The 72,089-nt window shown below is 40.8% G+C and overlaps 1 long non-coding RNA gene across 1 annotated transcript; it reads right to left on the bottom strand.

Annotated features, from left to right (window-relative positions):
- Positions 1-24,673: 24,673 nt before the first annotated feature.
- Positions 24,674-71,813, bottom strand: LOC115834156. Its single transcript, XR_004029210.1, has 3 exons — positions 71,580-71,813; positions 30,776-30,917; positions 24,674-24,887 (listed from the first exon to the last, which is right to left on the bottom strand). It is a non-coding gene; the product is annotated as an uncharacterized LOC115834156 (long non-coding RNA).
- Positions 71,814-72,089: the final 276 nt, after the last annotated feature.

The following is a 72,089-nucleotide window of genomic DNA, read 5'->3' as shown; positions in this document are numbered from 1 at the left end:
AGAAATGGCATAAAACGTACTTCAGAAGATAAAGCAAACAGTCAAATATCTGACTTTTAAAGAGCTTTTGTTTATTCAAAAATTTTTGGTAGAAGATAATAAATTACTGGCCGGGCCCCGGTGGCTCACACCTGTAATCTCAGCATTTTGGGAGGCTGAGGTGGGTGGATCTCCTGAGGTCAGGAGTTCGAGACCAGCCTGGACGACATGGTGAAACCCCTCTTTACCAGGAACACATATTTATATCGGAACCTTTGTAAGTCATGTAGGGCCTTTCCTTTCCAACATTTACTAGTACTGAAGGCATGATCGGTAGGTTATAAGCACAAACAAATGGCAACTCAAAGAGGGAGAAGCATCCAAAATTTGAAAATTAACCCCTGAAATAAAACAAACACAGATACATAAACTTCTCATAAAAATTAATTGCCACATACAGTTATCTCTCACTATACTCTAAAAAGACACTGAATTTATCTAAGCTTTATATACTCCTCACTTTTCTCTTAAACTCTAGTGGGTCTCTATCTAGAGAGATAAACACTCTAGAGAGAGGTCTAAATTAATGACTTCTTAAATGAAAAGATAAGAAGGCCATATGCCCCCCAAAATATGCAAGATAATCGAGGCATAAAGAACAAAATTTAATGTTGATTTATGTTTATTTTTATCTAAGGAAAAAGAATTAAATTAACTAATATGTATATACAAAATGACTACAGCCCATAAATAAAGCTTATACATAACAAGATATATATGTTGGGCTATTCCAAAATGTTTTACTGGCCGGGCGTGGTGGCTCATGCCTGTAATCCCAGCACTTTGGGAGGTTGAGGCAGGCAGATCACTTGAGCCCAGGAGTTCGAGATCAGCCTGGACGACAGAGCAGAACTTCTTCTCTATAAAAAATACATAAATTAGCTAGGCGCGGTGTGCATGCCAATGGTGCCCACTACTTGGGAGGCTGAGGTGGGAGGATCCCTTGAGCCCAGGAGGCAGAGGTTGCAGTGAGCAGAGATCTTGCTACTGCACTCCAGCCTAGGTGATAGAGCAAGAACCTATCTCATTTTTTTAAAACAGAAAGCTCTTACTGATAAGATGCAAGTGGAAAAAAATAAGAAAAGCCTCCTAGATTAACTCTTCCAAAACATAAACCTCACAGATGATAGTAACTTCAGCCATCCACTCTCTTCTGAACGGATTAGATAGATTTCCACAGAAACCTATGGGCCAGATCCAGGTCATATTTTATAGTGCCCCAAAGAAAAATTACAGACACTTTGTACCCTACAACACACTTAGCTGCCTTCTAAGCATCAATGTTAGGAACATATTTGAATTGCTTTTAAAAGGATAAAAGCATTTAAAGTTTTTCCCATGAAAATAATTGTCATTCTTTATCCCATTACTATAATTCTTGCTCTGAAATCCCTTCTAATTTTCTTAAACATTTCTTCCATTTCTGTCTATGCCCAATTAAAATTTTTTTTAATTATGTCAGAACCACCGTTATCATTTTGCAGAATGTATACAAAGACATTCATAACAAGCAGAGCCTTTCCGGATGCACCCATAAAGGTGCTGGCAGAGGAAAGTGGTAAAACTGTTATACCCCATAACCATTATGTGGCTCTAATTGTTAACTTAAGAATAAGAAACATACTAATTAGATGGCTGTTTTCTTGATCCCTGACATCCCCTTTGTAGACAACAGACTCAAAAAACTATTTTTCAACAAATATTTATTGAACACTTTTCGACATGCTATGTATTCTGCAGGAAATGCTGTATTTATGAAGTTGAACTGTCTTACCCTAGAAATTTCAAAATCTGACATTTTCCAGTATTATTCTCAATTTTTTTAACATTAGCTATGCTGGAAATTTCTTAATGGATTTGGTTTGTCAGAAAACCAGTCAATGTCTGAGAGGCTCTAAGTCTATCCGGTATAGTTCGAGGCTGGTTTCTTGTATAGTAACTGCTTTAATTATTACACAAATACTGAATGTGGATACATAATTGACAGTGCCTTAGATATTCAGACACCATAAGTTCTTCATTTTATTATCATTGAATTTCTTATTGAGTAGAAAATGCTTCTGCACAACAAAAGAAATAATCCTCTTACTAAACAAACAACCTATGACACGGGACAAACTATCTGCAAGCTATGCATCCGACAAAGGACTAATAGATACAGAATCTACAAGCAATTCAAAAAAACAAACAAGAAAAAATAAATATAATCCCACTATAAAGTGGGCAAGTGATGCGCATAGAATTTTCTCAAAAGAATATACAACAATGGCCCCCCCAAAAAAAGAGGAAAAGATGCCCTGCATCGCTAATCATCAGAGAAATGCAAAGTGAAACCACAATGCGATATCACCTTACCCCACCTGAATGACCATTACTCAATAGCCAAAAACAATAGAGGTTGGGGTGGATGTGGTGAGAGGGAATGCTCAGGCACTGCTGTGGGAACGCAAATTAGTGTAATCTCTGTGGGAAACAGCATGGAGATATCTCAAAGTACTCAAAGTACATCTCCCATTCGATCCAGTGATCCAAATAGTGGGTAGACACACAAAAGAAAAAGAACTCACTCTACCTAACAGACCTGCACACATATGTTTATCCTAACACAACTCACAATTGCAAAGATATAACATAAACCTAAGTGCCCACCAGCTGATGAGTGAGTAAAGTTGAATGGGGTTCATATATGCCGTGGACTACTACTCAGCCATAAGCAATGAAATCATGTCTTTTACAGCAACCTGGATGAAACCGCAGGCCGTTATTCTCAGTGGAGTCATTCAGGAATCTACAGCCAAATGGTGCACATTCTCACTTAGAAATGGGAGGTAAGCTGTGGGTAGGAAAGGCATACAGAGTGGTAACACGGACATTAGAGACTCAGAAGTGGCAGGGTGACGGGCGGATGAAAAACTGCCTACTGGGTGCAATGTAGGTGTAGTAGTCACGTGACGAGCTCACTAAAATTCTTGACTTCAACACTATACAATTCATGTATGGATCAAAAACCACTTATGAGTGGTTTTTACAAGCTAATGAAACATAAATTTAAAAAAAAAACTAGACAACTAGAAAATAATGATACTAATCTCTAATTTAAAAAATGCTAACAGGAATGTATTTTGTAATATTGACGTCATGAAATCTATCATTCTGTGCGTGAAGTCTGCATTGAATTGAACAGTAATTTTTATTACAGGTATCACAAAAGTTCATTAAGGGTAAATTGAAATAGACTTCACCACCATATAATTCATCTATGGTGCCCAAAACAATTTGGTACTGCTAAAGCTATTCAAATAATGAAATGTTTTCAATATTTACTTAGCTAAGCTGTGACCTTGGTTCAGCAATTCAGTGAGGTCGTAGCTGACTTCTCAGGACCTCATGGTGTTTTCATCCTGGGCAACAACAGGATAGCTCAGTTCAGGCATCAAATCCACATTCAAAGTGGAAAAGAAGCCAAAGGGGGCATCAGTGACAGTCATATGTCACCGTTTTCTCAGAACAGCTTTGCCTTCCCCAGGAGGCTACCAGCAGATTCACAGGAGCATCACCTTTGAGGAAAAAAATGCCCCAGGAGAATCCCTCATAGAGGAGTGGCCATTTCAGGTTTCCGTATTCCCCTTCCCAGTTCACTTCATCCTCATGGGACCTGAGGAAGACCTCATGATCTCAAGCCTTGGTGTTTTTCCACAGACATGTAAGTTGTCTAACATGCAACTTGTTTTTGTTTTTGTTTTTGTTTTTGTTTTTGTTTTGAGATGGAGTCTCACTTTGTCACCCAGGCTGGAGTGCAGTGGCATGATCTCGGCCCACTGCAACTTCCGCCCCCCAGGTCCAAGCGATTCTCCTGCCTCAACCTCCCGAGTAGCTGTGATTACAGGTGCATGCCACCACACCTGGTCAATTTTTGTATTTTTAGTAGAGTCGGGGTTTCACTGAGTTAAGCGAGGATGGTCTCAATCTCTTGACCTCATGATCCACCCACCTCGGCCTCCCAAAGTGCTGGAATTACAGGCGTGAGCCACTGTGCCTGGCCTAACATGCAACTTTAAGTAACTATTTCTTGATGTAAATTTTCAGAATCCATTCGGCACCCAAAACCTGAAGTGACAGCTCTCATTTACCATCCCTCCCACAATGCACAATCCAGAGGTCTGTCCCTCTCTCGGGTGAGGAAGAATGCAGGGACTTAATGGGCTTTCACAGCCCTGATTAGGTTAAGCATCTGCTGAAGCACAGCACGCAGTGGAAGGTAGCTGGGTGGGTCTAATCCAATCATCCAAGCCTCCTATAAATGACTGAATTTGGCTGAGATCACAGAGATCTCCAGCTAGAGCAAGACTGCTCGGGAGAAAGATTCCCCACTGCTGTGTGCAGACCTAGGAATCCCAACGCTACTCAAGGAGACTGAATACAGGGACCCCGGACCCACTGATCAGTGAGCTGGTAAGTTTGGGGCTGGGTTGGAATGGGCTAAGCGTATGGGAGCATCTTCTGCACAGATCCCAACAGACTCTCTGAATCTTGCCCACAGCCCCACCACCGTTGCTGTCTGGTACCAGCACTGCCTGCGGTTCACCAGGATCAGCCCAGTGACAAGGGAGAGGCCACAGCCCTACACCATGGCTCCCATTAAGCAGACCGACCGCAAAGCCACTGCCTGGCAGGCCCCCAGGAAGCCCCTGGCCACCAAAGCCGCCGGCAAGAGGGTCCTGGCTACACCAGGGATCAGGAAGCCTCACAGCCACAGGCTTGGCACCCTGGCGCTGCACAAAACCAGAAAGTACCAGAAGTCCACGCAGCTGCTTCTGCACAAGCCGCCCTTCCAGAACCTAATGCGCGAGATCTCCCAGGCCATCAACCCAGACCTGCGCTTCCAATGTGCGGCCACTGGAGATTTCAGGGGAACAGCGAGGCCTACCTGGTCCCCCTCTTTAAAGACATCAACCCATGTGTTATGCATGCCAGGGGTGTCAGAGTTACGCCCAGAGACCTGCAGCTGGCCCGCCACCTCCGCGGAGAGGGTGCTGAGGAGCCCACGCTCCTGGGAAACGCTGCCCTCCAGACGGCTTCGTCTCCGTTTGGTTGTGTTTTTCATCGTCTCTGTGTTAATCATAGTTCTGATATTAGCAGTTCTCTTCACTTTTGGTTTTATGTCCCTCACGGGGTCTAAAAGTAGCCCTGCACATGATTAGGAGCAATAACACAGGCAGATATAACGGGTATGAGTGTTTCTGTTTTCTTTTGTTTGTAAACTTTCCATCTACATTGAGGGTCTGATGCATTCATGTCAACCGGGAATTTCTCACTGAACGCCTTTCAACAGTTCATATCAGGAACAATTGTGAAAAAAATTTGTTCATTAATATTATTGAAAACCAAATAAATTTCTTATTGGTGGCAAATAGATAATGTCTCCTGCATTTGATCAAACAGCAGATGCGATTCACACTCTGACTTTTCCTGTATGCAGCTCCATGTTCTCAACGTTCCCTGTCTCCTGGGCTGTTCCTGTGTGTGTTTGCTATGAACATACATTACACCCTACTTTCTAAAATGTGAATAGAGTCTCTATACACAAGTCATTTCACATTGTGGGAGGCAAAAACCAGTGTGGATCTGTTTGTGGGTGGGAAAGGGAGAGAGGCACCCGTTAGAAGTCCGATGCAGCCCCTCACCAGCAGCTGAGCGTCCTAGAACACGGTCATAGCCGTGGCCATGGCTGGAATGATACAGGTCTTGGTTAGGGAAGTGGTAGGAGAGGCCCTGGTTGTGTTTGAGATGTGGGGAGACATGCCCCACTGCAGCCCAAGCATTGGAGGGAGACCTTTCTCAGGGGACAGCCCAGTGACCATCTCCCAAACACCTACTACAAAACAAAGTCATCTTCCTCTGGGCCGAGCCTAGAAAGAAAGGCCTGATCTTAGAGGAGAAGGTACTGGTTCCGGTCTTTCTATGACAGAGCCCTCTGTAGGCTGGAGCTTCAGTATCTCAGCCCATCCTGGACTTATCCATAACTTAACGTCTTTCTTACGTCTTACATTAGTCTCACCCAGATAAAGGCAGCAGCCTGATTAATAATGTCGTCCAATCATATCTGTATCTCAGATGCGGCACAACAGCTTCTTTCTATGATCAGAGAGCATTTTGGGAGACTGGGGTTGGTGGATTGCTCGAACTCAGGAGTTTCAGACCAGCCTGGGCAACATGACAAAACTTCCTCTCTACAATTAAAATGGAAAAAAAAAAAAAAAAGGAAAAAGCTAAATGTGGTGGTTGGTGCCTGCTGTTTCAGCTACTCCAGAGGCTGAGGTAGGAGGATCTCCTGAGCTCCAGAGCTGGAGATTAGAGTGAACTGAGATGGAACCACTGCCCTCCTACCTGGCTGACAGAGTGAGACCCTGGCTCAAGAAAATAACAATCATTATCATCATGTTTGGGTCTCTGAGGTCCATGTATGAGGAGGCGTTGTTCTAGGGCTTCCTAGTTGGAAGAACAAAGGCACATGGGCCTTGAGCATCCTTTGGATGGGGAGCTGTTTTCAGAGAGAAGAAAGAAACCCTTTTAAGAGACTATAGTGGATTCATACCAAATCCTGAAGTGGATATAACTTAGGATTTTTGCTCATATGTCATTTTAAGGAGATACAACAGTCTTCCCTTACAATACTCTATCCTGAAGGTCCCGGGCTTTCTAAGAGTACTGGAGTAGTTGCCCTTGTAAACATTTAGTACTTTTCCATAACTTTTCCTGGGGAATCAAGCACCTCCTTTCCAGCTTGTAAAAATAAAAATGAAATTTAAAAAGTTTTCTTCTCTAAAATGACTCTTTTTACTTTCCTACCAAGACTGTTTCATGTCGGGGAGTGATGTTTGATGATGTCAGAATGGTAACACACTCTAGGAGCTGCATGGAAAACTAAGAGAAGCACAGACCCCAGATACCCCATCTAATCTGGGCACTCCTTTCCACGCCTTCACCTCCAAGGAACGGCCCCATTGTAAACTAGGTTTATGGCTGAAATAACATGTTTCTTTCTGTTTTATGTTTCTCTAAAACAGAAATACATATGATGACAATACATATTCTTATTAGATAATGTTCAATTGTTACTTTATTTTCCAAATTATTCTATAAGAACACAAAAATTAGAAATAAAATTCCCTCTCAGTGTAGGATTTGACCATTAAATATTTTGCGTAATTGAACATCATTTGTAATTATACTGACATGTAATTGACCCAATACCCTGAATATAAGATAAACGGTAACAAATGTATAACCTACTAGAAGAAAACGGGCATATCCTCATTGACAACGGTTAACCCAGTGATTTTTAGAATATGTCCCAAAAGCAGAGACAGCAAGAGGGAAAATACATATATGGATTGCACCCAAATGAAAAACAAAAAATCTGCAGAGCCGACAAAACAATCAACACCATGAAGAGACAGAATCAAAAAGAGAGAAAATATTTGCAAACCCTACATCCAATAAGGAATTAACTATTTACTGCCCAAAATATACTAGGAACTCCAAGGACTCAAAACCAAGAAACAATACAATTTAAAAACTGGGCAAAGGAACTAAATAATAGACATTTCTGAAGAGAAGCCATGAAGGTGGCCACCAGGTATATATCCATATATACCTGCTGTTACTAGTATATATATATATATATATATATATATATATATATATATACTCAATGTCACTAATCTCCAGAGAAATGCAAATAAAAACTGAAAGAAGATAACACCTTACATTCATTAGAATGTCTATGATCAAAACATCAAAGACAGCACTTCTTAATGAGGATGTGGAGGAAAGGGAGCCCTTGCATTATTCCTGGGAATGTAAATTAGGGAGCCATTATAGAAAACAGTATGGAACTTCCTCCACAAACTAAATAAATAGAGCTACCATATGATCCAGCAAGCCCACACTGGGAGGGGTATATCAAAAGGAAATGAAATCAGTCTATTGAAGAGATATCTGCACTCCCACATTGATTGCATCACTACTTACAAGACCTAAGATAGGGAATCCACCTAAATGTCCAAAAGCAGATAACAGGAGGAGGAAAATCTGACATATATACACAAGGGAATACTATACAGCCTTAAAGAAGAAGGAAATCTTGTCATTTGTGACACATGGGTACACCTGGAGAACATCATGCTAAGTGAAATAAGTTAGGCATAGGTAGGAACACAAACACCACATAATCTCAATGCTATGTAGAATGTCACAAAGGTAGTCTGATGGATGTAAAAGAGAAGAAAGGTGGTTGTTTGGGGCTGTGGTGGTGGGGGTGGGGAATTTGAGAAGACATTGGTCAAAATACAGAACATTTCAATTACATAGGGAGAATAAGTTCCAGGATTATTGTATAACGTGATGACTATAGTTAACAGTAGATCGTATTTTGAAAAATGCTATTAACATGGATGTGCAGTGTTCTCACCACAGTAATATATATGTGAGGTAATGGATGTCAATTACCTAGATTTAGACATTAGACAATGTGCACATACTTTAAAACAGCACTTTGTACATAAGAAATATATACAACGAGGTGTGTCCACACTTTAAATATGAATACACAAGTTAATAGTTGAGTGGTTGCAAGGGACTGAGAGTGAAGGAGAAGTGCAGCGACTGGACAGAGTACAATTGTATGGAAGTGAAAGTAGTCCATAGAATACAATAACGGTGGATACATGTAATTATGCCTTTGCTAGAATCCATGGAATATACAACACCCAAGTGAATCCTAAGGAGAGCTTTGGTGTTGGAGTCAGAGTCGTGTGTCCATGTAGGTTGAATGGTTGTAGACAATGTAGCACTCTGGGGTAGAAAGTTGATAGTGAAGGGGGCTCTGCATATGTGTGGGGAAAGGATACTGGGGACCTCTGTTCCTTCTGCCCAATTTTCACGTGAAAACGTAAGGTTTTTTATAAAATGAGCTCTATTTTTAAAACAGAAACGTGAACTTATTTTGTGAGTATTGATTATCCTGGAAATTCCTGTTCTGTGTGTGGTACATGCATTGCATGCATGGGCATTAAATGTATACTATAAGTTATCAGAGAAGCCTGTGCAATGTGTGTTGAAATAGGGGCCTTTGGTTGGTGTGTTGTTTATTTGTTTGTTTGTTTTGCTTTACTCTACTTTGCTTTTTCTCATGAAGCCAGTAGTATGAAAGTAGCAGCTGAGACCTCGGTTCAGCAGCTCAGTGAACTCAGGGCTGGCTTCACCGGGCTTCACAGCATTTCCAAAGCGGGCAGTGGAAAGAAGGCTCACCCCCACATCAAGGTAAATAAGGAACCAGGGGGGGCTTCAGTGACAGGCACATATGACCATTTGATCGAAAATCCTCAGCTTCCCCCAAAGGCTATGCGCAGATTTCCATGAATGTGGCTTTGGGAGAGAAAAATGCCCCCAGACCATCCCTGATAGAGGAGTGACCATTTCAGTTTGCATCTTCTCCTGCTGGTAAGACTGGGGTGGGTTGGAAGGGGCTCAGTGTGCGCGAGCGTCTTGTACACGGATTTCAACTCACAGGCTCTCTGAATCCTGTCCACAGCCCTACCGCCCTTGCTCTCTGAGGCCAGCGCCGCCTGCAGTGGGCCAGGCTCAGCCCAAGGAGAGGGGAGAGGCCACTGCCCACCCCCATGGGGCCCATCAAACAGACCGCCCGCAAAGCCACCACCTGGCAGGCCCCCGGGAAGCCCCCGGCCACAAAAGCCGTCGGCAAAAGGGCGCCCTCTAAAGGAGGGATCGAGAAGTCTCACCTCTGCAGGCCTGGCCCCACGGCGCTGCGTGAAATCAGAAAGTACCAGAAGTCCACTCAGCTGCTCCAGAGCAAGCTGCCCTTCCAGCCCCTGGTGTGCGAGATCCCCGGGCCATCAGCCGGGACCTGGGCTTCCAGGGCGCGGCCATTGGTGCTTTCAGGGGACCAATGAGGCCTACCTGGTGCGCCTCTTTGAAGACACCAACCTGTGTGTCATCCATGCCAGGAGCGTCCCAATTACGCCAAAAGACATGCAGCTGGCCCACAGCCTCCGTGGAGAGGGTGCTCAAGAGCCCACGCTCCTGGGAAATCCTGTATTGTAATCCTTCTCTCTGTTAATGATAGATATGATGTTAGAGGTTGTGTTCAGTATCGGCATCATTTCCCGCACGGGGTTTAAAAGTAGCTAAGCATATGATTGAGAGTAAAAACCGAGGCAGAAATCACAGGTAGTGACTGTTTTTCTATTTTCTTTTAATTGGAAATTTTCAATCTACAATGAAGAGTTAATGCATTCATGTCAAGTGGAAATGCCTGAGTGAACACGTGTCAGTAGTTCAAATCAAGAACAATTGTGAAAAAACTGGTTCCTTAATTTTATTGAAAACCAAATCAACTTATTGGTGTCAAACCGATAATGTCTCCTGTGATTGATCAAACAGCAGATGAGATCCGCACTTTGGCTTTCTCCATGTGCAGTTCCATGTTCGCAATGTTCCCTGTCGCCTGGGCTGTTCCTCCTAGTTTGCTATGAACATACATTGATCGCTACTTTCTACAATATGAATAGACCCTGTATCCACAAGTCACTTCACATTTTTGTGAAGGATTGGCAGAATAACCAGTGTGGGTGTGTCTGTGGTGGGAAAGGGAGAGAGCCACCCTGTAGAAGTCCGATGCATTCCGTCAGGTGCAGGTCAGTGTCCTAGAACCAGGTTACTGCCATGGACATGGCTGTAATGACCCAGATCTTTGTTGGGGAGGTGGTAGGAGAAGCCCTGGACGTGTGTGAGATGTGGGAAAATGTCCCTGCTACATCCCGGGCATTGGAAAAAGGCCTTTCACAGGGGACAGCCCAGGTGCCACTTCCCCAACATCCAGTACAAAAATAAAATAAAATAATCATCTTCCTCTGGGAAGATATTGGTCTCACCCAGATGAAGGCAGCAGCTGGTTTCAGAATCCCTTTCAATCATATTCATATCTCAGACTAGGCACAGTGGCTCATTTATGTAAAACCAACACTTTGGGCAGCCAAGGGCGGCAGATCGATTGAGCTCAGGAGTTCCTGTCCAGGCCAGGAATCTTGGCAAAACCTCCTCTCCAAAAAAAAAAAAAAAATTAGCTGGGTGTGGTTGCTGGTGCCTGTGGTTTCACCTACTCGGAGGCTGAGGTGGAAGGACTGATTGAGCTCTGGCGGTGGAAGTCAGAGGGAGCCAAATTGACATCATTACCCTTCCACCTGGCCAACAGAGTAAGACTCCATCTCAACAAACTAACAATCATTGTCATTATATTTGGTTCTCTGAGGTCCACGCATGAGCAGGTGATTTTCTGGGTCTTCCTAGTTGGAGGAAGAAAGGTGCATGGGCCTTGGGCATCCTGTGGATGGGGAGCTGTTTTCAGAGAGAAAAAAGACATCCTTTTAAGAGACTATGGTGGATTCACACTCAATCTTGAAGTTGCTATGACTTTGGATGTTGTTGCTCAAATGTGATTTTAAAGAGATAAACAGAACGTCTTCCCTTACAATACTCTATCCAGAAGGTCCCCGGGGGGCTTTCTAAGGGCACTGGAATAGTTACCTTGTAAACATTTAATACTTTTCCATAACTTTTCCTGGGAAATCAACCAACTGTTTTTCAGCTTGCAAAAATAAAAATGAAATTAAAAATTAGTTTTTCCGGCCGGGCGCGGTGGCTCACGCTTGTAATCCCAGCACTTTGGGAGGCCGAGGAGGGCGGATCACGAGGTCAGGAGATCCAGACCACGGCGAAACCCCGTCTCTACTAAAAATACAAAAAATTAGCCGGGCGTGGTGGCGGGCGCCTGTAGTCCCAGCTACTCGGAGAGGCTGAGGCAGGAGAATGGCGTGAACCCGGGAGGCGGAGCTTGCAGTGAGCCGAGATTGCACCACTGCACTCCAGCCTGGGCAACAGAGCGAGACTCCGTCTCAAAAAAAAAAAAAAAAATTAGTTTTTCCTCTAAAATGGATTTTTTCACATTCAGACCAAGATTGTTTTATGTCACAGAGTGATTTTTCATGATGTTAGGATGGTAACACACTCTAGGAGATGCATGAAAAACTAGACAGAGAAACACAAACCCCAGAGACCCTGTCTAATCTCTTCATTCATTTACACACATTTGCCTTCAAAGAGCTGGTCCCAGTGTAACCTATATTAATGGCTGAAATAACATATTGATGTGTGTTTCGTGCTTGTCTAAAACAGAAATGCATACAATAACAACATATTGTTAATACTAGATGATGTTTTATTTTTAGTTTATTTTTCAGATCATTGTATTAAAAATATAATGTCCTCTCATTGTAGGATTTGAGCATTAAATATTTTGTGTAATTGAAGCCTATTTGTAATTATGCTGACATGTAATTGCCAAATACCCAGTATATAAGATAAACAGTAATAAATATATAGCAAAAATAAAATGGAGTTCCAGTTTTCAGGGTGACACCTAAGGAAATTCCATGGCATCACTCTATCTTCACAATCAGAAAAAAACTGAAAAAGGAAGGAATCAATATCTCCTTTGAAATCTTTCTGAGTGACGATATCAGGGGAAAATAAGAGAAAATAAAAAGATTTCATGGTTGTCTATCTTCAAAGTATGCCATCAAGCTGTAGGAACAAAAATGGCATAACACTGGCATAAAAACAGACACCTAAGCCACTGGATAAGAGCAGAGACTCTAGAAATCAGTCCATCCATATACAGCCAACTGATAGTTTAAAAGGGTGCCAACAACCCACCACCACAAAACCACAGTTTCTTCCATCAATGGTGATAGGTAAACCTGGTAGCCACATGAAGAAAAATGAAATTGGACCCCTTACTGTACACAAGAATAAATCCAAATAAACTAAAAACTTGAAACTATAAACCAACTAGAAGAGAACAGGGGACATCCTCATTGACACCGGTTAAGCCAAAAACTTTGGGAATACGACACAAAAGCACAGACAACAAAAGGGCAAATAGAAAACTGGATTGCATCCAACTTAAAAAAAAAATCTGCAAAGCTGACAAGACAATCAACACCATGAAGAGACAAAATCATAATGAGAGAAAATATTTGCAAACCCTACATCAGATAATGGATTAATTACTGTCCAAAATACTCTAGGAACACAAATGACTCAATAGTAAAAAACAGCACAATTTAAAAGTCGGGCAAAGGACCTAAATAACATACATATCTGAAAAGAAGACATACAATGGCCAACAGGTATGTGTATACATATATATGCTCAACATCCCTAATCATCAGAGAAATGCAAATTAAAACTGAAAGAAGATATCACCTCACACTCATTAGGATGTCTATGATCAAAAAGTCAAAAGACAATTGTTGGTGAGGATGTGGAGGAAAGGGAACCCTTGCACTATTCACGGGAACATAAATCAGGGCAGCCATTATAGAAAGCAGAATGGACGTTCCTCCAAAAATGGAAAGAATAGAACTACCATATGATCCAGCAATCCCACACTGCCAGGGATATACTGAAAGGAAATGAAATCAGTATTGAAGAGATATCTGCACTCCCATATTAATTCACAATAGCTAAGATTTGGAATTCACCCATATGTCCAAAAATCGATGACAGGATGGGGTAAATCTGATATACATGCACAATGGAATACTATGCAGTCTTAAAGAAGGACATCTTGTCATTTGTGACACATGGGTGCACCTGAAGAACATCATGCTAAGTGAAATAAGCCAGGTGCAGGAAGACAAATACCAGGTCATCTCAATGATATGTGGAATCTCACAAAGTTAATCTAATAGATGTCAAAAAGAAGAATTCTGGTTGTCAGGGGCTGGGTGGCTGTGGGTGAAGGATTGAGAAGACTTTGTCGAAATACAAAACATTTCAGTTATATAGGGAGAATAAGCTCAATGACTATATTACAACATAGTGACTGTAGTTAACAATACATCATATTCTTGAGAAGTGATATTAGCATGGATGTGAAGGGTTCTCGCCACAATAATACATATGTCAGGTAATGGCTGTCAGTTACCTAATTTAGATATTAGACAATGTGTACATACTTTATAACAGCATTTTGTACATAAGAAATATATACAATGAGATGTGTCTGTTTTAAATACAAAGAAATAAATCAATAGTTGAGTGGTTACAAGGCACTGAAAGTGAAGAAGCAATGTTTTGAACTAAATTTCAGTGTCTCTGGAAGCACTGGTAATATCACCATGTGTAGCAAACATGAAGTATCAATAGGCTCTCTCTATGCCTTTTAAACTACATATGGGTTCATTACAAATGGCGGCGTGAGGAAAGGTGGTTTTGGAATTGGTTTCTCTCTAGTCTTATATGATGCATCTATACTATATTGCTTTATAATAAAGTAAATGATCACTTGCTGACATAAAGCACAGTAGGCAGGAATAGGAGAACAGTCAACTGAGAGAAAAAAATGCTTTGTGATTTAATTTTTATTTCTGCAGTTTGGAAAGGAGTTTAACTGTTTTTGTGATGACTCACAAAAATACATATGAGCATGAAAAATACACAGGACAACAATTGGGAAACATTTCTGGAGGCTTCACTTACTGAAACCCAGACATAAGCATACAAGCTAAGACACGGCAACACCAGGCTTCAGCATGAAACTGTACAAATCTCCTGGAAAGGGCTTCCCTCTCTGAATGCAGCTACCTGTCCACAGAATGCTCGAGGCCCGGGTACCTTTATTCTTCCAACTAGAAAGACATACACAAATGCCTCAGCATGACCTCGGAGGCCCAAACATTTAGCCAAGGCTACTATGAAACAATCTGCTGTCTTCATCCAGGTAAGGGCAACTTGACATTTGAAGACACTAAGATCGTGGGTCAATCCAGGTTAGACTGAGATGCAGAAGCTCCAGCAAACACAGTCCTGTCATTGGAAGAGGAATGCAGTACTTATTCCTGCACAAACAGACCCTTCCCTCTGGCCTTGAGCCTAGAATATGATTTTTTTGTAGTTGCTGTTGGGGAAGAGGCCCTTGGGCTTTAACAGGCAAACCACCTCCCTTAAATGCTTGGGCTGCAGTGGGGGTGTTTCTCCCCACATCTCACACACATCCAGGGCCTCTTCCACCACCTCTCCCATGAAGACCTTGGCTATTCCAGCCATGGCAATGGCCACGTTCTCAGGCACCGATCTGCCAGTGATAGACTGCATCAGACCTGCAATGTGTGCTTTTGGGAAAGCTGACCGGCGACACACTTCGTAGCGGGCCAGCTGCTCCTCAGACATGGCAGACAGCAGGGTTGCCATCCTCTGAGCCTCATCTGCATCCACGGTGGGCTTCCTCTCCTTCTTTCCTTTGCTATCTGTTTTCCGTCTTTCGGCTGCAGGAGGAGCTGAGGCTGAGGCTTCATTGTCACCTTCTGTGAGGTCCATGACATCCTGACTCCTGAGCTCACCTTCCTCACCCCTGGGTTCTTCCAAGTTCCCATCTAGGTCCTCAGGGATTCCATCTTTGTTGCTGCCCTTCAGACCTCGGGGCTTGGCGAACATCTCAGCAGACGCACCTGTTTGTCTGCCTGTCTCCATGGGTGAGATTCAAGTCTGCTCCGTGACAGCAGCTGTAGAAGCAGAAGTTCCAGCTGGGGTGGTTCGATTATGGATCTGAAATGAGAAGCTTTCAAAGATTTTAGCTGCTGTGTTTCTGCTGAGCCATAGTTTAGCCACAACCGAACACAGCTCCCTGCCTCCCCTTCCCACACACAAAGACACACACTGGTTTTTCTCACTTCCACAATGTGAAGAAACTTGTGGATGGAGAGTATATTAGTTTTAGATCAATGCAGAATAAATTCTCACTAATTTTGGATATTTAAAACAAACCCCAGCTCACAGGTCAGAAGTTCTACTAGGCCAAGTGACTGCCTCCTGCTCAGGGTCACACGAGGGACCTCCAGGATGGTTCTGGCTGTGTGGTCATTGCCTTCACCTGAGAAGGGTCTGGCTTCGATCTGATTCGAGTTCCTGGCAGACTTCAATGCCTTAGGGTTGTGAAACCCAGGCCCACGTGTTTGTTCTGCCAGCTGCCGGGAGGATGCTCTGAGCTCCTACAGGTGTTGCCCAGGTCTGGGCTGTGCAGCTCCCTGGGTCTGCACAGCCAGTGCTGAAGAATCACCCACAGGGGAATGGAATCTCAGGGAGGTTCAGTCCCTTATAAAGATCTCAGATGATTGAATTAGACCCAGCACTTAACAGCTATTGGTTCAGGGTATTCCTAATCTAATCAGGGGTCTGGGTGGGCCCATCAATTCAAGGTTCCGCCCACACTCAAGGGAGGGGCAGACGCAGGGCTAGACTCTGAGGGGTGGGAAATGCAGGGGGCATTTCAGAATTCTGTCTTCCTCACAGAATCGCTAAGTTCACATTTCACAAAAATAAAGAAAACATTTACAGTAAAAATGAGACATTTTATGAAGTTGCACATTAGAAAACTTAAACGTCTGAGAGAAAAATCTCTAAGTCATAGGGAAACAAGTGGTTTATCAGATACTCTGAAAATAGACTGGGCTGGGCGAGGGGAATATGAAAATATTATTTCAATTCTATTTTATTTTATTTTATTTTATTTATTTTTGAGACAGAGTCTCGCTCTGTCCCCCAGGCTGGATTGCAGTGGCCTGATCTCAGCTCACTGCAGCCTCTGCCTCTTGGGCCCAAGCAACTCTCCTGACTCAGCCTCCAGAGTAGCTGGGACTAAATGTGCGTGCCACCACGCCAGGATAAATTTGTATTTTTTAAAGCAGAGAGGAGATTTCAGCATTTTGGCCAGGCAAAGCCACCGCCTGGCAGGCGCCACGAAGACCCTGGCCACTGCAGCCGCCGGCAAAAGGGCGCCGCCTACAGGAGGGATCAAGAAGCCTCACCGCTACAAGCCTGGCACCCTGGCCCTCCGGGAAATCAGAAAGTACCAGAAGTCCACGCAGCTGCTCCTGCGCAAGCTGCCCTTCCAGCGCCTGGTGCGACCGATCGCCCAGGCCATCAGCCCAGACCTGCGCTTCCAGAGCGCGGCCATTGGCGCCCTGCAGGAGGCCAGCGAGGCCTACCTGGTGCAACTCTTTGAAGACACCAACCTGTGTGCCATCCATGCCAGGAGCATCACAATTATGCTCAGAGACATGCAGCTGGCCCGCCGCCTCCGTGGACAGGGTGCTTAGGAGCCCACGCTCCTGGGAAACCTTGCACTCTAGAGGACTTCATTTCTGTTTGGTTGTGTTTTCTTTTTTTTCTTCCCCCTGGAACTGGTAGTTCTGATGTGAGAAATTTTGTTCTGTTTTGGTTTCTTTTCCCTCCGGGGGGTCCAAAGGTAGCTAAGCATAGGATTGCCAGTGGAAACGTAGGCAGAAATCAGGTGGCAGTTGTGTTTGTGTGTGCTTGTTAGTAAACGTCTCATCTACTTTGAGGCTCCCAAGGCACTAGTGTCAAGTGGAAATGTCTCTGTGAGCGAGTTTCTGTTCAACTCTATAAAATTATAAAGAAATCGGTTTCTGTTTTCTTTACTACGTCTGCATATGGGTTCTGTAAACAAAATAAACTTCTTATTAATGAGAGTTAAACGGTGTTTATTGCATTTTTTGAAACAATAGATTCAAGGTATATTTGGAGGTTTTATGTATCCGCCTAGATGTTTTCAGTGTTTCCTTTCTCCTGTGCTGTTTCTCCGAGTTTGCTATGAAAATACATTAAGCTTTATTTTCTAAAATGTGAATAGACTTTTCTATTTACAAGTTACTGCACATTGTGGAAGCTGTGTAGGTAAAATCCAATGGGGTATATCTGTGTGTTGAAGGGAGTGCGAGGCACCCACTAGGAGTCTGATGCAGTCCTTCCCTGGTGGTCTATATCCCGGAGTGTGATCATTGTCATGGCTGGAATGGTCAAGGCCTTGGACACAAAGGTTGTAGAAGAGGCTCTGGACATGTGTGAGATTTGAAAAGGAGATGCCCCTGAGAAAGCTTGCCTGCGCGTTCAAGTTTAAGGGCCACATTTTTATCAAGTACCAAAAAATTATGTGATTTCCAGCCCCAGACTAGAAAAGTAATCCTGCTCCTGAGGGAAGAAGTACCGGCTCCATCTTCCCATAACAGAAGACTCTGTGTGCTGGAGCTTCCGTATCTCAGTCTACCCTGGACTCACCCTCGATTTTAACACCTTCCTCAAACTCTGGCATAGTCTCACCTAGATCATGGAAGCAGCCTTTTTCATAATCACTTTGACTAAATATGTGTTCCTCCTTGAGTGAATTGAATCATTTTTCTACATCTTCCTAGTTGGAAGGAGAAAAGTGCATGGTCCTTGAGCACCTTTCGATCCGACAGCTGCTTTGAGAGAGAAACGCCTCCCAAGAGACTGTGATGGTTTCACACTGAAGCCTGAAGTTGCTCTGCCTTACGATTATTTCTGGGTTTTCTTTTCTTGTCATAATCAGTTACTAGTTCATATTTTCTGTTGGATTTTTTTAAAAAAAGAGCTTACTGATGAGATTATGGCTTTCTCATAAAAAATACTACTTTGGTGAAAGTATATTAAAATGAACAATACTTGAATTTCCGGTACTTACAAGTATAATAGTTGAACATGGCATGGTAGGTGAAAGTGAGAAGTAGAATTTGACAAACACCATTTTACCAAACATTATGTTCCCTTGAATATGTGACTAAGAAAAACTAATTAGAAAAAAGAAACACCTTATCTATCTCATTAATAGATTTGTTTAAAAGAAAATATTTTTTACAAAATGCTAGCTACGTCTTGATATTCCTAGACATGGCACTAACTTAAAATTTCATGAATCGTCTCTCTAATATTCATGTTACTTGAGAAACTGCTACAAAGGATTTGACTGCATTCATTTTATAAGAGCCCTGCCCTCTTCTCCCCTGTATATGTATGTTAGCACTCTGTGTTGTACTCTCTTCTGTAGAAAACACAAATCCATCAATTTATCATTTCAGCTTTTTTAGTTTGGGTACAACTTTTTGTGAGTTATACTTTTAAACTTTTTACTTTGTACTTTTAAAGACTAGACCCTAGATATTATGTGCTTGAGAATAGCGGAGCTAGATTGCTTAAACTTTATTTGGGCATATGCTAAGTACTTTTGTGGGGGCCAAGGCAGGCAGTGAGGATGTTAAGCTTATCCCAAAATATGGAATTATTGAAAATAGTCAAGTACAGTCACTTTACTTGTTAGAAAGCTCATCACCACCTTACCAGACACCACATTTTTCTAGGCAGTCTCCAAAGGCACATTATGAGATAGACTTTAAGAATAGTGATGAAGCTCCAGGAAAACTTTATTGTCACTAATATGTAATACAACCAGCCATGAAAGCTAACAAAGATTGTGCCTAGAAAGATACCACCTTCTACAGATTCCTTCCTCGAGAGCTGTGGCTATATAATATTACATATTGAGAAGACTTTGAATGTGTAGGGACACTGAACCTTCCCAGCTAATCCATTTTTCCTCTTTGAGAAACAGCACTGTGTTGCTGCTTCTGAGCTGACCTCTGAGATCTCGATGGGAACTTGTTTCTGTCTTCAGCAGTTCAGCCTTACTCAGACCCCACTCAAAGCATTGAGTTCTATGGGGGGCCGGAAAAACGTTCTAAGCTTGTGTGTCCAATCACCACTGTCAATGCTCTCTGCAGTGGCTCATCCCCACTTCAGGCTGCTTGGGCCAGGTTTTCTTTACTCTAGGGTTAAGAGACTGCTAGGCCTGCCACATCTGCCAGAACACAGCTCCCAAGACTCCTCAGTGCCATGGGAAAGGAATGAGCTGAGAGCAATCTAAAGACTGGGAGATATTAAGTCTCTTGGGTCTTACTTCTTTTGGTTGCTCAAGCACTTTAATTCCTGAGAGAGCCCTCCCATCTCTACCAGTTCTTCCAAGAACCTGTGCCCTCCTTGTGTCCCTCTAAGACACACTGGTCTAACTTGTTATATGCCTTTACACTGAAGTTGGTAAAACAAAATGAAAGCTAAACAATGTCAGAATATGGAGGTATGAAACAGAATTTCCCCATGCTTGGTAAAATGTAGAAATTTATGTAATGCTCAGCCAAAGATAGATTCTATGTACAATAAGTTCTATTTTAAGAGCAAAAGCTGAGTGTATGAGGAAATAAAACAACATTTTGTGGAGGTATCTTTGGCTTCAAGAAGAAAGAACAGATGTTCTTCTCCACTCAATGTGAGAGCTGAACTGTGGGGGCTTTTAGATCCTTTTTGCTTATACTCTGTGATTCAGGGGGCACATGGCAAAGGTAAACAGACTGAAATAGCACCGTGGATATCTGTGAGCTGTGCTGGGAAGGTTCACAGTGATTCCATAATAAATCTCAGGGCTTTATTCTGTGATGAAAAGTACCCTTTTCCACAGAAAAGGTAAAGTAGAGTATGAACAAGTGGAGTGTGGAATAACTTTGTAACTCCTGATAAACCTACTTTGTCTGGAATTTTAATAACTTCTTTTCCTCTGTTGCTGTACTTAGGTTTGATTTTCTGAACGGATCACTGGCAGAATGAATAAAATCAAGAATACTCTAGGCTGGGCACAGTGGCTCACGCCTGTAATCCCAGCACTTTGGGAGGCCGAGGCGGGCAGATCACGAGGTCAGGAGATCGAGACCATCCTGGCTAACACGGTGAAACTCCGTCTCTACTGAAAATACAAAAAATTAGCTGGGCATGGTGGCAGGCACCTGTAGTCCCAGCTACTTGGGAGGCTGAGGCAGGAGAATGGCGTGGACCTGGGTGGCAGAGCCTGCAGTGAGCCGAGATCGTGCCACTGCACTCCAGCCTGGGCGACAGAGTGAGACTCTGTCTCAAAAAAAAAAAAAAAAAAAAAGAATACTCTAAAGCAATGTTTTGAACTAAATTTGGGTACCTATAGAAGCACCACAGCAAACCTGAACTATCAATATGCTCTTTCTATCTGTGTCTTTTAAACTGCTTAGATGATCATTACAAATGGCTCTTTGCAGAAAGGTGGTTTTTGGATTCTGTTTCTGTCACTCTAGTCTTATAAGATGCTCCTGTATTATGTTACTTTATAAAAATGTAAAGGATCACTAGCTGACATAAAGCACAGTAGGTAGGAATATGAGAACAGTCAAATGAGAGAAAAAAATGCTTTGTGATTTTATCTTTATTTCTGCAGGCTGGAAAACAGTTTAACAGTTTAACTATTTTTAAGATGACTCACCAAAATCCATACCAGAATTTAAAATATATACAAGGACAACAAATCCAGTGCCCCTGCTCAGGCACAGCCTTCAGGGCAGAATATCACTCGGGAAAAGTTTTTGGAGGCTTCACTTATTGAAACCCAGACATAAGCATACGAGCTAAGGCACAGCAAGTCCAGGCTTCAGTATGAAACCATACAAGACTCTTGGAAGGGATTTCCCTCTCTGAAAGCAGCTATCTGTCTACAGGATGATCAAGACCCATGCATCTTTCTTCTTCCAACCAGGAAGACACATAAAAATGACTCAATATGTCCTAGGTGACCCAAATATTTAGTCAAGGCGATTATGAAACAACGCCACAGTTTGAGAAAGATTGTGGCTAAATCCAGGGTAGACAGATGCAGAAGCTCCAGCAAACATAGTCCTATCATAGCAGACTGGATGCAGTACTTATTCCTGCACAAACACAACCTTCCCTCTGGCCTTGGGCCTAGAACATGATTTTTTTGTAGTTGCTGTTGGGGAAGAGGCCCTTGGGCTTTAACCTGCTAACAGCCTCCCTTAAATGCTTGGGCTGCAGTGGGGGCGTTTCTCCCCACATCTCACACACGTCCAGGGCCTCTTCCACCACCTCTCCAACCAAGACCTTGGCTATTCCAGCCATGGCAATGGCCACGTTCTCAGGCACCGATCTGCCAGTGATAGACTGCATCAGACCTGCAATGTGTGCTTTTGGGAAAGCTGACCGGCGACACACTTCGTAGCGGGCCAGCTGCTCCTCAGACATGGCAGACAGCAGGGTTGCCATCCTCTGAGACTCCTCCGCATCCACGGTGGGCTTCCTCTCCTTCTTTCCTTTGCTATCTGTTTTCAGTCCTTTGGCTGCAGGAGGAGCTGAGGCTGAGGCTTCATTGTCACCTTCTGTGAGGTCCATGACATCCTGACTCCTGAGCTCACCTTCCTCACCCCTGGGTTCTTCCAAGTTCCCATCTAGGTCCTCAGGGATTCCATCCTTCTTGCTGCCTTTCAGACCTCGGGGCATGGCGAACATCTCAGCAGACGCAACTGCTTGCCTGCCTGTCTCCATGGGTGAGATTCAGCTCTGCTCCATGACAGCAGCTGTAGAGGCAGAAGTTCCGGCTGGGGTGGTTTGATTATGGATCTGCAATGAGAACCTTTCAAAGATTTTAGCTGCTGTGTTTCTGCTGAGCCATAGTTTAGCCACAACTGGACACAGCTCCCTGCCTCCCATTCCCACACACAAACACACACACTGGTTTTTCTCGCTTCCACAATGTGAAGAAACTTGTGGATGGAGAGTATACTAGTTTTAGATCAATGCATAATAAATTCTCACAAATTTTGGATATTTAAATCAAACCCCAGCTCACAGGTCAGAAGTCCCACTAGGCCGAGTGACTGCCTCCTGCTCAAGGTCGAACAACGGACCTCTAGGGTGGGCCTGGCTGCATCGACGTTGCCTTGACCTGGGAAAGGTCTGGCTGTGATCTGATTCCGTGGTGGAATTCGATGCCTTAGGGTTGTGAGACCCAGGCCCGCTTGTCTGTTCTGCCTGCTGCTGTGAGGATGCTCTCAGCTTCCGAAGTTTCTCCCAGGTCTGGTCGTGGGGCTCCCTGGATCTGCAGAGCCAGCATAGGAGAATCACCCGCATGGGGAAAGGGGGGCAAATCTCCCTCTGGCTGGAGAGCTCTGTCATTTCAGGGGTTATAAGCAGAAATAAATGGCAACTCAAAGAGTGGAAACCATCCAGAACTTGAAAATTAACCCCTGAAATAAAACAGAGACACATAATCTTTTAATAAAAATCAACTACTGTATATAATTAGCTCTCATTATGATAGTGCAGATGATTGAATTAGACCCAGTAGTTAATGTCCATTGTTTCAGGGTATTCCTAACCCAATCAGGGATTTGTAGGCACATTAATGTCATGGTTTCATCCACACTCAGGGGAGGGGCAGATGCAGGGCGTGCCTCTGAGGGGCAGGAAATGCATGGGACATCTCAGAATTCTGTCTGCCTCAGATATTCTGAATGTTTGCATTTCACAATAATAAAGAACATATTTTCTCTGAAAATTTGACATTTTATGAAGTTGCATGTTAGACAACTTAAATGTCTGAGCAAAAATCCCCCATTGATTTGGCAACAAGTCATTTGTCAAGTACTCTGAGGATAAACTGGGCTGGTAAGGGGAATATGGAAATATTTATTTCAATTTTTATATTATATACATATATGTATACACACGTTGCAGAGAAGCACATAGGAGATAAAATTATTTCAAGCACAAAAATACGTATCACATTCGGAGAAAATTATGTTGGGTAAAAAGCATAAAATTAGTTCAGAAGATAAAGTAGACACTAAAATACCTGACTTTTAAAGACCTTTCATATATTTTAAAATATTTGGTAGGAGATATGAAATTACCATATTATTGCCACTATGCTGAACATATTTAAAATAATGATCTAGTTATTTTATTTTTAAATAACAAAATTTGCAATATGTCAAACATCTTTTGCAACTATTTAAACTTGTAATGAAAACTTAGATGTCTACATAAAAATATATGAGGACTATAAAGATTTAAAAGCTTTTAAAGATTGAAAACCAATGCCCCCCATACTTTGTTTATGCCATTAATTACTAAACTGAGAATTACTCAACTTCTCAGTTCAATAAATTAATATAAATGTTAAACTTAGAATTACTCAAATTCTAAGCAATTTGCCTTCTCAACATTTCTTTCCTAATTCTGATTTTGCTGGTCCTAAAAGAATCTGAGAACTTGGCAGCACTTCACTGCATATGAAGATATTAGTCTGTACTTGAATCAAGTAGTTGAAGCATTCTTTTGATGGGTTTTATTTTTCATTGAGAAAATAAAAAATAAATTTATATTTTATTATATTGTCCTCTAATTAACATCATACTAAGTATTAAAGAAACTAGATTTTAATACTTCAATGTAAAAATTGGTCCATGTTTATATGGGCTTCTTTGACTTGCCTTCTGGTATTTAATTGAATGCAGAACATGATAGCAAGACCTGGAACTCACGTGACAATGATATTTAATACAAGTTCATTTAATACTAACATTGTTGAAAATTTTTCCTTGCTATAACATTAAGGATAATCTAATCACTTGGATTACTGGTGCTTCCGGAGTAAGATTAACAATGAGAATAACATAGTGATAGTCTTCAATAAATAGAGCTGAAAATGGAATCCATGACAGTCAATGAAAAGAGTGACTCAAAGTTCTGAGACCTCATTATACCTTGATACTAAGTAACCAGCTTTACTTAACTCACCTGAGGGGGCATGAATGTGGTATAAGAACACCTGTGAAAGTCATGCATCATCCAACACCTTCACTTCCCTATCTCAGCAACACATATTTACATCACAGCCTTTGCAAGCCACCTAAGGCTTTCCCTTTTCAATATTTACTAGTACGTAAGGCATGAGCAGTAGCTTATAAGCAGAAACAAATGGTAACTCAAAGAGGGAGAACCATCCAAAACTTGAAAATTAACCCCTGAAATAAAACAAACAGAGATACATAATCTATTAATAAAAATCAACTATTGTTTACAGTTATCTCTCATTATACTCTAAGGAGAGACTGAATGTATCTAAGCTTTTTATATCCCCCATTTCTCTCTTAAAGACTATGTGATTCTTTACCTACAGGCTAGAGAAAGGCCTACATTTATGATTTCTAAAATGAAGTGGGGATGAAAAGGATATATACCCCAAGAACTATGCAAGATAATTGAGGCATAAAGAAAAAAATTAATGTCCATTTATGCTTATTTTTATCTAAAAAGCAAGAATTAAATTTCTAATATTTAATATACAAAATATAGCACATAAATAAAGTTTATAAGTAACAAGATATATGCTGGGTTATTCCAAAATATTTTACTGGCTCACACCTATAATTCCAGCATTTTGGGAGGCCAAGGCAGGCAGATCACTTGAGCCCAGGATCTGGAGACCAACCTAGGCAAGATAGTGAAAACCTGTATTTATTGCAAAAACCTCAAATGCTTTTGCAACAGGCTAATACAAAAATTAATAAAATTATCCAAGCGTGATGGCCTGTGCCTGTAGTCTCAGCTACTTGGGAGGCTGAGGTGGGAAGAAGTGAGCAGAGATTGCACCCCTGCCCTCCAGCCTGCGTGACAGGGCAAGACTCAGCCTCAGGAAAAAAAAAAAGGTACATGATCTTCTGCAAGATTAGATAACCTTCCATGTAAACTATCACAGACGGGGGAGAACCAGCTCACATTTTATAGTGCTCCAGAGAAAAATTAATTACAGACACTTTCTAAGCATCAGTGTCAGGATAATTTTTGAATTGCTTTTTAAAAGGATAAAAGCACTTAAAATTTTTTCAACTAAAAAGTGTCATCATTCTTCATCCCATTATGCTTATTTCAGAGCATTATTCTTGCTCTGAAATCCCTTGTAATGTTTTTAAAGCGTTTCTTCCATTTCTGATCTATGCCCAATTAAATTAAAAAAAAATTATGCCAGAACTGCCATTATTATTTTGCAGAATGTTTGCAAAAGCATTCATGACAATCAGAGCCTTTCTGGATACATCTATAAAGGTGCTGGCAGAGGAAAGTGGTAAAACTCTTACTCCCCCAAAATAATGATGCGGCTCTGGTTTTCAAATTAAAAATAAGAAAGAAACATACCAATTAGGTGGCTGTTTTTCAGATCCTTGACAGGCTCTTTTTAGACGTATCCTCTTTTTTGAATACATACTCAAAAAATATTTTCAACAAATATCTATTGAACATTTTTCTACATGCTATGTATTGTGGAGGAAATGGCATGAATATGTACAAAATTTAAACTCTTCCTCCCTAGACATGAAAGATCTGATATTTTAAAGTATTTTTTATTTTTTTTTAATTTTATCCCTGGCAGGGGAATTTCTTAACTGTCATGGTCTTTCAGAAAACCGGTCAATGCCTTGGATGCCCTAAATCTACCAAGCAAAGTTCCAGCATTTATTTCCTACTTGGTTTATCCTGTTGTAACTTCTTTAATTATTACACAGATACTGAATTTAAACACATAATTGAAAGTGTTTATGATATTCAGAGACCATAAGTGTTTCATTTTATTGTCGCAAAATTTCTTGTTGGGTATCAAATAGGTATAAGCAGAAGTTAGCTCTCTGATGACTCTAAAACGAATCTGAAGTTTACAAAAACCAACACCGTGCTTACAAATTATTTTGATGCTTCCTTTTTTAGCTGAACAATATAAAAGGGAGATGGAAAAGGAAGATGAGTTCCCTTCATGGTAGAACATAGAAGCTACATGGACGGGGAAGATTGATTGCAACTCTTCATTCTACCAGATCTGAATCGACTCTGCTCTCTAGTGGGCACCCCTATCCTTTAACTTCGGGGTATGGAAAGATCAAGACAGAAGAAAATAAGAAGAAAATAAGGGGCAAGGGAACAGAAAAGAAAGAGCGGTATGCTCTATAGGAACTGGCATTTCCTTAGGAGTGGAACAAGAAAATTCAAACCCAACTACGCCCCTCCGTCCCCTAACCTCTCCCTATAGAAGCAAGCTGCCTCCTCTCAACCACTGTACTGAGATCTCTAACAATGCTGTGCTAGCTTTCCCCTGCCTTGCTCCTCTAACAGCTCTCCTCCCATCCTTGAATAATGAGAATCAGCTGACAAACTCTGGGTCTAAGAGATCTATATGCTTCATTTGTTTTTAGCATTGGACATGAAGATCCAAGGGGGTGACAATCACAGAGCATGGTAAGAAACACGTATTTATTCCTAAAGGCTTTCAGGTTGACTGTAGGGTGCATTTACATTGGATGATTTGATTTCTGGGGTGTGTGTGTGTGCATGTGAGCATGTATGTGTTGTGTAACGGTTGTATTACCACTAAAACTCTCTGGAATATAGTAAGACCAATTTAGATTTAACACTTCGGTTAGTTGGTTGATTTTATTTTATTTTTTCTCCATAAAAATAAATGATTCTTTTATTTTATAATTTCTGTTTAGGTACCATCACTGAGTGTTATTAAAAAGGGAAAAAAATGCAAGCTAAAAAGAAAAAAAAAGGGAGAAAAAGGTAATTACCAACAAATTGTTAAGAGTATATACATCTGTTTTTTTAACATTGCTTATTAGCATTTATTCCATAAGTATTTAGTGTTCACTGAGATTATAGCAATAATCTCTGGCTTCTCAGCAGACCACATTGTCACCTCCCTCAAAAAATTATATATATGTATAATATACAGTACTTATATCTATTATATATTATACTTACATATAATTTTTATATATAGGTATGTATATCTATATGCCTACATAGATATATACACACCTATATGTGTGTGTGTGTATATTTTATATATATATATATATAAAGCACATATATATCAGATGGAAACGCGTCAGTTCCTACCCTTAAAACTGTCTACATCTGTATCCAGATCAGAGCTTTCAGATTTCTCTGTTCCCTTTCATCACAATGATGATTCCTCCCCCACCTATAAATTATTCTCTACCTGTGGTCTAAGTCCCACAGTAGCCTCTCTGAAAACATCCCTTGTTTATTTATTTCTGTCTTTCCTCTCTACCACCTTTATCCCAGAAGCGGTTAAATACTGTCAAATATCTCCTGCCTTGAAAATAATTAACTTCACTCTCCTCATCTACCCACTAGCTATTGGCTCTTCTCCTCCCACCTAAGAACTGGGCTCCTTCTGAGAGTCGTCAATCCGGCCTGTCTCCTCTTGGTCAACTTCTGCTGACTTCTCAAGTCTTGCTTCTGCCTTCATCATGCCACTGACACTCCTCTCATATGTCAAATGCAGGATTTGACAATGTTCACCACTCACTTCCTTTAAAAAAATATCCTCTTCCTGTGGCTTCTGGATCAGGTTCCCAAGCTATTCTAGGTTGATTTCCCCGTGTTGACATACTTCCTTTTTTTTTTTGAGACAGAGTCACCCTGTCGCCCAGGCTGGAGTGCAATGGTGCCATCTCGGCTCACTGCAACCTCCACCTCCTGGGTTCAAGTGATTCTCCTGCCTCAGCCTCCCAAGTAGCTGGGATTACAGGTGCACGCCACCATGCCCAGCTAATTTTTTGTATCTTTAGTAGAAACGAGGTTTCATCATGTTGGTCTTGAACTCCTGACCTTGTGATCCACCCGCCTCGGCCTCCCAAAGTGCTGGGATTACAGGCGTGAGCACCGCGCTAGGCCAACACACTTCTAAGTCTCCTACTGAGCTCATCTTTTTCTAGTTGGGCGAATGGTCATCAATTATCAGGGTCACTCTCTCAGCCTCTTACTTTCCTCTTTTTCCTGTTCTCCTGACAACCTCATCCATTCTTGCCTCTTACAACCATCACTATGCTAATGAATACACCTCCCTTTTTCTCCCTTCATTTTCAGCCCATAGAATTTCAAAAATTGAAGAAACACAATGGAAAGAGGAATAAAAAATTGTATTCCTCACACCATAGGTCTGGCGCCAACTTTGAAGTTGTTTTATTTCCCCAAAACTTTGTAGCATTTATGCATCTAAACATTGCATTACAGGCTTTGGTTGTGATGATCTTGATAAAAGCAGAATTCTTTGCACAGTATATGTTTTTAAACTGGAGATTAAATTGTCAACAAACTGCTTATTATATGTTTAGTAATATGACAAGAGGTTAGATGATGTTAACTTTGAATTGAATTATTAAATGTTGAATCTGGGTAATGAGTGCATAGGGACACATTATCTAGCATGTGTTTAAATTTTCCATAATAAAAAGTTTCTTTTTAATTTCTACCCTCATAGTGCTTATGTGCTACTTTACAAAATACAGAATTCTCAATTCAAAGGAATTGAACCAAAAATTAACCTAATCCCATCACTCTTCAATGGGACTAGAGAAACTAAGTGACTTTTTCATGTTTTCTAGTTTCTTACACAAAAGTATTGATGAAAATGACAGCATATAGACTCATCTATTAAATATGAAATTTAACCAGGGATGACTGTGTATTGAGCCCTTTCCAAGGGTCAAGAGAATTGAGATGAATCATTTGTGCAAAATTTATACTACAGCCTTTGAACCAGTGAACAAGCTAGAATAATGTAGAACATTTAGGGCAGACATCTTTAAGGTTCACTATAAAAATCGCAGAGAAAGGAGCACACCACAAAAGCCTTCCACTCCTGACAACATGGAAAACATGGATCTCTGAATCAGCTTCGAGAAGGTGACAGCTTTGGGTTTTGTGCTTTGAGGACACCTCATTTAAAAATGAAGGTGCCTTGCGTGTGCACTGAACACCTTCCCAAATGTTGTCACCTTGCCTGCAGGAATTTTTTTTTTTTTTTTGAGATGGAGTCTCGCTCTGTCACCCAGGCTGGAGTGTGATGGCGCGATCTTGGCTCATCACAACCTCCTCCTCCCAGGTTCAAGCGATTCTCCTGCCTCAGCCTCCTGAGTAGGTGGGACTACAGACGTGCACCACCACGCCTGGCTAATTTTTGTATTTTTAGTAGAGACGGGGTTTCTCCATGTTGGCCAGGCTGGTCTCGAACTCCCGACCTCGGGTGATCTGCCCGCCTCGGCCTCCCAAAGTGCTGGGATTACAGGCATGAGCCACCGCACCTGGCCTCCTGCTTGAATATCTTAAACACTCCTATCAACATAGGTGCCTGTAGTGGGCTGAATGGTGGCACCCAAAAAGATGCACATCCAGTATCATCTGTCTGGGCTCTCAGTGCAATCACATGTTCTGGGCTCTCAATGCAACCACCTGTATCCTTTTAGGAAAGGGTCTGAGTTTGGGGACAGACACACAGAGGAGAGATACACATAAGAGGAGTAGGTGACATGAAGATGGATCAAGGAGAGACACAGCCACAAGCCAAGGGACAGCTGCAGCCACCAGAAGCTGGAAAAGGAAAGGATCACTTTCATCCCTAGAACCTCTGGGGAGTAAGGCTCTGCTGATACCTTAATTTCAGACTTCTGGTCTCCAGAATGTGAGGAAAGTAATTTCTGTTGTTTTAAGCTGTCTAGTGTGTGCTGATGTGTTACGGCAGCCCTGGGAAACTAATGCAGTGCTACGTTTCCTTCCTTCTGTTAAAGCTACTCAGCTATGCAACATGCTACTGGCTGCTACCTTAGAGTTGAAGAGAATTTGCATCTCTAATAACATGATGACAGACTTTAAGAGGATTCCTTCAAGAACTTATTTGCATGAAGTAAAGATTCAGTCTTCGAGTTTTCAATATTCATCACATGAGGCTATGAGAAGGTCCCTTACTCTTCACTGCATGGGCCTCAGTGTGGGAGGGGGTGTGGAGTGAGTTCTTAACATCTGCAGATAGAGCAGAGTTCACCTAAACACTTACTGATCCGTATCATGAGCAAAGTGGTGTGCTGTCACTGCTACTGTAATGGGCACGGCTGAGGACTGGTCCTATGACTTTCCGCAGCTCAGAAGGATGCTTAATGGCATTTTGAAACAGGACTGCTTCTATAATTGGCAGGAACCTGTGAAAGATAAAAATGTAGTGCTTCTTGTTCAAAAATTATCCAGAATATCAAAACAGGAGAGAATTAAGTCAAGTACCGGGCTCTTCTGAGAATGGGACCCTGTGCAACTGCAAAGATCAAATGTCCGTGAAACCAGCTGTGGTTAGACATACTCAGTTCAAGGAGAGTGTACTGTCAGGGAAAAACCTTCAGAGATGATTCTTCCAGCAAAAAAAAAAAAAAAAAAAAAAAGTGGGGAGTGGAACAAGCTTCCCCTATACCTCAGTGTGGCAGAGACCCAGGGGCAGAATACCCTGGCAGCTGGTGAAGACAGAACCTCTCAGAACAGAATGAGAGGCAACGAGCCACAGTACTTCTCCCAAACAATTAGAGACGGTGATGAGAAATAAACTGAAGCTCAGCCTGGTGATGGGTATCAGAGGAAAGCAAGAGCGCCTTAGCAACATAATTAACAAAGGCTCTAATCTGGCCTTGAGCAAGCATATGTATTAACAAGCTAAATATAGATAGATATTAGTACACAGTAATAACATCAAACATATTAATATGTATATGCTAACATATTGAAATTTATGTACATATACATGTATATCTATCTTTTAGCTATTTTCTCCTTATTATCTTTATCCCATAGCATTTAAATACTGCCAAATATTACATATTACATGTATATACTACTATTTCATATCTATTAGTATACAATACTATTTTATGTAATATATTTAATATTTTATAAAATTATATATAAGTTATCTTATACAATATATGATTGTGTATGTAATACATGTGGCTTTTTTTTGGGACAGAGTCTCGCTCTGTCATACAATATATGATTGTGTATGTAATTCATGTGGCTTTTTTTTTTGAGACAGAGTCTAGCTCTGTCATACAATATATAATTGTGTATGTAATACACGTGGCTTTTTTTTTTTTTTTTTTTTGAGACAGTCTTGCTCTGTCACCCAGGCTGGGGTGCAATGCCGTGATCTCGGCTCACTGCAACCTCCACCTCCCAGGTTCAAGCAATTCTCCTGCCTCAGCCTCCTGAGCAGCTGGGACTACAGGCGCATGCCGCCATGCCTGGCTAAATTTTTGCATTTTAGTAGAGACGGAGTTTGTGTGCCCAGGCTGGTCAGGAACTCCTGAGCTCAGGCAATCTGCCTGCCTTGGCCTCCCAAAGTGCTGGGATTACAGGCGTGACCCACTGCGTCCGGCCAATACATGTGTATTTTATACTATGGAAGGACCTCATGGGTGCACTGAAGGAAGCATTTAGACCAGTGAATTTTTTTTTAACATTTACCTTAGGTTTGGGGGTACAAGTGAAGGTTTGTTAAACAAGTAAAAACGTGTCATGGGGGTTTGTGGTACATAGTATTTCATTACCTGGGTACTAAGCCCAGTACCCAATAGTTATCTTTTCTGCTCCTCTTCCTTCTCCCACCCTCCACCCACAGGTAGACCCCAGTGTCTGTTGTTTCCTTCTTTGTTTTTTGGTTTCTCTTTTTCACAAGACACAGTTTTACTGTCACCCAGGCTAGAGTGCAGTGGCACGATCTCAGCTCACTGCAACCACCTCCCAGGTTCGAGTGATTCTTGCACTTCAGTCTCCTGAATAGCTGGGATTACAGGCATGCACCACCAGCCTGACTAATTGTTGTATTTTTAGTAGAGATGGGGTTTCACACCATGTTGGCCAGGCTGGTCTCAAACTCCTGACTTCAGGTGATCCACCCGTCTTGGCCTCCCAAAGTGCTGGGATTACAGGCGTGAACCACCATGCCAGGCTATTGTTTCCTTCTTTGTGTTTATAAGTTCTCATCATTTAGCTCCCACTTATAAGTGATAACACGCAGTAGTTGGTTTCCTGTTCTTATTTTAGTTTGCTAAGGATAATGGCCTCCGGCTCCACCCATGTTCTCTCGAAAGACATGATCTCATTGTTTATGGCTGCATGGTATTCCGTGGTGTATATATACCATATTTTCTTTATTTAATCTGTCATTGATGGGCATTTAGGTTATTTCCTGTCTTTGCTATTGTGAATAGTGCTGCAATGAACATTTGTGTGCATGTGTCTTTATGGTAGAATTATTTTTGTTTCTCTGGGTATATAAGCAGTAATAGGATTGCTGGGTCAAATGGTAGTTCTGCTTTCAGCTCTTTGAGGAATCACCATACTGCTTTCCACAATGGGATTTACACTCCCACCAACAGTGTATACATGTTCCTTTTTCTCCACAACCTTGCCAGCATCTGTTATTTTTTGACTTTTTCATAATAGCCATTCTGACTGGTGTGGGATGGTATCTCATTGTGGTTTTGATTTGCACTTCTTTGATGATGAGTGATATTGAACTTTTACTCATATGCTTGTTGGCTGCGTGTAGGTCTTCTTTTGAGACGTGTACGTTCATGTCCTTTGCCCACTTTTTCATGGGGTTGTTAGTTTTTCTCTTGTAAATTTGTTTAATTTCCTTATAGATGCTGGATACTAGACCTTTGTCAGATGCATAGTTTGTAAATATTTTCTCCCATTCTGTAGGTTGGCTATTTACTCTGTTGATAGCCTCCTTTTCTGTGCAGAAGTTCTTAAGTTTAATTAGATCCCACTTGTCAATTTTTGCTTCTAGTTGCAATTGCTTTTGGTGTCTTTGTCATGAAATCTTTGCCCTTTCTTATGTCCAGGATGGTATTGCCTAGGTTGTCTTCTAGGGTTTTGATAGTTTTGAGTTTTACATTGAAGTCTTTAATCCATCTTGAGTTGATTTTTGTGTATGTTCTAAGGAAAAGGTCCAGCTTCAATCTTCTGCATATGGCTAGCCAGTTATCTCAGCACCTTTTATTGAATAGTGAGTCTTTTCCCCATTTCTTGTTTTTGTCAGCTTTGTCAAAGATCAGATGGTCATAGATGTGCAGCCTTATTTCTGGGCTCTCTATTCTGTTCCGTTGGTCTATATGCCTGTTTTTATACCAGTACCATGCTGTTTTGCTTACTGTAGCCTTTGTAGTATAGTTTGAAGCTGGGTAACATGATGCCTCCAGCTTTGTTCTTTTTTCTTACGACTGCCTTGGCTATTCAGGCTCTTTTTTGGTTCCATATAAATTTTAAAATAGTTTTTTCTAGTTCTGTGAAGAATGTCATTGGTAGTTTGGTACAAACAGCATTGAATCTGTAAATCGCTTTGGAGAGTATAGCCATTTTAATGATATTGATTCTTTTTATCCATGAGCATGGGATGCTTTTCCATTTGTTTGTGTCTTCTCTTATTTCTTCTAGCAGTGTTTTGTAATTCTCTTTGTAATTTGTAATTGAACAATATTTTGCCAATTCTTTCACCTCCCTAGTTAGCTATATTCCTTTGTATTTTATTCTTTTTGTGGTAATCGTGAATGGGATTGTCTTTCTTATTTGGCTCGAGATTTGGCTGTTGTTGGTATACAGGAATGCTAATGATTTTTGTACATCGATTTTTGTATCCTGAGACTTTGCTGAACTTACTTAGCAGCTGGAGGAGCTTTTGGGCCAGGACTATGAGGTTTTCTAGATATAGAATCATGTCGTCTACAAACAGAGATATTGTGACGTCCTCTCTTCCTTTTTGGATGCCCTTTATTTCTTTCTCTTTCCTGATTGCTCTGGCTAGGACTTCCAATATTATGTTGAATAGGAGTGGTGAGAGAGGGCATCCTTGTCTTGTGCCAGTTTTCCAGGGGAATGCTTCCAGCTTTTGCCCATTCAGTATAATGTTGGCTGTTGGTCTGTCATAGATGACTCTTATTATTTTGAGGTATGTTCTTTCACTATCTAGTTTACTGAGAGTTTTTAACATGAAGGAGTGTTGAATTTTATCAAAAGCCTTTTCTACATCTATTGAGATAATCATGTGGTTTTTGTTTTTAGTTCTGTTTATGTGATGAATCACATGTATTAATTTGCATATATTGAACCAGACTTGCATCCTGGAGATGAAGCCTACTTGATCGTGGTGGATAAGCTTTTTGATGTGCTGCTGGATTTGATTTGCCAGTATTTTATTGAGGACTTTTGCATCAATGTTCATCAAGGCTATTGGCCTGAAGTTTTCTTTATTTGTTGTGTCTCTGCCAGGTTTTGGTATGAAGATGATGCTGGCCTCATAGAACGAGTTGGGGAGGAATCCCTCCTCCTCGATTTTTTGGAATAGTTTCTGTAGGAAAGGTACCAGCTCTTCTTTGTACATTTGGTAGAATTCAGCTGTGAATCTGAATCTGTCTGGTCGTGGTCTTTTTTTTTTTTTTTTTTTGGTTAGCAGGTTATTTATTACTGATTCAATTTCAGAGCCCGTTATTGGTCTGTTCAAGGAATGAATTTCTTTCTGTCTGGCTCAGTCTTGAGAGAGTGTATGTGTTTAGAAATTTATCCATCTCTTTTAAGTTTTCTAGTTTTTGTATTTTATATGTAATTCTATATTATATGTATAAGATACTAAGGAGGGACCTGATAGAAACACTGAAGGAAGCATTCAAACCAACAGATTTCAAAAAAAAATTTTTTTGAGACAGGGTCTCATTCTGTCCCCCAGGATGACTGCAGTGCTGCAATTATAGCTCACTGCAGCCTCAACCTCCCTGGCTCAAGCAATCTTCCCACCTCAGCCTCCCAAGTAGCTGGGACTATAGGCATGCACTACCATGCCTGGCTAATTTTTTTTTTATTTTTTGTAGAGGCCGGGATCTTGTTATGTTGCCCAGGCTGGTCTTGAACTCTTGAACTCAAGCAGTCCTCCCGCCTTAGCCTCCCAAAGTGCTGGGATTACAAGCGTGAGCTATTGCACCTGGACTAAAAATAATTTTTTATTTTTAATTTTTATGGGTCCATAGTAGCTTTATATATTTACAGGGTACATGAGATATTTTGACACAGGCATACAATGCATAATGATCACATCAGAGTAAATGGGGTATCCATCACCTCAAGCATTTATCCTTCCTTTGTGTTACAAACAATCCAATTATACTCTTATTTTTAAATGTACAATAAATTATTGCTGGCTGTAGTCACCCTGTTCTACCACCATTCTGTCTAATTGATTCTGTCTACTTATATTTTTGTACCCATTAACCATCCCCACTTCCCCCTAACCTCACCCCCACTACTCTTCCCAGCCTCCAGTAACATACTTCTATTCTCTATCTCCATGAGTTCAATTGTTTCAAGTTTTAGCTCCCACAAATGAGTGAGAACATGCAAAGTTTGAGTACCTGGATTATTTCAGTTAACATAATAACCTCCAGTTCCATCCATGTCCTTGCAAATGACAGGATCTCATTCTTTTTTATGGCTGAACAGCACTTCATTGTGTATATTATCAGATTTCCTTATCCATTCATCTGTTGATGAACCCTTAGGTTGCTTTCAAATCTTGGCTATTGTGAATAGTGCCTCAGCGACCATGGGACTGTAGATCTGTCTCTAATACACTGATTTCCTTTCTTTTGGGTATATACCTAGCAGTGGTATTGCTGGATCATATGGTAGTTCTATTTTTAGATTTTGAGAAGCTTCCAAACTGTTCTCCACAGTGGTTGTACTGATTTACATTCCCACCAACAGTGTACAAGGGTTCCCTTTTCTCCACACCCTTACCAACACTCATTATTGCCTGTCTTTTGGATATAAGCCATTTTAACTGGGGTGATATCTCATTGTACTTTTGATTTGCATTTCTCTGATGATCAATAATATTGAGCAGGTTTTTATATACCTGTTTGCCGTTTGTATGTCTTCTTTGGGAAATGTCTATTCAAATCTTTTGCCCATTTTTCAATTGGATTATCAGTTTTTTTCTTATTGAATTGTTTGAGCTCCTTGGGTATTCTAATTATTAATCCCTGGTCAGATGGAGAGTTTGCATTTATTTTCTTCCATTCTGTGGGTTGTCTCTTAACTTTGTTGTTTGTTTCCTTTGCTTTGCAGAAAGAAGGTTTGTAACTCGATATGACCTCATTTGCCCATTTTCACTTCGGTTGCCTGTGCTTGTGGGGTATTACTCAAGGAATCTTTGCTCAGACCAATGTCCTGAAGAGTTTCCCCAATGTTTTATTTTAGTAGTTTCATAGTTTGAGGCCTTAGATTTAAGTCTTTAATACATTTTGATTCGATTTTTGTATATGGCGAGACATAGGAGTCTAGTTTCATTTTTCTGCATACTGATACCCAGTTTATTCCCAGCACCACTTATTGAAGAAACAAGTCCTTTCCCCAATGTGTGTTTTTGGCACATTTGTCGAAAATGAGTTCACTACAGATGTATGGATTTGTTTCTGGGTTTTCTAGTCTTAAGCCAATGGATTTTATCATGGCTCAAAAACAGAAACAATGAGAGAAATAAGTAGTAGAGAAATAAGTTGTAAAGAACTTGTAGAACACAAGAAGTAGATTCTAGGATAAATCTGAATAAAAATTTTTCTGTATCGTATCCAACTGAGGGCTTTTCACTGATCTTTAACTAGAAGGCAAATGAGTTTATTATCATATGCAATCATGTTTTAAGGTTTTATAGCAATTTAAGCTTCCATTAACTTCCTAGTAAAATGAATGTACTTTATATTACATGGTGTAATTCAGTCATACTCAATCAAACTTTTAGTCATCTCAAAATGCCGTGAGGTTTAAAAAAATGTGTAATCACAGTTACAGAGAGCAAAGTAGATCACTGTATAAATTCTGCCATCAAAGTCTAGCATTCCACAATAAGCATTTCCAGAAAACAAGAGCCGTTTACAGAATGTTATCACAACCGAAAGTGTATTTCTATCTTGGCACTGTATTTCACCAAGCACAGGGGAGGATAGAACGAAGAGTCAGACAAAGACCCTGCCTCAGAGAGCTTACACTCCAGGAACCGAAACCAAAATAGATACTTCTATATCTATATATAAACCTGCATCTACAAGAAAAGTGGTAAATTCCAATGGAGCCTGAAATTTAGAAGTTGGGAATAATCTCAATACTTCTTGAATCTCTCAAAATTGTCAATTTTCTCATTCCAATCCAAGTACTGTTAGTTGCCTGCATCCTTTTGTCTGTTCATATAGTGATACGTCTTCATGATGAGCCATCTCCTGGCTCACCAGGGCCCAGTTACATTTTCAATAATCGAAATCCTTTTGCCTCTCATTCTCTCAGAGGAAATCACCATCTTACTAATAGCTAACACTGATTGAGCACTCTCCTAATTCCTGGCATGAATTATCTCATTTAGTACCTATAAAAATGCACAAGGGAAGTACTTTAATGTTTTCATTTTACAATTGAATAAACTGAGGTCCATGGAATATAGGAAATTTGCCCAGCATCATGGGTAATAGGTGGAGGAGTCAGCATTAGGGACTGTGCACAGCTTGAACTCTTATTCTGTCTCTTGTACTGCCTCTGGATTAGGGAGAGCGGCTGCACTCTCATTAGGTGAAATATCATAACACATGTGCCAGAGTGAGAATTACAGCTTAGAACTTGGCCCCAAGTACAGTAAATTATCAGAGCTTGCATTCTAGATACAGCTTCTTTCAGTGCTTTCTTATCCTCCCTTTTATGTACCTTACATAATTCCTATCTCATACAACCTGGCCTCAATATTTAGATTGCCCCTTCACTGTGTTATAGGGGTATGTTTTGATAGAAAATTTGTTACTGATTATGCACTTTCCCAAGGTTTATTCAAAGCATTGACTCTTTCCCAATGAAAGAATTGCTTCAGCGCATATGCTGTATTTTCCTGGGAGTGGATTGGGGATAAGAGTTCTATTCACATAATCCTGCACCTTCCTTATTCTTGGTAGAGTGCTTTGTTCTGACTACTCACCTTTGAGGCTGCATCCCCTCTATTCTCCATGCCTCCCCACTTCCAGGTGCTATAAACCACCATTCTAAGAGTTTGAAACCTTGAACTCCTGTGGCAGGTAATCAAGTGAGGAACTACTCATTTAGTCCAAGCTGAAAACAAATTCCCCTATTCTGTAGAACATAAACAGGGTTACACCTATATCACACCCTTAAATACTTCTGATCTGAAGAATCCTGGAATTCATACTGTCTACTCATGTTCCTCCCAACATCACCTACGCTACCTTTATCACATGTATGTGTTCTTCTTGTTAAAATGAAGGTATATAAAAATGCTGCTTAAGTATAAATAACACACACACACACAAACACACACGCACACAAACACACACGCACACAAACACACACGCACACTAAAGATTCTTTCCAGAATGCATGTATTTATGCCAAGTAAGAGTTAGCAAGAAGAGAGTAAAATGTGTAGAGTTCTGATATGTTGGAGAGCTTCTTCAAAGAACGGAATATGGCCTCAAACTCCACCTGTAAACTGGCAACCTTGATTTACAAACAAGAGAACAGGGTAATATACTCACATAATTAACACTACACAAAGACTGTAAAAAGTAAAGTAATATGTAATGTACCTAGTAAATCTGTGAGTCAACAATCCTTTGTCTTTTCATTGCATTTATGTTCTTAATCATTGGTGTTTGCGGGCCTTAACCATTGGAGCTTTGGGGCCTCAATATTTCAAATATTCTGTCTAGAAAATCTTTTACATAAAAATATACTGTCATTCAGCTTTTTCATATCTTTGATCTTTTTTTTCTTAATTTTTTATTTTGACCTTCATTTTGGTTCATTCCTTTAAGTATTTCAAACTCATCTTACTGAAGGTACCCTCTCCCCTGATTTCACATCTCAAAGCAAATGAATACAGACACACACACACACACCCCAAGATGGCAAAGGATGAATCCAAATTCACAAAAGCAATCAACAGCAAAACAGACACACTTAAGTACAAATATTTTTACATTCTAGTTCAATCAATGTTCTGCCCACTGAACCATGCTACTCCGGTAGGACATCTAGTACATTGTACTGATCAGCAATTGCCAAATGTTTAACTACGAGTAAAAACAGCTTTGTGTTCAACCTATGAATGATACCCAGGTCAAAGCCAAACGGCCTCCAACCACTGCATTATTATCCCATCTATTGTTCCCAATTCAATGCTGCAGCCAGCCAACGCAAATCAGCCTTTCCTGGTGGGTTTATTACCTTTCTATCAGAGCCATACCTCCCCCAGCTAGAATAGGAATCCTAACTAAAGCAAATCACAATGTTACCATTCTGGAAAGAGGGGCTTGAATGCAGGCAGCCACCAGTACCAGCATCTCCTGCCAGGTGGAAGCACAACTCTGTGTCACAGGACTTCTCAACAAAGACACATTTGGTTACCTCCTGACACAGAGGGTCAGATGGGCTTCATCAGCTATTCATTAAATTTTACCACAGTTCTTCATTTTCTCTGCCTACATCAAGCTTCCCCTATCTGGAATTTTCTCAGATGAACTGAGCTTTTAGCAGCATCCACTCTACTTCCAAATCATCAGTTTATTACAGGATTTATTCACCGAAATAGGTGCAGTTAAAAACATATTCAAATGGTATACTTTTACTTTTGATATTTGCATAGATGCCTTATTCTAGCAACTGTTCTACTGTCTTCAGAGAAAGCAGAGAAAGAGTATTTCAAGGAGGAAATAATTTGATAATTATAAAACGCTGGAGCCAGAAGGGCCTCAATTCCAACTGCTGTCTTGGAATTGTCTCTATACCTCGGTATAGAGAAGGTATAGAGAAGTTGAGGCAGTTTCAGGTCACACTAGAAAACTGGGCTAATATCTCAAACTGAAACTGAGGCCCCAAGACTCTCTGTAGAAACTTTTCATCACCCACAATGTGTTGCCCCCTTACTGCACTATCAACATGAAGCAGCTGCTATCAGCAACCGGGCATTAGGCATCGGCAAGTGACTCTCATGATGGGCTGGCTTTTATTCTCATTGTTAGCTATTTATTTTCTTCATATTAAGTAACAAAGATAAAAAAGTAATCCAATAGCTCTTGTAAATTTTATTTCCTATTCTTATTCACAAAACAAGTGAACAAGTATAAAGCTCCTATTACACAATAAATAAAAACACTCATTACATTCATAATCATTTTCACTCATATATAGATAATGGCAACCAGAACCCTTAGCAATGGATTGGCTTTTTAAAAAAACTAATTTGAGATATTCAAAAAGTCTTTCTTTCACTGTTAATCATTATGGTATCAGAATAGTAACTATATAAAACATCTTTTCATTCTGTAATTATTTAGAAAGAAAAAAATTAAATTAGCATCAACGGACCTGGTTACAGAATTTAGTTGGTATCATGGGAATCATGTCATAGCACCATGGTTCTCAGTCTCAGCTGCACATTTGAAACATCTGAGGAACTTTTAAATCTCAATAGCCAAATCATAGTTACAACTGGTTATTTTTTTAAAAAGTCTATAGCGTTGGGATCAAACCATCAGTAGTTTTAAAACTCCCCAAGAAATTTCAATCTGCAGCCAAGTCTGATAATCACTGGCATAATTACAAGCTTTATATAAAATATATACAACATTGGGGGCGAGGGCGGTGGCTCAGGCCTGTAATTCCAGCACTTTGGGAGGCTGAGGCGGGCAGATCACGAGGTTAGGAGATCGAGACCATCCTGGCTAACACGGTGAAACCCCGTCTCTACTAAAAATACAAAAAATTAGCCAGGCGTGATGGCGGGGGCCTGTAGTCCCAGGTACTCGGGACGCTGAGGCAGGAGAATGGCGTGAACCCAGGAGGTGGAGCTTGCAGTGAGAGGAGATCCTGCCACTGCACTCCAGCTTAGGTGACAGAGCAAGACTACATCTCAAGGCCGGGCGCGGTGGCTCATGCTTGTAATCCCACCACTTTGGGAGGCCGAGGCGTGCATATCACGAGGTCAGGAGTTCGAGACCAGCACTGCCAACATAGCGAAACCCCGTCTCTACTAAGAATACAAAAATTAGCCGGGTGTGGTGGCACACGCCTGTAGTCCCAGCTACTTGGGAGGCTGAGGTGGGAGAACCACTTGAACCCAGGAGGCAGAGTTTGCAGTGAGCTAAGACCATGCCATTGCACTCCAGCCTGGGTGACACAGTGAGACTCTGTTTCAAAAAAATATACACACACACACACACACACACACACAACATTGAATTCTGCATCTGTCCCTTACTTTATAAACTTGGGCAAGTTTGTTATCACTCTGTGCCTCAGTTTCTTTTCAGTAATACGATGGTGATGATTGATGATGATGATGACGATGATGATACTTACCTTGTAGTGTTGTTATGTGGATCATTGTTAAGGTATATAAATCTCTCCCACAGCACATGACAAAGGACTGGCAGGCAACCAATATTAGATATCAGTTTATGCAAAAATTCTATTTCTACTTGTGGTAGAATAGCTCGTATCAGACTAAATCTCCTATAATAAGAATTATAAACTCCAGACAAATGTTTTTTAAACTGTTTGAAGGCACTGGTGTACAATCCAAAGCAGGCAGAAACTGAAGGAGCACAGTAGGTGAGCTCCGTGATTAGTTGGCTTTTCCCCTGATAACACGTTCAGGCTCCCTGCAGTACAAGGAGAAAATGAAAATCAACCAAGAAATGTAATCCTAATGGGAAAAGGACAGGAAGACTGAAGTTCAGAGATTCTAGCAGAACATGAAATTGGAAGAAAAATATTCAGAAAATCGGAGACACAGAGGGGATACTGCCAAATCTGCAAACAAACTCTCCTCGAATCCTTGGCTTTTACCTGAACTGTCTATTTTCATGGTGAGAATCTAAGCAATCCAGAAGAAAGCAGCACCTGAAAGGATAAAGAACTGAGAAATGATCTCAGCAGCTACCTAATGACTCTCCAGCCTGCAGCTCAAGTCTGGCTAGGTTAGAGGAGCTTGATAAATACCGTTGCTGCTCATTAAGACTCTAGAAGGACCACACATTAGGAGTAAGAAACACATATCATGACTAAGGTCTATGGCACAGAACTAAGGGAAAAACTAAAACAGATGCCCATTCAAAAACTCTAAAACCAAGCCTCCAAAAGATCAAGGGAATATGCTAGTAACTTATTCACCTCCCAAAGCAAAATTTAACACTCTGTAAAAAGATAACAAAAGGTTTATCATCTTAAATGTTTATCATCCAGTCAAAAATTACTAGGCATACAAAAACACATGGAAATATGACCCACAACTAACAGAAAAAAAAAATAGTAAATAGGAGCAGACCCTCAGACTGGTGATGTTGACATGTTGACTTTGATGTTGAAATTAGCAAAGGCTTTAAAACAGTTAATAGAATTCTGATTAAAAATTTGGGGGAAAAAGTGGACAAAATAGATGAACAGATGTGGAATCTCAGCACAGATGTAGAAACCTAAAAGAAAAAAACAACCAAATCGTAAAAATTACGAAACTGAAAATACATCACCATAAATAAAAAGTTTGTTAAATCAGTTTAATTGCAGGCCAGACCTACAGAAGAAAGAATAAGCAAATTAACTTAAAAACAGAAATATAGAAAAAAAAGAATAAATTCACACACAGGAACAGAGCATACAAGACCTCCAGGGCAATATTTTATCATCTAACGTATGTGTAATTGAGGTTCCAGAAAGAGATTAGAATGAAACAGAGGAAATACTTGAAGAGATAATAGCTAAAACGTATTCTAACTGATAAAAATACATCAACAGATCCAAAAACTTTGCAAACTGCAAGCAGGACAAACACAAAGATAAACCCATCTAGGAATTTTTTGGCCAAACTGGTGAAAACTAATGATTAAAATAAAATATATTAAAAACAATTAAAGAAAAAAATTATGCATTACATTCAGGGTGACAGCAATAAATATGACCATTGGCTTCTCATGAAAAAAAGAAAGAAGATAATGAAATGATATCTTTAAAATGCTAAATGAAAAATGTTAACTGTTCATTTTTCAAAAATGAAGGTGAATTAAAGCCATTTTCAGGCAACGGCTTAGAGAATTTTATTGTAAGCAAAACCTCACTACCAGAAATGTTAAAGCAAGTTCCTCAGGCTGAAGGAAATGACAACAGATGAAAAGCCCAATCTGCAGAAAAGAATAAAAGAGTGGCTGGGCGCAGTTGCTCACACCTGTATGGGAGGCCAAGGTGGGCAGATCATTTGAGGCCAGGAGTTCGAGACCTGCCTAGCCAACACGGCAAAACCCTGTCTCTACTAAAAATACAGAAATAGGAGGGGCCAGGATGGCCGACTAGAAACAGCGACATTGGGTGGCTCCTATTAAAAAAAAAAAAAAGAAAGAAAGAAAAAGAAAACATAACAAGCATGTGACTCCTTCACTGGCAACCAAGGTATCCAGGTTCTCTCATCAGAACTGACTAGAAGACTGGTGTGGCCCACGGAGAGGAGGAAGAGCAGTGTGGTGCTGCAGCCATGTGGGGCAGGGGAGCACCCTCCCCTCAGCCAAAGGAGGCGGTGAGTGAGTGTGCTACCTAGCCAGGGAAACCGTGCTTTTTCCACAGAACTGTGCAACCCATGGATCGGAAGATCCCACTTGTGAACCCATGCCGCCGGGGCCTAGTGTCCCAACCCCAGAACACACAGATTCTCAACAGCTGGAATCTGCTTAAACCCACTGAACCTCTGGGAGGATGGTCAACCAGCAACACAGCTGAGGCTGCCTGCTGTCTAAGCCATTTGAGCTCCTTGGAGGAGGGACAGCAGCTTGCACTAGGACTTGCAACTGCCTAACACGGAAACTCCCTGGGTGGGGGAAGGGTGGCATCCATCTCTAAAGCTCCAGGCTGCTCTTTTCCCCTGCTAGAGCCAAGGAGACTGGACGGCTTGCTCCCAAGACTTGTACCCACAGCCTAACACACCAGTTGTGGCAGTCAGCAGCCAGAATGCCTCTTCAGGCCTGACCCTGACCCATCCTTCCTCACTGGGTGGGGCTTCCCAGCAGAACTCCAATAACTCCAGCCAGAGGCTCAGGGAAATAAGCTGAATTTCCCTGGGCCTAGTCCCTAGGGAAGGGGGTGGCCACAGTCTCTATGAACCTTTCCTCCCAGTAGTTCTGAGGAATCCGGGCAGCCTAGATGAGTGGGTTTCCCCCAGAGAAGCACAACCCCTCCACCAAGACACAAAGTGCCTTGTTAATGGGTCCTGCTCCCCGTGCCACCAAACTGGATGAGACCCTCCAACAGGGGTTGTCAGATACCCTATACAGAAGCGGTCCTACTGGCATTAAGTTAGTGCCCCTCAAGGTCAGAGGTCCCAGAAAAAGGAGCAGGCACCCATCTTTGCTGTTCTCCAGCCTCCTTGAGTGACATCTCTAGGCACCGGAGCGAATCAGATGAATAGAGCCTGAAGTGAACTCCCAGCAAACTGCAGCAGCCCTACGGAAGGACCTGACCATTGAAAGAAAAACAAACATGCAAAAAATGACAACAACAGCATCAACAACAACAAAAAGCCCCCACAAAAACCCCATCTGAGGGTCAGCAGCCTCAAAGACTGGAACTAGACAAACTCATGAAGATGAGAAAGAATCAGTGAAAAAATGCTGAAAACCCAAAAGGCCAGAGTGCCTCTTCTCCAAATGATTACAAAGTCTCTCCATCAGGGCCACAGAACTAGATAAGGGATCAGATAAACGAACTGACAGAAGTAGGCTTCAGAAGATGGGTAATAAAAAACTACGCTGAGCTAAAGGAGCATGTTCTAACCCAATGCAGTGAACCTAAGAACCTTGATAAAAGGTTAGAGGAATTGCTAACTAGAACAACCAGTCTACAGAGGAACATAAACAAACTAATGGAGCTGAAAACACAGCATGAGAACTTCATAAAACATACACAAGTATCAATAGCCAAATCAACCAAGGAAAAGAAAGGATATCAGAGTTGGAAGACCACCTTGCTGAAATAAGACATGCAGACAAGATTAGAGAAAAAATAACGGAAATGAATGAACAAAGCCTCCAAGAAATATGGGACTTCATAAAAAGAGCAAACCTGCAATTGATTGGAGTACAGGAAGGAGACAGGGAGAAAGGAAACAAACTGGAAAACACTTCAGCATATTATTCAGAAGAACGTCCCCACCCTAGCAAGACAGGCCAACATGCAAATTCAGGAAATACAGAGAACACCATTAAGATACTCCATGAGAAGATCAACCACAAGATACATAATTATCAGATTCACCAAGGTCAAAATGAAGGAAAAACTGTTAATGGCAGCCAGAGAGAAAGTCCAGGTCACCTACAAAGGGATGCCCATCAGACTAACAGTGGATGTCTCAGCAGAAACCCTATAAACCAGAGGAGATTGGGGGCCAATATTTGACATTCTTAAAGAAAAGAAATTTCAGCCCAGAATTTCATATCCAGCCAAACTAAGCTTCATAAATGAAGGAGGAATAAAATCCTTTCCAGACAAGCAAATGTTGAGGGACTTCATTACCACCAGGCCTACCCTACAAGAGCTCCTGAAAGATGCACTAAATATGGAAAGGAAAAACTGGTACCAGCCACTGCACAAACACAACAAAATATAAAGACCAATGACACTATGAAGAAACTGCATCAACTAGTGTGCAAAATAACCAAATAGCATCATGAAGACAGGATCAAATTCACACATAACAATACTAACCTTAAATGTAAATGGGCTAAATGCCCCAGTTAAAAGACACAGACTGGCAAATTGGATAAAGAGTCAAGACCCATCAGTGCGCTGTATTCAGCAGACCCATCTCACATGCAAAGACACACATAGGCTCAAAATAAAGGGATGGAGAAAAATTTACCAAGCAAATGGAAAGCAAAAAAAAAAAAAAAAAAAAAAAAAACCACGGGTTGCAATCCTAGCCTCTGACAAAACAGACTTTAAACCAACAAAGATCAATAAAGACAAAGAAGGGCATTACATAATGGTAAAGCAAACGATTCAACAAGAAGAGCTAGCTATTATAAATATATATGCACCCCAATACAGGAGCACCCAGATTCATAAAGAAAGTTATTAGAGACCTACAGAGAGACTTAGACTCTCACACAATAATAGTGGGAGACTTTAACACCCCACTGTCAGTATTAGATCAACAAGACAGAAAATTAATAAGAATATTCAGGACTTGAACTCAGCTCTGGGTCAAGTGGACTTAGTAGACGTCTACAGAACTCTCTACCCCAAATCAATATAATATTCATCCTTCTCAGTGCCACATGGCACTTATTCTAAAATCGACCACATAATTTTAAGTAAAACACTCCTCAGCAAATGCAAAAGAACTGAAATCATAAGAAACAGTCTCTCAGACCACAGTGCAGTCAAATTAGGGCTCAGGATTAAGAAACTCACTCAAAACCACATGATTACATGGAAATTGAACAACCTGCTCCTGAATGACTCCTGGGTGAATAACGAAATTAAAGCAGAAATCAGGAAGTTCTTTGAAACCAATGAGAACAAAGAGACAATGTACTAGAATCTCTGGGACACAGCTAAAACAGTGTTAAGAGGGAAATTTATAGCACTAAATGCCCACATCAGAAAGCTAGAAAGATCTCAAATCAACACCCTCACATCACAATTAAAAGAGCTAGAGAGACAAGAGAAAACTAATCCAAAAGCTAGCAGAAGACAAGAAATAACTAAGATCAGAGAAGAATTGAAGGAGGTAGAGACAGGAAAAACCTTCCAAAAAAATCAATGAATTCAGGAGCTGGTTTTTTGAAAAGATTAACAAAATAGACAGACTGCTAGCTAGACTAATAAAAAAGAAGAGAGGAAAGAATCAAACAGACACAATAAAAAATGATGAAGGGGATATCACCACTGACCCCACAGAATACAAACTACCATCAGAGAGTACTATAAACACCTCTATGCAAATAAACTAGAAAATCCAGAAGAAATGGATAAATTCCTGGACACATATACCCTCCCAAGACTAAACCAGGAAGAAGTCGAATCCCTGAACAGAAAATAACAAGTTCTGAAATTGAGGCAGTATTTAATAGCCTACCAACAAAAACAAGCCCAGGACCTGATGGATTCACAGCTGAATTCTACCAGAAATACAAAGAGGAGCTGGTACCATTCCTTCTGAAACTATTCCAAACAATTGAAAAGGAGGAACTACTCCCTAACTCATTTTATGAAGCCAGCATCATCCTGATACCAAAACCGGGAAGAGACACAACAAAAAAAGAAAACTTCAGGCCAATATCCCTGATTAACATGATCCAAAAATCTTCAATAAAATACTGGCAAACCAAATCCAGCAGCACGTCAAAAAATTTATCCACCATGATCAAGTCAGCTTAATCCCTGGGATGCAAGGCTGGCTCAACATACACAAATCAATAAACATAATCTATCACATAAACAGAACCAAGGACAAAAACCACATGATTATCTCAATAGATGCAGAAAAGGCCTTTGATAAAATTCAACATCCCTACATGTTAAAAACTCTCAATAAAGTAGGTATTGATGGAACATGCCTCAAAAACAAGAGCTATTTATGACAGTCCCACAGCCAATATCATATTGAATGGGCAAAGACTGGAAGCATTCCCTTTGAAAACCGGTACAAGACAAAGATGCCCTCTTTCACCACTCCTATTCAACCTAGTATTGGAAGTTCTGGCCAGGGCAATCAGGCAAGAGAAAGAAATAAAAGGTATTCAAATAGGAAGAGAGGAAATCAAGTTGTCTCTGTTTGCAGATGACATGATTATATACTTACAAAACCCCATCATCTCAGCCCAAAAACTCCTTAAACTGATAAGCAACTTCAGCATTCTCAAGATACAAAACCAATGTGCAAAAATTACAAGCATTCCTTTACACCAACAATATACACGAAGAGAGCCAAATCATGAATGAACTCCCATTCACAATTGCTACAAAGAGAATAAAATACCTAGGAATACAGATAACAAGGGATGTAAAGGACTTCTTCAAGGAGAACTACAAACCAGTGCTCAAGGAAGTAAGAGAGAACATAAACAAATGGAAAAACATTCCATCCTCATGGATAGGAAGGATAAATATCATTAAAATGGCCATACTGCCCCAAGTAATTTATAGATTCAATGCTATTCCCATCAAACTACCATTGACATTCTTCACAGAATTAGAAAAAAAACTATTTTAAATTTCATATGGAATCAAAGAAGACCCTGTATAGCTAAGACAATCCTAAGCAAAAAGAACAAAGCTGGAGGCATCACACTACCTGACCTCAAACTATACTACAAGGCTACAATAACCAAAACAGCATAATACTGGTACCAAAACAGACATATAGACCAATGGAGCAGAAAGGAGACCTCAGAAATAACACTACACATCTACTACCATCTGATGTTCGACAAACCTGACAAAAACAAGCAATGGGGAAAGGATCTCCTATTCAGTAAATGGTGCTGGGAAAACTGGCTAGCCATATGCAGAAAACTGAAACTGGACTCCTTACTTACACCTTACACAAAAATTAACTCAAGATGGATTAGAGATTTAAATGTAAAACCCCAAACCATAAAAACCCTAGAAGAAAACCTAGGCAATATCATTCAGGACATAGGCATGGGCAAAGACTTCATGACAAAAATGCCAAAAGCAATTGCAACAAAAGCCAGAATTGACAAATTGGATCTAATTAAACTAAGGAGCTTTTGCACAACAAAAGAAACTATCATCAGAGTGACAGGCAAACTACAGAATAGGAGAAAATTTTTGCAATCTACCCATCTGACAAAGGTCTAATATCCAGAATTTACAAGGAATGTAAACAAATTTACAAGAAAAAAACAACCCCATCAAAAAGTGTGCAAAGCATATGAACAGACACTTCTCAAAAGAAGACATTTATGTGGCCAAGAAACATGAAAAAAAGCTCAACATCACTGATCATCAGAGAAATGCAAACCAAAACCACAATGAGATACCATGTCATGCCAGTCAGAATGGTGATTATCAAAAAGTCAGGAAACAATAGATGCTGGTGAGGCTGTGGAGAAACAGGAATGCTTTTACACTGTTGGTGGGAATGTAAATTAGTTCAACCATTGTGGAAGACAGTATGGTGATTCCTCAAGGATCTAGAACCAGAAATACAATTTGACCCAGCAATCTCATTACTGGGTATATACCCAAAGGAATATAAATCATTCTACTATAAAGACACATGCACATATATGTTTATTGCAGCACTATTTACAATAGCAAAGACATGGAACCACTCCAAATGCCCATCAATGATAGACTGGGTAAACAAAATGTGGTACATATACACCTTGGAATACTATGCACCCATAAAAAATAATAAGATCATATCCTTTGCTGGGACATGGATGAAGCTGGAAGCCATCATCCTCAGCAAACTAACATAGGAACAGAAAACCAAACATTGCATGTTCTCACTCATGAGTGGGAGTTGAACAATGAGAACACATGGACACAGAGAAGGGAACAACACACACCAGGTCCTGCTGAGGACTGGGGGGTAAGGAGAGGGAACTTAGAGAATGGGTCAATAGGTGCAGCAAACCACCATGACACACGTACACTTATGTAACAAACCTGCACATTCTGCACATGTATCCCACTTTTTAATAAAATAAATAAAGAAAAATAATAAGAAATAAATAAAATAAAAAAACAAATACAAATACAAAAATTTGCTGGGTGTGGTGGTGCGTGCCTGTAATCCCAGCTACTCAGGAGGCTGAGGTGGGAGAATTGCTTGGGCCCAGGAAGTGGAGGTTGCAGTGAGCTGAGATCTCCCCAACACACTCCAGCCTGCGTAATGGACTGAGACTCTGTCTCAAAAATAGATAAATAAATAAATAAAAATTAAAAATTAAAAAAAAGAGCACAGGAAATGGTATTTGGGTAATAAAGACCAAATAAGGGTCAGTTTTTTTTGGTTTTTTTTTTTTTTTGAGATTGAGTTCGCTCTTGTTGCTCAGGCTGGAGTGCAATGGCGCCATCTCGGCTCACCGCAACCTCCGCCTCCCAGGTTCACGTGATTCTCCTGCCTCTGTCTCCCAAGTAGCTGGGATTACAGGCATACGCCACCACACTTGGCTAATTTTGTATTTTTAGTAGATACAGGGTTTCTCCATGTCGGTCAGGCTGGTCTAGAACTCCCAACATTAGGTGATCTGCCTACCTCAGCCTCCCAAAGTGCTCGGATTACAGGAGTGAACCACCTCGCCCAGCCAAGGGTCAATATTTAAAGGTCGGTTGGTTGGCCAGTCCATTGGCTGGCTGGTTAAATAACACTACCAGAATCTCAGCACACTCAGATGCTCATGCCATGAATAACACCCAGAAACTGAGGCTGAGATTACAGCTTTACATCACCCATCTCATTCTCATGGCAGAGCACATGCTCACTGGGTGACATGAAAGGCATAGTCATTTTCTATATGTAAATTCTTATTTCTTGTCAAGCTGTAGTAGAATCTGCATGTCTTAAATGGGCATATAACATGAATCCATTGTGTCAAAAGAGTTCATTCTTGACAGCATAGCTTTAGCATTCACTGAGTCCTAGAAATCAGGAAAAGATCCATGTATTCATGAACAATTAAGGACATTAACAACAAAGAAAATATAGATAAATATTTCTTATGAATTTCTTTTTTTTTTTTTTTTTTTTTTTGAGACAGAGTCTCGCTCTGTTGCCGAGGCTGAAGTGCAGTGGTGCAATCTTGGCTCACTGCAGCCTATGCCTTCCAGGTTCAAGCGATTCTCCTGCCTCAGCCTCCTGAGTAGCTGGGACTACAGGCCATCATGCCTGACTAATTTTTCTATTTTTAGCATAACGGGGTTTCATCATGTTGGGCAGGCTGGTCTCAAACTCCTGACCTCAGGTGATCCACCCGCCTTGGCCTCCCAAAGTGTAAGATTACAGGCATGACCTACCAAGCCCAGCCATGAATTTTCTTTTTTTGTTTGTTTTGAGACAGGTTCTCACTTTGTCACCCAGGCTGGAGTGCAGTGGTGTGATCACAGCTCACTCAGCCTCAACTTTCTTGGGCTAAAGTGATCCTCCCACCGCACCCTCCCAAGTAGGTGGGACGATAGGCGGTACTCTACCACCACGCCTGGCTAATGTTTAGTATTTTTTGTAGAGATGAGGTTTTGCCATGTTGTCTATGTTAATCTCAAACCCCTGGACTCAAGCGTTCCATCCACCTTGGCCCCCCAAAATGCTGGGATTAAAGTGTGAGCCACCACGCCCAGACATAAATTTCTCATAGTACTTTTATTTTTAGTTTGTTTTTCCTCTTGTCTGTTCCTCTTCTCTTCCCACCAAATGGAGGAGAAGATAGGGAGTAACCCATCAGAAAAAAGACTGGGCTGAATTAACATGGTTCTGGTATAAAGGATTAAATTGAAGGACACCAGAATGTATAAATACAAATTCTCCTTATAATTTAACTTGGGAAGAAGAGTCGGTGTGTAGTGGCACTTCAGTTCTAAGGCAAACATGAATCCTCTCCCTTCCCTTCTGAAAACTTCCACTTCCCTTCCCTCTTCTTTATGGTTCTTCCTATTGCCAATATCATCATTTTGCCCATTTGCTGTCCAAAGTCCCTCACGTTTACCAGAACAAAACAAAAACAAGCAACACTTCTCTTTCCAAATCCCTACCTTATCTCCTTTCAATAGAGTTTTTATCTGATGAATAATTCACATTCAGTTTGGCCAAGAAAAATACTACAATACCACCTGGGCAGAATTTATAGTCTAAAATAATTTGCTGCTCAAAATAGTCTTTGCTTATAGTGGAGCATGCCTCAGTTCTAGGTTTATTCCTTGCAACCCCAGCACATCCTATGCTGTGTTTTCATGCACACTAACACACACACATTGTAGTAAAATCAGAACTAAATAAAAACAGCCATTCTTTCAGGAGAATACAATAACTGGCTCAAAATGCAAGTCACAAATACAACAGTAAGGAGAGCCTTTTAGACTTTATTTCTGGCAAACCACTTGATCCAGAGCCCAGAAAAACACGCCATTACATTTTTTAGTCTAGTATTTCCTGCTAAAATTATTTCAAATAATAAATGTACAGGAAGCCACCAAATTGATTTCTTCATCCAGTTTGGGGATTTTGACCAACTTCTATATGGCCATACAATCAATCATGACTCCCATTATGGATGTCCAACCTCACTATTATCATAGCTAAGTGGTTCAGTTAATTCATTCTCAAATCAATATTTTAGTTATAAACCATCACCTCAGGCTCTTATAATTTTATACTGTTTCTCTCCATTGTCATCAGTTTTCCGGTAAATTTCATAATTCCCCAGAGCTTGAACTTGCCTCAACAGTGGCTACATTTTTAATTGCTAACATTATTAGAGAGATGGACTTCATTATTGAAAATTGAAACAAATAATGAAAGTTACTAATTAAAGTGAATTTGCAAGATGTTAAACATATTGACATGTAGCAGACATTGTGAATAAATGAATGAGAAAATATTTCTAGGCTTTAATATAAAGAAATGATACTTTGAGGAGGATTACACCTTTTTCTTACTGAGCATAACCATCCACTTTGAGAGTGCCCCTCTGGTTTCCCTTTATAATTATAAATATATTCCAGTTTGAATTATGCATCAGAAATTTACTTCTCTCCATTTGTTCAAGCACCACACTTAGGTCAGGCAGAACTTATTTTCTGCAAACCTCATGCTCAGGCCTTGTCGAAATTGCACATCAGTTCTGTGCATACACAGGAAAGAGACGATCCTGTGGCACTGGGCTTGGAACCAAGCTTCATTCTTGTACCTGACACCCCACAACCCAGCACCTGTGCTGATATCCAAAGCTTTCCTTCCTGGAATCTTTGACCAGGCTTATTGATCTTTTCTTCGCAGCCTATAGGTCTAGACTCTGGGTTCACCACACATTTCCTCTGGGTTTCTGATCCGTTGCCTGACTTCCCCATTGCCTGCCTTAGCTGCTGAGACCCATTGTGCACATTAACTGCTCCACGATCAACTAACTTCTATGAGCCAGAAATCTTGACCTAGTCCAAATTTCAGAACCAACCTCCTCATCCTATTATGTGCTTTTGCCATGCCCAATGCCACCTAGTATTTTAGCTGTTCATGAAAGGAAAACCAGGGCAGATGCACTGCCTTTATGAGTTAGTGCCCGAACTGGCCTTTCTCTTGTCTACAGTAGAGTTGCATCTCTTTCAACCCCGTTCCCACCCTTACTACAATTTCTCAGCAGTGAACCTTGCTTTCTCAGTAGTGAGCTTTGCTTTCCCTGAGCTTTGCTTTCTCAGTTTTCTCAGTTTGATGAACCACTTATTCAGGTCTTTCCAGTTCCCACCGGCCTCCTTTATTTCCCAATTATGACTTTGTCCTCTTTTTTGGCCAGTGATTCCTTGGACTGGTACAGTAGTGACAACAAACAAATAAAAATAAGCAAGCAAAGAAAAACAAGAAAAAGCCAAAAAATGCTTTTTTTCTTGGATCAAAACATCTCATACTTACAACCTGCATAGATAATACGGACTAGGCACAATTCCACAGAGATCTCCGGTGTAAAAAATGCTTTTGCTGCAAAGGAGGGGGAGTGTGATTGTCTTCAGTTCCTCATGTTCTGAGAGCAGGTACTGCACTTTAGTGCAAATTAGAAAATTTCCCTGTTCAGCTCCGGTCTCCAGCTCCCAGCCCCAGCGACACAGAAGACGGATGATTTCTGCATTTCTGCTTGAGGTACCGGTTTCATCTCACTAGGGAGTGCCTAACAGTGGGTACAGGACAGTCGGTGAAGCGCACTGTGCGCGAGCCGAAGCAGGGCGAGGCATTGCCTCACTCGGGAAGCACAAGGGGTCAGGGAGTTCCCTTTCCTAGTCAAAGAAAGGGGAAACAGACGGCACCTGGAATATCGGGTCAGTCCCATCCTAATACTGCGCTTTTCCAACGGGCCTGGAAAACGGCACACTAGGAGATTGTGTCCCGCACCTGGCTCGGAGGGTCCTATGCCCACGGAGTCTCGCTGATTGCTAGCACAGCAGTCTGAGATCAAGCTGCAAGGCGGCAGCGAGGCTGGGGGAGGGGCGCCCGCCATTGCCCGGGCTTGCTTAGGTAAACAAAGCAGCCAGGAAGCTCGAACTGGGTGGAGCCCACCACAGCTCAAGGAGGCCTGCCTGCCTCTGTAGGCTCCACCTCTGGGGGCAGGGCACAGACAAACAAAAACTCAGCAAGAACCTCCACAGACTTAATTGTCCCTGTCTGACTGACAGCTTTGAAGAGAGTAGTGGTTCTCCCAGCACGCAGCTGGAGATCTGAGAACGGACAGACTGCCTCCTAAAGTGGGTCCCTCACCCCTGAGCAGCCTAACTGGGAGGCACCGCCCCAGTAGGGACAGACTGACACCTCATTCAGCTGGGTACTCCTCTGAGACAAAACTTTCAGAGGAACTATCAGACAGCTGAATTTGTGGTCTCACGAAAATCTGCTGTTCTGCAGCCACCGCTGCTGACACCCAGCCAAACAGGGTCTGGAGTGGACCTCTAGTAAACTCCAACAGACCTGCAGCTGAGGGTCCTGTCTGGTAGAAGGAAAACTAACAAACAGAAAGGACATCCACACCAAAAACCCATCTGTACATCACCATCATCAAAGACAAAAAGTAGATAAAACCACAAAGATGGGGAAAAAACAGAACACAAAAACTGGAAACTCTAAAAAACAGAGCACCTCTCCTCCTCCAAAGGAACGCAGTTCCTCACCAGCAACGGAACAAAGCTGGTTGGAGGATGACTTTGACGAGTTGAGAGAAGAAGGCTTCAGACGATCAAACTACTCTGAGCTACGGGAGGAAATTCAAAACAATAGCAAAGAAGTTAAAAACTTTGAAAAAAAATTAGAAGAATGGATAACTAGAATAACCAATGGAGAGAAGGGCTTAAAGGAGCTGATGGAGCTGAAAGCCAAGTTTCGAGAACTACGCGAAGATTGCAGAAGCCTCAGTAGCAGATGCGATCAACTGGAAGAAAGGGTATCGCTGATGGAAGATGAAATGAATGAAATGAAGAGAGAAGGGAAGTTTAGAGAAAAAAGAATAAAAAGAAATGAACAAAGCCTCCAAGAAATTTGGGACTATGTGAAAAGACCAAACCTACGTCTGATTGGTGTACCTGAAAATGATGGGGAGAATGGAACCAAGTTGGAAAACACTCTGCAAGATATTATCCAGGAGAACTTCCCCAATCTAGCAAAGCAGGCCAGCATTCAGATTCAGGAAATACAGAGAACACCACAAAGATACTCCTCGAGAAGAGCAACTCCAAGACACATAATTGTCAGATTCACCAAAGTTGAAATGAAGGAAAAAATGTTAAGGGCAGCCAGAGAGAAAGGTCGGGTTACCCACAAAGGGAAGCCCATCAGACTAACAGCTGATCTCTCAGCAGAAACTCTACAAGCCAGAAGAGAGTGGGGGCTGATATTCAACATTCTTAAAGAAAAGAATTTTCAACCCAGAATTTCCTATCCCGCCAAACTAAGCTTCATAAGTGAAGGAGAAATAAAATACTTTACAGACAAGCAAATGCTGAGTGATTTTGTCACCACCAGGCCTGCCCTAAAAGAGCTCCTGAAGGAAGCACTAAACATGGAAAGGAACAACCGGTACCAGCCACTGCAAAAACATGCCAAATTGTAAAGACCATCGAGGCTAGGAAGAAACTATAGCAACTAACGAGCAAAATAACCAACTAACATCATAATGACAGGATCAGATTCACACATAACAATATTAACGTTTAATGTAAATGGGCTAAATGCTCCAATCAAAAGACACAGACTGGCAAACTGGATAAGGAGTCAGGACCCATCAGTGTGCTGTATTCAGGAAACCCATCTCACGTGCAGAGACACCCATAGACTCAAAATAAAGGGATGGAGGAAGATCTATCAAGCAACTGGAAAAAAAAAAAAGGCAGGGGTTGCAATCCTAGTCTCTGATAAAATAGACTTTAAACCAACAAAGATCAAAAGAGACAAAGAAGGCCATTACATAATGGTAAAGGGATCAATTCAACAAGAAGAGCTAACTATCCTAAATATATATGCACCCAACACAGGAGCACCCAGATTCATAAAGCAAGTCCTCAGTGACCTACTAAGGGACTTAAACTCCCACACAATAATAATGGGAGATTTTAACACCCCACTGTCAACATTAGACAGATCAACGAGACAGAAAGTTAACAAGGATATCCAGGAATTGAACTCAGCTCTACATAAAGCGGACCTAATAGACATCTACAGAACTCTCCACCCCAGGTCAACAGAATATACATTTTTTTCAGCACCACACCACACCTATTCCAAAATTGACCACATAGTTGGAAGTAAAGCTCTCCTCAGCAAATGTAAAAGAACAGAAATTATAACAAACTGTCTTTCAGACCACAGTGCAATCAAACTAGAACTCAGGATTAAGAAACTCACTCAAAACCACTCAACTACATGGAAACTGAACAACCTGCTCCTGAATGACTATTGGGTACATAATGAAATGAAGGCAGAAATAAAGATGTTCTTTGAAACCAATGAGAACAAAGACATAACATACCAGAATCTCTGGGACACGTTCAAAGCAGTGTGTAGAGGGAAATTTATAGCACTAAATGCCCACAAGAGAAAGCAGGAAAGATCCAAAATTGACTCCCTAACATCACAATTAAAAGAACTAGAAAAGCAAGAGCAAACACATTCAAAAGCTAGCAGAAGGCTAGAAATAACTAAAATCAGAGCAGAACTGAAGGAAATAGAGACACAAAAAACCCTTCAAAAAATTAATGAATCCAGGAGCTGGTTTTTTGAAAAGATCAACAAAATTGATGGACCGCTAGCAAGACTAATAAAGAAGAAAAGAGAGAAGAATCAAATAGATGCAATAAAAAACGAAAAAGGGGATATCACCACTGATCCCACAGAAATACAATCTACCATTAGAGAATACTACAAACACCTCTATGCAAATAAACTAGAAAATCTAGAAGAAATGGATAAATTCCTCGACAAATACACCCTCCCAAGACTAAACCAGGAAGAAGTTGAATCTCTGAATAGACCAATAACAGGTTCTGAAATTGTGGCAACAATCAATAGCTTACCAACCAAAAAGAGTCCAGGACCTGATGGATTCACAGCTGAATTCTACCAGAGGTACAAGGAGGAACTGGTACCATTCCTTCTGAAACTATTCCAATCGATAGAAAAAGAGGGAATCCTCCCTAACACATTTTACGAAGCCAGCATCGTCCTGATACCAAAGCCTGGCAGAGACATAAACAAAAAAGAGAATTTCAGACCAATATCCTTGATGAACATTGATGCAAAAATCCTCAATAAAATACTGGCAAACCGAATCCAGCAGCACATCAAAAAGCTTATCCACCATAAGCAAGTGGGCTTCATCCCTGGGATGCAAGGCTGGTTCAACATACGCAAATCAATAAATGTAATCCAGCATATAAACAGAACCAAAGACAAAAACCACATGATTATCTCAATAGATGCAGAAAAGGCCTTTGACAAAATTCAACAACCCTTCCTGCTAAAAACTCTCAATAAATTAGGTATTGATGGGACGTATCTCAAAATAATAAGAGCTATCTATGACAAACCCACAGCCAATATCATACTGAATGGGCAAAAACTGGAAGCATTCCCTCTGAAAACTGGCACAAGACAGGGATGCCCTCTCTCACCGCTCCTATTCAACATAGTGCTGGAAGTTCTGGCCAGAGCAATCAGGCAGGAGAAGGAAATAAAGGGTATTCAATTAGGAAAAGAGGAAGTCAAATTGTCCCTGCTTGCAGATGACATGATTGTATGTCTAGAAAACCCCATTGTCTCAGCCCAAAACCTCCTTAAGCTGATTAGCAACTTCAGCAAAGTCTCAGGATACAAAATTAATGTACAAAAATCACAAGCATTCTTGTACACCAATCACAGACAAACAGAGAGCCAAATCATGAGTGAACTCCCATTCACAATTGCTTCAAAGAGAATAAAACACCTAGGAATCCAACTTACAAGGGATGTGAAGGACCTCTTCAAGGAGAACTACAAACCACTGCTCAATGAAATAAAAGAGGATACAAACAAATGGAAGAACATTCCATGCTCATGGGTTGGAAGAATCAATATTGTGAAAATGGCCATACTGCCCAAGGTAATTTATAGATTCAATGCCATCCCCATCAAGCTACCAATGACTTTCTTCACAGAATTGGAAAAAACTACTTTAAAGTTCATATGGAACCAAAAACGAGCCCGCATCGCCAAGTCAATCCTAAGCCAAAAGAACAAAGCTGGAGGCATCACGCTACCTGACTTTAAACTATACTACAAGGCTACAGTAACCAAAACAGCATGGTACTGGTACCACAACAGAGACATAGATCAATGGAACAGAACAGAGCCCTCAGAAATGATGCTGCATATCTACAACTATCTGATCTTTGACAAACCTGACAAAAACAAGAAATGGGGAAAGGATTCCCTATTTAATAAATGGTGCTGGGAAAACTGGCTAGCCATATGTAGAAAGCTGAAACTGGATCCCTTCCTTACACCTTATACAAAAATTAATTCAAGATGGATTAAAGACTTATATGTTAGACCTAAAACCATTAAAATCCTACAAGAAAACCTAGGCAATACCATTCAGGACATAGGCGTGGGCAAGGACTTCATGTCTAAAACACCAAAAGCAATGGCAACAAAAGGCAAAATTGACAAATGGGATCTCATTAAACTAAAGAGCTTCTGCACAGCAAAAGAAACTACCATCAGAGTGAACAGGCAACCTACAGAATGGGAGAAAATTTTTGCAACCTACTCATCTGACAAAGGGCTAATATCCAGAATCTACAATGAACTCAAACAAATTTACAAGAAAAAAACAAACAACCCCATCAAAAAGTGGGCGAAGGATATGAACAGACACTTCTCAAAAGAAGACATTTATGCAGCCAAAAAACACATGAAGAAATGCTCATCATCACTGGCCATCAGAGAAATGCAAATCAAAACCACAGTGAGATACCATCTCACACCAGTTAGAATGGCCATCATTAAAAAATCAGGAAACAACAGGTGCTGGAGAGGATGTGGAGAAATAGGAACACTTTTACACTGTTGGTGGGACTGTAAACTAGTTCAACCATTGTGGAAGTCAGTGTGGCGATTCCTCAGGGATCTCGAACTAGAAATACCATTTGACCCAGCCATCCCATTACTGGGTATATACCCAAAGGACTATAAATCATGCTGCTATAAAGACACATGCACACGTATGTTTATTGCGGCACTATTCACAATAGCAAAGAGTTGGAACCAACCCAAATGTCCAACAACAATAGACTGGATTAAGAAAATGTGGCACATATACACCATGGAATACTATGCAGCCATAAAAAATGATGAGTTCGTGTCCTTTGTAGGGACATGGATGAAACTGGAAAACATCATTCTCAGTAAACTATCGCAAGGACAAAAAACCAAACACTGCATGTTCTCACTCATAGGTGGGAATTGAACAATGAGAACTCATGGACACAGGAAGGGGAACATCACACTCCGGGGACTGTTGTGGGGTGGGAGGAGGGGGGAGGGACAGCATTAGGAGATACACCTAATGCTAAATGACGAGTTAATGGGTGCAGGAAATCAACATGGTACATGGATACATATGTAACAAACCTGCACATTGTGCACATGTACCCTAAAACCCTAAAGTATAATAAAAAAATAAAAAATAAATAAAAAAAAAAAAAAGAAAATTTCCCTGTTCAGGTGGATGATTCCAAAAAAAAAAAAAATACTCGCTCTGAATATTTGATGCCTCGCAAGTTGACCCAATTCTATCAAACAGAGACCAGAGGACCCTGCCACACCCTAAGCTAAGTACTTCCTAATTATAGGTAAACTTTCGTGTGATACCTAGAAATCCAGAATCCAGTGGAATAACTTTCTAAAGTATAATAGAAGTTATAAAATGTGTGTGTGTTCATGTAAAGCAGGCTTCTTGATTTTCCGTTTTCCTCCCCCTTAAATTCTGATTACTTATTGCTCCTTGTGGCAGACTATTTTTGGAAAAGGCACAACAGTTGCTTCGTATTTAATACTGAACAGGAAAGGCGAGATGTTGACCTAAAATTTTTATTTTTCTGTGTACATGTCATTACATATTTGTCTAAACCCCTATGATATACAACTCCAAGGAAGCCTAAATTAAACTCTGGGCTTTGGGTGATAATCATGTGTCAGCGTAGGCTCATGGATTGTAGCAAGTGTACCACTCTGGTCAGAAGTGTTGATAATGGGGGAGGCCAGGTGAGGGGGACAGGAGGGATATATGGGAAATCTCTGTTTTTTTCTCTCAATTTTGCTATGAACCTAAAAGTGTTCTTAAAAAATAAAGTTTTTAAAAAATGTTTTAAATTATTCTCATTCTGACCACCTAATTCCTAACAAAAGACAAGCATGGCTGGAAAATGGCATGGAAGATGCAGACAAACACACAGGAAGAAAGCGTGCTTACTGCAAGTTTCTGTGTCTACTTGAGAATTTCCATATGCAAACGAAAAGAGAGAGATTGCAGACTAATCAGATGAACTCACTTTATTTTACATTTTTACAGTTGCTGTGTATTCTTCCCCTCAAAGTAAGAAAGAAACCCTCATCAGTGAGAAGCGGGAGGTTGGAAGAGGAGTGATATAAAAATCTTAGATAACTGACTTCAAGAATTCCAATTTATAGTGTTTCAAACTGTTACAAGCATTTTTCTCTTTTCAGATAGAGCAGACTGAAGACTGACTTCCATCCAAATTTTGAAAAATAAAGTTGATCCTCCAACCGGGTGAGACAAGAGAGAAAATTCTTGTTTTATAAACTAGAAGGCGTATGACAAATGGAACAGTTTTAACCAAAGACTTTTTTTTTTTGCACTATTTTATATTTGGTATTACAATATGGAAGTGTCTTGTCCTTCACATGCAATTAGTGCCGTGGGAAAGTTGCTCTGCGATTTCTACTCACATTCCAGTCTTTGAAGGGACTCAAGACAAATATGACCCATGTGACTCATTTTACACTGCTGAGAGAAATAGGCTGTTCAAAATCCATCCTTAGATTTTGAGAGCCATGATTATAAAAAGTCACATGAAACAAATACTTGAGAAAGACTTCCCTAGAAAATGTATCAATAATTGAGAGAAGGAAAAACTTTAAAATCAAACATCATAATTAAAATGAGTAAAGTACACATTTTAAGCGTAATTCATAACTGAGTTACAAAAATAATTGTCATCATAGTTTTACTGCTTAATCAATTTCCATACTCAAGTACACTAATTCCCACCTTTTTTTGTGTGTGACTTTTCTTTCCTTTGAGGCAACTTCATCTTGATGTTTTTTCAAATTTATTCTATTTATCTCATTTACGTGAGATCATGAAAATATTATTTTGTCTTTCTGCTCCAATGGATATGAAAGAGAACGAAACACCAAAAAGAGGACCCTTAAAAGGAAAACAGAAATCAAAGCAAATAACCCAGGAAAAAAATAAAATATTAATGCTTATGATAATTAAAAAAGTAAATAAAATAGGAAACTAGCAAAAACTCCTCAGTAGAAATTATTCACAAATTGCTCAATATCAAGGCTTACACACATTAGTGAAATCCATTTGGTCAAAGGGTACATGTAAGCCTTTGGGGGTGATGGAAGTGTTTTGGGTCTTGATGGTGATGGTGATCTTACAGGCATGTTAAACTGTCAATATTCATCAAACTGTACACTGGATGCAATCTATTACACATAAACTACACCTCAATAAACTTGATTACAATAAGAAAGCAAAACACTTCTTTATGGTGCTTAGATAAAAGTTAAATGCACTGAAAATAAATGAACTATGAGTGATAGCAAATATTCATATTTCACAAAAGCCATTGCTTTAAATGTACACTTACACTCCAATATTTCTCAGTGAGAGGTTTCAAAAATTATGATATGTAATAAATGTGAGGTATCACAGGCACCATATTCATTTGCAATCACAAGGACAAGCAGATGTAGTAGTTTTTGACTTTTTGTTATTTCATCTATATATCAGTCTGTTTTCACACTGCTGATAAAGACATACCCGAGACTAGGAAGAAAAAGAGGTTTAATTGGACTAACATTTCCACATGGCTGGTGAGGCCTCAGAATCATGGCAGGAGACGAAAAGCACTTCTTACATGGTGGCAGCAAGAGAAAAATGAGGAAGAAACAAAAGCAGAAAACCCTAATAAACTCATCAGATCTCGTGAGACGTATTCACTGTCACAAGAATAGCACAGGAAAGACCAGTCCCCATGATCCATTTACCTCCCGTTAGGTCCCTCCTACACTTGGGAATTCTGGAAGCTACGATTCAAGTTGAGATTTCGGTGGGGACACAGCCAAACCATGTCAATCTACAACTTAGAGTTCCATCCTCTCAATGCTGGAAAAGTTGGAATGTTTCATATTTTATGGTAGAATAGAGTCTACGGATTGGAAGATAAGACACTAAAGTGCATTAACCATCAAAAACTGTGAAGGAGGCCGGGCGCCATGGCTCATGCCTGTAATCCTAGCACTTTGGGAGGCCGAGGCGGGTGGATCACGAGGTCAGGAAATCGAGACCATCCTGGCTAACACGGTGAAACCCCGTCTCTACTAAAAATACAAAAAGTTAGCCGGGCATGGTGGCACACGCCTGTAGTCCCAGCTACTCGGGAGGCTGAGGCAGGAGAATCGCTTGAACCCAGGAGGCAGAAGTTGCAGTGAGCTGAGATCATGCCATTGCACTCCAGCCTGGGCGACAGAGCACTACTCCATCTCAAAAAACAAAACAAAACGAAACAAAAAACAAACGAACAAACAAAACTGCGAAGGGTCTGAGAGTTCACCCGTCTTGCAAACTAACCAGTTAGCCTGACAAAAGTTTCATGAATTCTGGTAGAAGACACAAGACTCCTGGGTCACAGACAAAGAATAGTTTAGTACTCATGACAATGGCAGTAGCAAAAGGATTAGCATTTTTTGTACCAGTTAACCAGGCCTCCATTTTTGCAAAGTGATGCAAAGAGGACCAGATGGTAGCTACATGTTCAGTGATTGTGCTATAGAAGAGGAATATTTAATTTAGGGAATCCGAATCCTTTATAATGGGCAGTGAGCATGCCTGGCCTTTGCTCCAGAGAGAGACACTGGTTCTATGTTCCAAGACTGTTCACAACACAAATATCCCTGAAAAGATAGTTCAGAATGAAGGACAGTTAGTTGCTCACTCACAAGAGATGCAGAAATACAAAATGTCTCTGGAGAATTGACCTCCAACAATAAGAATTCAATCATTAGAGAAAGTACTTCAGGGTACCTTGAATTCTTCAAAGAAAATGTTGGCTAATTTATTAGAAATCTCTGCTTTTCCAGGTCCAAGTTTTACATTAATATGTGTATATAAAAGTGTATGCATTTTCTCAATTTGAGTCAGAATACCAAAAACTACACAACAACATTTGTATTAATTAACAGAAAACAGACGTGGCAAGGATTAGCACACTACATGCATGTGCTGGACCTCCCTGTAAATCACCTCATGTAATCAATGACAATCCAAATGTTACCATCTATTTCAAATGATGAGTTCTTGCCCATGAAATTTATTTCTTATTTATCAAGGTAACAGGAGTAGAAATGAATCAATCTTCAAACCAGCTGCTCATAATCACAAAGTACATTTTATTAATGTGCTAGAAGAACCAATATTGGAAAGTTTTATTTGGCTTCCAACTTGACCCTACTTAGAAATAAGGTGACAGTATATTCCACTTCAAAAAATATATATTCCCCATCAGCTCAATAGCCCAAGCCAAAATATACATCATCCTAGATTCCACTCTCCTTGTTACTCTTCTCACATGTGGTCAGTTGACCACGTCTGCCATCTTTGTTTAATAACTAGTTATCATATCTGCTTCTGAACAAGACTGTGCCTTTTATTTGTATCAACTGCACCTCCCATTATGCTGATGCATAGTAAGCATACAATAAACGTTTGTGAAATGAATAGATCTACTGCTTTATCAATGTCAGAAAATAATGCACATGGGAATGTAAATTGGTACATCCATTATGGAAACCCATATGGAGATTCTTCAAAAAAATTTGAAAATAGCTACCATATTATCCACCAATCTCATCTCTGAGCATACCACATATATCCAATGGAAATGAAATCCATGTGTCAAAGAGATATCTGCACTCCCATGTTCATTGCAGCATTATTCATAATAGCCAAAAGATGGAATCAGCCTAAATGTCCAACAATGGAGGGATGGATAAAGGAAATGTGATATATATGCACAATGGAATACTATTCAGCCTTAAAAAAGAAACTCTGTCATTTGTGAAACATGGGTGAACCTGGAGGACTTTATGTTAACTGAAATAAGCCAGGCACAGAAAGACAAATATCACACGTGGAATCTAACGAAGTTGAACTCACAGAAGCAGAAAGTAGAATGGTGGTTACAAGGAACTGGTGGGGAGAGAGGTGGAGGTTGGAGACATGTTTGTCAAAGTATACAAAATTTCAACTGGACAGGAGTAGTAAGTCCAAGAGTTCTATTGTGCAATATGGTGACTACAATTAATAACAATGTACAGTATTGTATTCTGGAAAATTTCTAAGAGAGTAGATTTTAAGTGTCCTCACCACAAAAATCATAAATATGCATGTGAAAATTAGCTACATTTAGCCATTCCAAATATATGCATATTTTAAAATATTACATTGTACACAATAAATGTATACAATTTTTGTTTAATTTTTTCAAATAAGCTTTTTTAAACAGAAAACTCCATTAAAAATGAAAAGGAAATTGTAAAACCACAGTGCACAAAGAGAGATATGGAAAAAATTGATTTTTCCTGGCAAACGTGCGCTTTATCTTTCTAACAACTATAGATATTTTCACATAATCTATAATACAGGCACACATTTGTGTACTGGTAAACACAAACCCCATTCAAAATGGTGAAATTTTTTCCTGCAGCTCCTGTTAGCAACCTGGTTGCACTTATCTGTTAAACATTAGTTTCCTAGAGAAGAAGATACTATCATTTCAAACTGCAGCAAACAAAATATTCTACAGGACATATAAATCCTGTATAAAACCTGAACTTTGAGCTACGAAATTCTGGTGGCTTTCTCAACCCAGTCAGTTTGACGCTGTGAAATCTAAGACTATACCAGAAATGCTCATTCATTTTAAGGTATGTGTGTTTATTTAGGGCTATTTTGCTTTTAACCAAGTGGTTATCCTCAAAATATACGGCTTCTGTCGGGGAGGATAAAAGGAGAAAAATGAAAGTTTAATCTCCAGTTCTCATGGGAAAAATCTGAAGAGCAGTTGTCCTCCTTTAAAAAAAGTTAATAAAAAATGTTTTCATGAAAAGATAAGATCCTGGCATGTTAAGAAAATTTAACCATTTTAATCTGATGCAATAAGTTCCTCTAAAATAGATACTGCATTTGCTATCCAATGGGCAGTGGTTTGGGAGAGCATTTCTGAAAGATCCTTTGGTTAGTAGTTGCCTAGGACAGAATTTACCTCGGGAACAACAATATCCACACACAGTGACCATTCCCACCATTCTTTTGACTTGGTAATGGTCAGGTAATAAAATGGTAAGGTAATAAAAACATCAGCTATGTTTTCAGGATGCAGTCAAGACCCCATCCAAAAATAAAATAAAACTTACATTTTAAATTAACTTAAATGTCTATATTTTATTCAATTTGCTTCTTCAGTGCTAATGTTCATCTGTCACATAAAAACTGTACAATGTTTACAGTCCAAATAAGAAGAAAATGAAGCACAATGATCAGGAAGCTTCTTCAGACAAGTTACATTCATAACTCCAACCATAGCATAAAATGTTCAAAAATTAATTTTTCAGGTTTTGATGCACTTTTCCAACATATATGTCTAATTTTTATATTTTAAATCACATGAGCACTACAGGAACAAATATAAATAATAAATAAAATAATCTTTCAGCCTACCTACCCTGACTTCATACCCCCAAACACTTTTTTCTACACATTTGCATAGAAAATACTAGAATGTTTGAGTGTCTATTATATAGAATATCATTTATTCAACAGAAAGAGCTACCAAGTGAAATGGTACACATTAGAAGAGAGTGATTTCGCAATTGCTGGATCACTTGACTGTGACTTGAGAGAAGGTTTCTAGAAGAAATTCAAAGTTTGGATGAATGCCTGAGGGTAGTCTCTTCTTACCTTAATCTACATGTTTCTAACCCATCATTATCTCAAAGTTATGACACACATACACACACACACACACACACACACACACCTCACACACACAGTTTCTCGACTTCACTGAAACCCACTGTCCCCTAAGGATACTGCTTCTCCTCTCAAGCGGGAGCTGGAAGATGTTTTCCGTCAAACTCCAAATATCCCAGTATCAGAACCAAGGCAATGTCCTCCTGACTACCCAATGCCACTTGCAGACAAATGACTGCACTCTCTTTTGTAAGCTGCTCCTTTGAGTAGTTGACAATAAGAGCCTCTTCTCCCTCTAGTCCTCACTTAATCATTTGGTCATTCCTTAAAGAATTTAGCACCCAACTCATAGTCTCCTTTTCACCCAACCCTACCATCGTGCTAAGCAGATTTAACATCACCTAGATGCACCATCAACACCTTGCCCAGCAGTTCCTTACCCTGATACCCACTGATAGTTGTCATAATTCACCTCAAGCACCAACTTCCACAGTCACACCATGAATTTGGTCAACATTGGAAACTGCACTTCAGATAATTCTGCAATAATATAAATACCTTCACAAACACCACCACCACCACCTTCAACTTCCCTTTCCAATGGCCTTGTTTTCGTCCCCTCATACAACACTTCTACCTATCAAGAACTGCAATCCAGTGACACTTCGACTTTCTCTACATTCATCAGCCTCCTCAGCTCTCCACATCTCTCCATCAGTACAATGTCACCTCCCTCCCCCGTGTCCACCTCCAACTCCTGGCTTCGTATTTTATCTGGCCTATTCCTATTCATCCTTACTCATAGCACTTTCTTAGAAAGGGGCTATCCAGACTTCTAAGCTAGATGAAGTTCTTCTGTTAAGCCATCTTGTAAGTTCTTTGTGCTTTTCTTAGCTATTCTTCAAACACAACAATGATCATATTGCAATTAATGTCACTGTGGATTTGAACATGGAAGGTCTATTTTATCCCAGATTATAAATTGGTTAAGAGCAGAGATCATGACTGTTTTACTCTCAATTACATATGTCAACCAACACCATGCCTGGCACATAGAAGGCACTCTAGAAATATATGTGGAGTCACACACACACACACACACACACACACATTCTTATGCATACACACTCATACACTTACCTATGAAGATTTCTTCCAGTAAATGGGTATCTGTATTATGCAAGCAACGTGAAATCAGAAAGAACATTTTGGGGTTTTTGCTGCCTAACACCAAAACTAATTGCAGCCACTCTTCAAAAAAGTGCAATAACTTTATAAACAGCCACATCCTGATTCTTACTGTAGAAAGCTCTCCATTCTCTGCTGAATATTCATCCGTTGGGAGGGACACACGCCTAGAAGCTCAGCACTTTCTGAAAAGAGAAGCAGCAGGAATAGAAGATGTGTGGAGAGGAAAGAAAGTCAAAGGCAGGCTCCTGCAATGCAAAGGTGCCAGGAAAAAGGGTGCAATCCCAGGCTGTGTAACACAGGATGGAGGAGGGAGATCTCACTTTTGTTGTAAACAGCAGAATTATTTAAAGGTAGCTACATTAGCAATCAGATCTCAAAGATGGTGGAAACCAAAACACCTCCTTTCTCATTAAGGGTAGGGGGCTCCAGCATAATTTCTCTGGACCAGGAAGAGGGAGGAGTCTTACTTCTCTTCCCTTCCAACTGCATTCCCCACTCAATCCTAGATTGCACAAGGAAGTCAACACTACGTCCCCCAACACGCTCCAAATCCCTGTCTTCACAGCATTGTCAACTGATTCTCTTCATCCAATCTTGGAAACAGTCTGGAAAAAGAAGCAGAAGAGAGATGAAAGGGGAAAAGTTCAAAAGTACTTTAAACTCTGCCAAAAAAAAATCAATTAATACCAATATACACCGAGAAATGAATGACAGAAATCATCGCAGCAAGGTATTTCCTCATGACTCCTTCAACTGGCCAGAGCCAAACCAAGATGTGCAAATAATCTGAGCAACTGTACACTTTGGCACACCTTTGTGTGCCTACCTTCGACATGTATTTACAGAAGCTGGAAATTGCACAGGGCCGGACCAGGAAAGAACTGACAGAAATGTTCAACTGCATGACCAATGTCCTGAGCTTTAGTCCCAGAGTTGTGTGTTCTACTCTGAAGCCCTACAAGTCATAGGACCCATTCACCCCAGAGCCAGTGTAGCCTATTTCTTTGAGATCTCAGTCCTATCCCTCTAATGGTATCGAAGTAACCTCCATTTACATATAGTGCTCTTTTTGAAACGAGCCATGATAGACTTTAATCCAAATTAACAAAAACAAAAACTGGAGTCCAAAGAACTATATAATTAGCATAAATATTGGGACTACACCCTGCCACATAATAAAACAGAAAGCATCAAAATATGTAATTATGTATAGCACCTATACACTAGCATAGGTCAAACAGCTGAATGAGTTAAAGGAGTTTTGTTTTGTTTTGTTTTAATCAGTCAACTAGGTACTTCTTTTTTTTTTTTGGATCAATGATAATAACTCAATCCTCTATTTGACAAAGAAGAAGGAGAAGGAAGAGGAAGAAAAAGAAAGTGGGATAAAGGATCAGAAAGGGAGTAAAATAGAAAAAATCAGAGTATGACTCCGGGGTAGACCTGTTTTGTTGTCGCTGGGTTGGTTGGTTGGTTTGTCTGTTGTATTTTTCGTATGTTTCGCCATGTTGGCCAGACTGGTCTCGAACTCCTAGCCTGAAGTGATCAACCCGCCTCGGCCTCCCAGAGCGCTGGGACTACAGGCGTGAGCCACCACATCCAGCCCCCACATTGCTTCTGGCCTCCGTGGTAGACCTCCCAGACGGGGCGGTCGGGCAGAGGTGCTCCCCACATCCCAGACGGGGCAGCCGGGCAGAGATGCTCCTCACTTACCAGACGGGGCGGCCAGGCAGAGGCGCTCCTCACTTCTTCCCAGACGGGGCGGCCGGGCAGAGGCGCTCCTCACTTCTTCCCAGACGGGGCGGCCGGGCAGAGGCGCTCCTCACTTCCCAGACAATGGGTGGCCGAGCAGAGGCGCTCCTCACTTCCCAGATGGGGCGGCCAGGCAGAGACGCTCCCCACCTCCCAGACGGGGTGGCGGCCGGGCAGGGGCTGCAATCCCAGCACCCTGGGAGGCCAAGGCAGGCGGCTGGGAGGCGGAGGCTGCAGCGAGCCAAGACCACGCCGCCACCGCACTCCAGCCCGGGCAACACCGGGCACCGAGTGAGCGAGACTCCGTCTGCAGTCCCAGTACCTCGGGAGGCCGAGGCGGGCAGAGCACTCGGGGTCAGGAGCTGCAGACCAGCCTGGCCAACATGGCGAAACCGCGCCTCCAGCGAAAGGAGAAAAAGCAGGCAGCGGTGGTGGCGCGCGCCGGCAATCCCAGGCAGCCCGCAGGCCGGGGCAGGAGAATCACGGGAGCCGGAGGCAGGGGGTCTGCAGTGAGTCGACCAGATTCCAGCCTGGGCCACAGAGGGGAAAGGAAGGAAGGAAGGGAGGGAGGGAGGCAGGCGGGGGCGGGCAGGCAGGTCAACTAGGTACTTCTTAATGCAGTCACTTTGGCATGATACAAACAAAATCTTTCAAACTACAACACATCTTAGAAACAGCAAATACTACTGCTGTTCACATAGCAAGGAAGGTTACAAGTAAATCTCCCAATATCTCAGGTGTAAAGAAGTATTCTAACAAGTTCCATTTGTATTAAATCAAATCACCAGACTAAGGCATCTATTTTGCACCATTTACTCAGAGCAACAGACAAAAAGACAGGGCTTGGGGTTTATTTATATAAACATTCTTCCACAGGTAGTCAGAGGAGGAAGGAGTACAATGTAATTTGATGGTGGATGAATTTGCCCAAAAAGGAGACTAAAAAAGAAAGGTTATTGTGACCCAACACTCACTCTTTACTTTTTAAAGTTGTGGGGAAAAGAAATGGCAAAGCTTTCTATTTCTGTAAGCTTTTGTTCTAAAGAATTGAATCAAAAATAACAATACCTAATCATCTCTAAATTACTTCAACTAAAAACACCACTAAAGACCTTATAATGTTTTTTTAAAGAGTTCATTCTCATAATTTCTTCCTTGGCCCTGAAAACGATGGTTTAAAAATAGCTCGATTTGCATCTTATTCTTATAATGACTTTCTACAAATACATTTTGAAATGCTTACTTACGGAAAAGCTGTTGCCTGCTTAGCTTTCATCATGTATGAGATCGCACTACTTCGCTCACCTGGAACTGTCCTGTTCTCTGTTCCCAGCAACGTGAAGGACGGTCCGATAAGGAGCCTCCTTGCTAAATGTTACGTTTAAAGTATGTATAGCTACATGTATTTTCAAATGCATAACCGATTTCTCAAGAGAGAAGGGAACTTATGCCAGAAGCAAGGAAAAGATTGAAAGGCAGGGCTGGAAACAGAGCTGGCCCAGTAGCAGCTCCAAATATGGCAAAATGCTAGTGTTATTTAAGACACCAGTACAATATCCCTGATGATGAAACAGGAAACGTTCCCTTGTCCCCCTCGCAGGCTGTGCAACAGGAGGAGTGACTCGCTTCTTCTGTGCCCCGCTGCTCAAACCTCTAGGGGAGCATGCTGACGACTGGGTTATGGGGCCCAACCCAACAGCAGTGTCTAGGGGTAAATGTTTACAGCTGAAGCCCCAGTGGGCACACGTGTGTTACAGGGTGCTCTTTTAGTTTTGCCATCTGTAGGAGACTTGTGTTAGTCAGCTCAATTAGACC

The sequence above is a fragment of the Nomascus leucogenys genome, unplaced genomic scaffold, assembly GCF_006542625.1.
Source record: "Nomascus leucogenys isolate Asia unplaced genomic scaffold, Asia_NLE_v1 000657F_136776_qpd_obj, whole genome shotgun sequence".
Taxonomy (NCBI): Eukaryota; Metazoa; Chordata; class Mammalia; order Primates; family Hylobatidae; genus Nomascus; species Nomascus leucogenys.
This window is presented reverse-complemented; position numbering and strand designations above follow the sequence as displayed.